Source organism: Ahaetulla prasina, chromosome 1 (assembly GCF_028640845.1).
Source record: "Ahaetulla prasina isolate Xishuangbanna chromosome 1, ASM2864084v1, whole genome shotgun sequence".
Taxonomy (NCBI): domain Eukaryota; kingdom Metazoa; phylum Chordata; class Lepidosauria; order Squamata; family Colubridae; genus Ahaetulla; species Ahaetulla prasina.
Window position 1 is genome coordinate 121325931 of NC_080539.1, and position 72089 is coordinate 121398019.

The window sequence follows — 72089 nt, forward strand, 5'->3', positions numbered from 1 at the left end:
GCTATCTTACTGGGATCTGCTCGCATAATTCACCGATACATCACGCAGTCCTAAACGCTTGGGAAGTGTTCGACTAGTGATCTGTGATACAAAATCCAGCATAATTATCTCGTTTGCTGTGTATAGTGTAATAATAATAATAATAATAATAATAATAATAATAATAATAATAATAAAAACAACAACAACAACAACAACAACAATAATAATAATAAATTGTCCACTGATCACCATGTAAAAAATACGACATACTTATTTCCGAAAAGTCATGGGAGCACAAATTGGAAAGTTACCGAAAATGAGATGGTGAAGATCTTGAGGTGTGACTTTTGAATATAGAATTTTGAATACAGATGGATCGTAATTTGGAACACAACATTCATTCATTCATTCATTCATTCATTCATTCATTCATTTTTGTCACAACAATATACATAAGCATCACACAAAATGGTTATATATATAAACATATATATGAGGAAATATGAGAAATTATAAGCAAATGTGTATAACAATAAAAAAACAATAGAACAGGAACGGTAGTTGCGTTTGTGCTCTTATGCACACCCCTTATAGTCCTTTTAGGAATGGGGTGAGGTCAATAGTAGAAAGTTTTTGGTTAAAGCTTCTGGGATTATGAGAAGAGACCACAGAGTCAGGTAATGTGTTCCAAGCACTGATAACTCTGTTACAGAAGTCTTATTTTCTGCAATCTAGATTGAAGAGGTTAACATTAAGTTTAAATCTATTGGTTGCTCTTGTATTATTGTAATTGAAGCTGAAGTAGTCTTTAACAGGAAGGACATTACAATAGATGATTCTATGAGTTAAACTTAGGTCTTGTCGAAGGCGATGGAGTTCTAAGTTTTCTAAACCTAGGATTTAGAAATACCTAGATAAGGTATTTTGTTTTTTTCAGATGAGTGGAGAACTCTTCTTGTAAAATATTTCTGGACACGTTCAATTGGACACGTTCAATTGTATTGATGTCAGAAATGTGGTGTGGGTTCCAGACAGGTGAGCTGTATTCAAGAATTGGTCTAGCAAATGTTTTATATGCTCTGGTTAGTAGTGTAGTGTTTTTGGAAAAGAAGCTATGCAAGATTAGGTTTGCAACTCTTAGAGCCTTTTTTGCTATGTAGTTGCAGTGGGCTTTGGCACTTAGATCATTTGATATGAAAACTCCAAGGTCTTTAACAAATTTAACAAACATGCCAGACAACACGGTTGTTGAGGGTCATATAGTTTAAAAAGATACTTCATTGATACCTAGGACTCTGGCAGCAACCCATATCAACCATTAGTTCCAGTCAATTGTATTTGTGACACATTTTGAAATGTTGAGTTGACTGAGTTTCATGTTTAATGAATAAAGTACATCATCATCATCATCATCATCATCATCATCATCATCATCATCATCATCTTCTGCTGATATATCACACAGTCTTAAACGCTTGGGAAGTGTTTGACTAATGATTAGTGATACGAAATCCAGCATAATTATCTCATTTGCTGTGTATATTGTCATTTTGTGTATTATAACAACAACAACAACAACAACAACAACAACAATAATAATACTGAAAAGTGAGCCCAGAAAATCTTGAGATTAAAGCTGAGTGGAGGAAATATAACGCAATTAACACCTGGACAGTGACTTTAATATGATACTCAGATGGAATAATTGATTGGACTCAGCTAGAACAAGATAACTTGGAAAGACAAGAAAACTAATGACAGCGCACCATGCTCTGCACCCAAAAAGTGATATTGATCAATTGTACTTGCCAAGATCTCAGGGTGGCATAGGACTCTTATAGGTGAAACAACCTGTGGAAGAGGGAAAAACATGGCTGTTTTTCATGACTGACTGACTGACTGACTGACTGACTGACTGACTGACTGACTGAATAAATAAATAAATAAGTAAGTAAGTAAGTAAGTAAGTAAGTAAGTAAGTAAGTAAGTAAGTAAGTAAGTAAATAAATAAATAAATAAATAAATTTGCCAAAAATATATTTGGAAGATTTGCCAGATGTTTGGATTTGAATGCAGCAAAAATTATGGGAATACCAAGTTAACGAAGTCCTTGAAAATGAAGAAGTCAAGGTCTTGTGCAACTTTTGAATCCAAACAGACAGACATCTAACCCACAACATGCCTAACATCACTATTGTGGAAAAGAAAAATATCTGGTTCATTAATATTGCAATACCAGGTGATGCACAAATTGAAGAGAAACAGCTAGAAAGAAATAACAAAATATTGTGAATTGCAAACTGAAGTTGAATGATTCTGAATGAAGAAATCAATGGTTATATCATTAGTAATAGGATCCCTTGGAGCAATACCCAAGGGAAATTTTGAACTTATTAGACTTGAATATTCTGACTTTACAAAACAACAACAACAACAACAACAACAAACCAGCCTATTCAGAATTGCCAAATAATCAGACACCACTTTAACAGCTCTTAGGTCCTTGGTTAGGATTTGGACTGTTAAGTTTTTGCTACACCCAGACCGTGAATCGAATTGAAGATTAACCATAATAACAATAGTAATAATTTATATGGAAGTGATTAACATACAACTAAGCCTATCCTGTGATGATTCTAGGCCTCCACAAAGCTTGTCTCAATCCCACTTGTTAGACCAGACTATGAAATCAACGCCACAGGAAAGCTAAAATTACTTTTATTGTGATTGGTTAAAACAGAACCTTGGAAGTTTGTTTAAGTTATACCTTGTCCTCTTACTTCATATAGTTAAATGAATTGTGGAGTTTTCTATGTGAGCCTCTTATGAATATTATTTGTCTATTGTGCTCTTAATGTACTGTATGTGTTACTGCTTGATGCCCTGGCAACAGAACATGCATATCTCTGTCAAATTCAACTTCTTTACTCTCTCTACCTCTGTTCCTGATCTGTTTGCTCTAGAGACATTACTATAACAGACATGTGAAAAGAAATCTTCCATGAGTAAGTTTGAGAGGAATAACACTGAATTAAATAATTTTGTCCTCAAGGAACAATGTCACAGAGCCTTTAAAAAAACAAATGTTTTGGAAGGAGCACCAGGAATAATTTATTATTTCATAAGTCTATTCTTATATATATCTTTTTCCTTTATGTTGTTATTTGTACTTTTGCCGTTCTCTGCTGTAGAAGCTTTGCTCTCTCCATCAAATTTCACTTCAGAACCAGAGTTCAGAGTTCTAAATTAGACTCCCCAAAACCAGAGGTTTGCCCATCTTTTGATTTTTCATGTTTCTGTAGACACAGAGTGCCATTTATAAAACAAATAGCAAAAAATAAATCAACCCCAAATAATTTCAGATAGATGGTGGCTAACCAACTATTCTCTATTTTGATGATGCTTAAATTCCACCTTGGAAAGCAAAATCCAAAGATTGACTTGTTTATTGATAAGACAATAAACTTAGCTGAGTGACTGAATAAAATTCCACACCTAAGAACTACAATTTGATCAAAACCAGGGACCTGAGCCCACTTTGAGCACATAAGCACTTTGGCACTTTCCAAATTTATTGCTGCATGCAGAAAAATCACACCTTCAAATAGATATATTCAAAACTGACTGATTTAACCTGTCAAAGTGATTTGCAATGCATTTATACACTGAGTGCTCAACATTATACGGAAGCAAAACTTTTAGTATATCCAACAAAATTCACATGAACAAGTAACTGTCTATATAATTGCAGTCTTCAGATTCAACGCATCCATCACAAGTGTAAAAAGCTGTTTATGATTCACACAGGCAGAAGTGAGAGTCAAGGGCATTTCACATATTCTGTGTGATGAAGATAAGTGCCTAAGCCATAATGATAGAGATAAGCCCCTTTGATTTCTGCAGGGTTTTCTGTTGCGTATAAAGAAGGTATTGTAAGTTTTGATGAAAATCAGTACTCTGAGGAAAATAAAATTCTTAAATAAAAATAAGTAAGCTGAAGGAAGAATTTTAGTCTATTATAAATGACAGTTTAATCTTTAATAATAATAATAAAAAAAATAATGGGGTGGGGTAGAGAAGAAAGATAATGTCCAAAGGCACAATTCTATCTTTTTCCTAATCTGTAAAAGTACAGAAAAATGAGAGATAACAAATTCCCTGAAGTCAGTAGAGGAGCTTTTATTGATTTTAATTGTTTTAGGGTTAAAGAGCAGAAGAGAACTTATGGGATTGATAGATACATTCACTTCAATAAGGATAAGAAACTATTAAATACTAGCCCTCAGCTTTGTTATAAAGATTACTAAATAAATTAAGCATATGGTTGCCTAAAGCTTCAGTTCAGAGTGTTCATCCAGAAGTACATAGCTAAAAGTCTATGGAGATTTTCAGTCATCCATGATTGTCCTAAATCATGATTGTCCCAAAGGTGCTTTTTCAGGAGGCAACTGGACTTTCTTGTTTTTTTCTTTGAAACAACAAACAAGAAAGTTTGAAACAAAAATAAGAAAGTCCAGTTGCCTCCTGAAAAAGCATCTTTGGGACAACCATGACCTGGATGACGAAGAATTTCCATAGACTTTTAGCTATGCACTTTGGGATGAACACCCTTCGAATGGTGTGGGAGTAAAAATGGATTTCCAGAAAAATTGCAGACTACAGGAACCATTTGCACTACTCAGGTGACCCTGAGGACACAGGTAAACCTCCAAGTGTTTTAACAACCTTCTAAAAGGATGCAAATGACCAGCTGTTTGCAAGGAATATAAATCCTTCCATTCCTCACCATCCAGTCAGAGCTGAAGAAACTTCTTGGATGAAAAGAGAAACATCTTCTAAGAAAAAAACAAGAAAGTCCAGTTGCTTCCTGAAAAAGCACCTTTGGGACTTCAGTTCAGGGATTCAATTTTAAGCCAGTTCTACTACATTTTCAAACTGAATTGGTTTTCCAAATCAAATTGATTATCTAAATATTTTTGATAAATTCAAAGGACTTCTGCATGTGTGCCAAAATCTATGTAATAAATGGGTTTGGAAAATTGAATCAAATCAATCCAGTTTTGATACTTTAAATAGCAGTATCATTAAATCAACTTGATTTGTCGAGTATATTCAAATAGTTGAATTTTATGTAATCAATAATTCAGATGAAATTGATTATTTGAACCAGGTTTTAGTTGATCTTCACATACAAAGTGAATGTATTAATTGCTATGATATTGTATGGCAACCAGGGAAACAACTCAAGCATACGTATTGGATCTTTATATTTTGAATTATTCTCTATTGCTGCCACATACCAGTAGGAGTTTTGGTAAATATATTTTAAGTTATTACTGCATTGTTATTGAAAATGTTTATAACACATAAAGCAGCTATGTGCAGCATTAATTATCTACAATTTTGACCAACGATGGCCATTTTTCAAAGGCAGATGCTATTTTGAGTATACAAATATTATAGTTTAGAGCATTATATATTATATTCCATTATATTTCATTTAAATTTTGGGTTCTGCAGATATCCCAAAGGCGCCTTTTCCAAAAGATAACTGGACTTTTTCAGTTTTTTCCCCTAGAAATATTTTGCTTATCATCCAAGAAGCCTCATCAGTTCTTGGATGAGAAGCAAAATGTTTTCGAAGAAAAAAACAAACAAACCCCAAGAAAGTCTAGTTGCCTTTTGGAAAAAGCACTTATGAGACAACCATGACCTGGATGATTGAGAATCTCCATAGATATTCCGCAGATACAATTACTGATCCATGATACAGATAACTATTTTGTTTATTGCTTATTAAGTAGAACAGTTCTACCTTAAATTAGGTATGATGCAATGAACCTATAAAGCAGCCTCTTCAGAACTCCTGTAATAATTAATCATGATCAAGAGAGAACTTTATAGGTTTGGTCACAGCGTGAAGCAAGAAACAGGGAAATATATCAGCGGTAATGTCAGCACTACCATCATTGCTCATGACGGTTAGAAAATCTTTTAAACATTACATCATGTACTCCAAATTATTTTTGTTTTGATGAAATCATACAAAAAGGAAATATATTATTTGTCTCCAAATAGTAGAAAGCATAGATTTTAGAGCAGAAAATAGATTTTTCCTTTCTTAAAAAAAAACCTATATCATTTTAGAAGCAAGAAACATCACCACTTAGTGAGTTTGTGTGTGAATATGTCTCCTCTCTTAATCACAGTAGACTTAATTTTTGTTACTGCTTTTCAAAGAATGGTAAGCTTATTGGAATCACTTTGTGAATTTTCTTCAATCCTTTAAAATCAAGTTTTAAATATAAGTGTAAAGATTTGTAAAAAAAATAAAAAAGGAACATACAGCAAATAGGGGATTAGGGTTGAATTTAGAAAGCTTTAAATGGATTAAGAATGTCAATGTACTTGTATTAAGAGTTGGAAATTAAAAGAATACTTTCTATGGAAAGCTGTCTATTTTTATATATATTTTTTGGGGAAAATAACTGATGACTTTGAAGGTTGGATTCTAAAGGGCACCAGAAGAAAATAAATATATCAGTGTATCTATTCAGATAGATATACAAATATTAGGCTCAGAAATTAATATTTAAGTTATCTAGTATTATAGATAGAATATATGGTGTCATGGAAGAGGAATAGGTTTCATAGGAAAAGGGTGACATTGAGTTAAATATGGACTTTAAAATGATAGGCTATAAGAAGGAGATGGAAAAAGATGAAATGTGGGAGATAAAAAATGCTGAAATACTGGATATATAAACAAAAATGGCTGAAAAAGACATACAAGAACTAAACCAGAAGAGTAACATAGATAATCTTTTGATCCTGGATTTACAAAAGAGATTTGTTTAAGTTGTCAATGATTTTGTGAAAAGAATTAAAGAAAACTAGAAAAGAAACCAGATGTTAGGACATTACATGAAGAAACTAAAGGGCAAAGAATATAAAACTGGTTTATTTAATCAAGATTAAAAATAATTTGATGCAGTTTTGCTGATTTGAACTGCATAATGTTTATCTATAAGAGAAGTGATATCAGAAAAATTTCGTTTGTTGCATTTTAAGTTTATCTGATAAGGACTAAATATTGTTAAAATAATGCTGCTATTTCTGCTAATTTTTATTGGAAAAGTTTGGGAACTCTTTAAAGATAGAAACTGAGATGTAAATTTAAAATGAAAGATTTTAAATGGGTTCAGTAATTTTAGTTTATCTTTTAGTATGTTGTTTTACTGATTAGGATGACATGATGAGGTGTTAAAGATCTGTTTATAGGATATGGACTAAGAGTTGGCCTGTTATATTTTGAAAGTTGATTTTAAAATAATAAAGTATACCTTTGTCATACATAAGTATCAGAGTGTGTTGCAGAAATCACATCCGGAAAGCACACACAGATGACTGATTCAGCAGGAGTCATTAACTTCTCTTTATATACATAACACATACAATACCAACAGCAGATTCTTCCAACGTAGTAGAGAGTTACAGGCAAAAAACACAGGCAGAGGAGAGAACAGCAGAGATGAGTTTCGGTGGCTCAGTGGCTAAGATGCTGAGCTTGTCAATCAGAAAGGTCTATGGTTCGAATCCCTAGTATAGGTCTCCTGAGATGACTTCCAAGGCCCCTTCCAACTCTGTTACTGTTACTTCCAAGTTTCAATTCAGCAGAGAGAGAAGACCAGACTAGTTTAGTTCTCAGCATAGAATCACAACTGCAGAGCTAAGCCACGCCCAGGCTCCAATCTGTTTCAGTTTCCAAACAGTCCCCACTGGCTGACCTGTTACCATGTCTATTAATTGGCTGACCTTGTTGCCATGCCCTATTCCAGTTCATGAATATTCTGACAATAAGTAATAATATAACATAAAAATGATAACATATAAAATCTATTTTCCATAACATCATATTTGTTAATATATAGGCTGCATGTTGACGTGATTTATTTAATACTTCAGTTGATGTTGCCTTATACTAGAGCAAAACTTTCAAACAATATTGAGATACATTTAAATGTATGATACATCACATACCATACATCTAGGATAAATGAAGCTGAAGTACCTTGTGTTCATTCTGTAGTTTGCTATGTTACTGAAAAAGTGAAGCTTCGTTTATCTGCAGCAAGCTAAGATACTTAGAGAGAAATGATACTCGCAGCACTTATTTGAAACCTCAGGCTTCTTTGATGGTGTGGGTGTATAGTTGTATAGAAAAGCAATTCCATTCTCAGTAGGCTATCTCAGTGTATTTTCAGAAGTTTCTAATTGAAGGTATGCTTCATTTGCCTTGGCTATAAAAAAGAGTCACATTTGTTCATTATTATGTCTGCAAATGACCTCATAAAATGTAGATTTGCAAAACACACAAAATCACAACAACTCCACAGGTTATTCAGGGATGTTTTGTAAATGTGCACATTGGTGATTTCCAGTACACATTTTCAATTGTCATCCATGGATTTAGAGCCATCAGATTTCATTTGCTTCATGGCAGCTTCTTCTAACAATATCAGGTGGCTTCTGGAATAATTTGTGGAATAGTGAGTCAAGGGGAAAACCAGAGATTGAGTAATGTTTCGGTAGGAACCTATTCAGCCTGACCCAGCCTTACTTGTGCCTTGAATTGACTTCAGAATACTTGAATAAAGTTTCATAACTCTTATTTTCTTCACTGTTTAAGATGCTGAGCTTGTCGATCAAAAGATCAGCAGTTCAGCGGTTCGAATCCCTAGTGCCGCATAACAGGGTGAGCTCCCGTTACTTGTCCCAGCTTCTGCCAACCTAGCAGTTCGAAAGCACATAAAAAATCCAAGTAGAAAAATAGGGTCCGCCTTTGGTGGGAAGGTGCCAAAGGCGTTCTGTGTGCCTTTGGCATGTAGTCAAGCCGGCCAGATGACCACGGAAACGTGCTGGCTGTTTGGCTTTGAAACGGAGATGAGCACTGCCCCCTAGAGTCGGGAATGACTAGCACATATGTGCGAGGGGAACCTTTACCTTTTTATGGAGTGACTTGTCTGCTAAAAATTAAGCTCAGGGTTTTTCTTCATGTATGTTATGCTGCTGTGTGCTAGAACAGGAACAATAGATGAGAGCTATGAGTTTTTTCCCCTTTCACTGAAAAAAAGTGAGCAAAAAATATACTCCAGCAAACATGATATCAAGAGGCTTTATTCATTCCATTATGGTGCTATTCCTAGAGACTCATAAAGAGAAGTAGCATTAAGCCTGTTTGTTCAGAGAATTAAATGCAGGTTGTTATTCTGTGAACTATAATTTACTGGAAGAGAAATCTCACATTTTCTTTTGAAAACTAACAAGAAAAACAAAATCTATTTTCAGTCACATTTATTTTTCACTTTTTTTTACTGTAAAGTGGTGGATTATCATACAGTAATGCTGATTGCAATAAAAATATGAAATGAATAGTGTTTATAATCCAGTACTGAAACTCTTCTTACTCGTGAGGGCTTTGAGAATATATTAGAATGGATTCACTCTTCACTGTTATTTATTTTGTATTGTCAACGTCATCACTATCATCATCTCATTCATCCAAAACGTTCTCATTCCCAGTGGCCATAAACCTATAATAGTGAAACTGAATAATACTGGCTAAAAATTATATGTTGGTACATTGTTTATTAGCTTGCCTATGATTAGCCAAAATTCCCCATATGTTTAACCAAGGAAATAAGAAGCTACTGATGCTTTAAAAAAAAAAACAACTGGAAAAAAAGAGGGAAGTTGAAAGAAAATTATTAGTCACTCAAATGACTTTTTTCTAACCCCAAATGAAAACTCAAGGCTATGTAGTATGGCAATTTCAAATTTTCCCCCTACACTTTTTTTTTAACATCTGAGTGACCAAAACAATCATTCCCAACCAGCAGTGGGATTCACTTACCTTCCCTACTGGTTTGTAAATGTGAACGCACGTGTATGCATGCTAGCTTCCCTCGCACTTGCTTCCTCTGTGCATGCGCATGGCCTTCCACACATGCTCTTTGTTTGCACATTACATCCGGGCAGGCGGGCGGAGCCTCCCACAGTCGCCACTATCGGTTTGCCCAAACTGGACATAACCAGCTGAATCCCACCTCTGTTCCCAACCCTTTAACTCTGAAGGAACCCTTGAAATAATTTTCTGATTTCAGAAAACCCCTGCAAAAATATTGAACACAATATACTTACTTTTAACCTGTACAATAGGTGTACCTGCACTTAGACTTATATATTGTTCCATAGTGCTTTACAGCACTCTCTGGGCAATTTACAGAGTCAGCATAATGCCCCCAACAATCTGAGCCCTCATTTTACTGATATGACAAGAATGGAAGGCTGAGTCAACTTTGAGCCACATCAGGACTGAACTTCAGGCTGTGGGGAGAGTTTGCCTACAGTACTGCATTCTAACCACTGTGCCACCGGAGATAACATATTGTACAATATTTACAACGACAGCAAAGCAGCAGACCAGTGGCTAAGTCGCAATACATAAAAATTCCCACCAAAATTAAATGACAGCATTAGGTGATATGCAAAGTTAATAACCAACAACAATTATTATTATTATTTATTATAATCAGTCATGGAATATCATGGAAAGGCTAGGTTAGAATCTAAAGAATAATAAAAGCTATGCTAGATAATGGATATATAACTCTTTAGTATTAAAAGTCTCCTTTTCTAATGGAACAACATATTCAGAAACTAAATTCCATATTCAATATTTGCTTGTTATCTGCTGCCTTGTCTCTGGCAGATACATAATTGGTTTTCATACATTTTGTCACCCTCAACTTTATTCCTAGGCACATCTGACTACACATCTTCCATGAAGCTATATCACTTCAGTACTCTTCTCCCCTGGATTGTGTTTTCAAGCACTTCAATGAATCTTCTCCCAGTTTCGCCCAACTTCCTAATTACTGGAAAATTATAAGTCTCTTGTCAATCAAGTTTACACAGTGTAGAAACCAACAGAATGTAACCCAACTTCAATTCGAGTGGTCTACTGTTTTTAAACCAGTGTGTAACTTCCAGATGACAATATTCCTCCCTTGATGTTTCTCTCCTCATCCCATGGTATAGCAATAGCACTTAGACTTATAACAACAACAACAACAACAACAACAACAACAACAGAGTTGGAAGGACCTTGGAGGTCTTCTAGTCCAACCCCCTGCCCAGGCAGGAAACCCTACACCAGTTCAGACAAATGGTTATCCAACATCTTCTTAAAAATTTCCAGTGTTGGAGTATTCACAACTTCTGGAGGCAAGTTGTTCCACTTATTAATTGTTCTAACTGTCAGGAAATTTCTCCTTAGTTCTAAGTTGCTTCTTTCCTTGATTAGTTTCCGCCCATTGCTTCTTGTCCTATCCTCATTCTCCAGGTGCCTTGGAGAATAACTTGACTGCCTCTTCTTTATGGCAGTGCCTGAGATATTGGAACACTACTATCATGTCTCCCCTAGTCCTTCTTTTCATTAAACTAGACATACCCAGTTCCTGCAACCGTTCTTCATATGTTTTAGCCTCCAGTCCCCTAATCATCTTTGTTGCTCTCCTCTGCACTCTTTCTAGAGTCTCCACATTTTTTTAACATCGTGGCGACCAAAACTGAATGCAATATTCCAAGTGTGGCCTTACCAAGGCATTATAAAGTGGTATTAACACTTCATGTGACCTTGATTCTATCCTTCTGTTTATGCAGCCCAGAACTGTGTTTTTATATACTGCTTCACAATGCTTTATTGCCCTTTCTAAGTGGTTTACAGAGTCTGGGTCCTCATTTTATTGCCTTCAGAAGGACGGAAGCTTGAGTAACCTTTAACAGATAACAGATTAACAGAGTTGGAAGGGACTTTATAGGTCATCTAGTCCAACCCCACCGCTCAAGCAGAAGACCCTGCACCATTTCTGACAAATGGCAGTCCAATCTTTTCTTGAAAGTCTCAAGTGATGAAGCTCCCACAACTTCCGAAGGCAAGCTGTTCCATTGGTTGATTGTTCTCACTGTCAGAAAGTTCCTCCTCATTTCTAGGTTGAATCTCTCCTTGGTCAGTTTCCATCCAATATTTCTTGTTTGGCCTTCAGGTGCTTTGGAAAATAGCTTGACCCCCTCCCCTACCTCCTCTCCGTGGTAGCCCCTCAAATATTGGAACATTGCTATCATTTCTCCCGTGGTCCTTCTCTTCACTAGACTAGCCATGCCCAGTTCCTGTAACCATTCTTTATATATTTTAGTCTCGAGTCCCCTAATCATCCTGGTTGCTCTTCTCTGCACTCTTTCTAGAGTCTCAACATCTTTTTTATAGTGTGGTGATCAAAAGTGGATGCAATACTCTAGGTGTGGTCTTACTAGGGCTTTATAGAGTGGTATTAGTACCTCACTTGATCTTGATTGTATCCCTCTGTTAATGGAATTTAGGATTTCATTGGCTTTTTTGGCTGCCGCTGCACACTGCTGGCTCATATTTAGCTGGTTTTCCACTAAGACTCCAAGATCCTTCTCACAGTCACTGCTATTAAGCCTGGTTTCACGCAGTTTATATGGATGAAACTTAGGTTTTTCTTAAAGTGTAGGACTTTACTTTTCTCTACAATGAATTTCATTTGGTTAGATAGGGCCCCTTTTACACTGAGAGCATATGCACCAAGACAAATTCCTTGTATGTCCAATCACACTTGGCCAATAAAAATTCTATTCTATTCTATTCTATTCTTGAGTCGGTCAGGATCAAACTCCTGGTTGTGGGAAGAGTTAGCCTGTAATACTGTATTCTAATCACTATGTCACCATGGCTCTTTATCATCACTTCTAGTGCCATGTCACATCAGATATTTATATCATCCCACTCACATCGTCTCCTTTTCCTATATAAGATTTATAAGTATAAGAATCAAAATTAACCTCTACCCTCAATTCATTATCAGTAAAGCAAAGCATAGTAGTTTTGACTGGGTACCAGGATACCTGAAGAGTGAAGCAAGACGTGGCCCTAGGTACAAAAAAATAAAATAAAATACATATTTTTTTAAAAATCCCCATCTTGGTTGAAACTTTGAGGGTCAAAGAAGGGCTATTTTAAATAGAAACAAATGGAAAGCATTGCTAAATGGTTAGCTACCTTGCTTGGAGTGGTGGTTTGAAGAAAGTTGCCAGGCTATGAAGTTTGCAATGACTTTTTCTTTTTATCTAATTATTGATGCCTACCAAGGCAACATATGCATTTTAATGGTGCAATTTGTAGAACTGACAGAAAAAAGAAACCCACCATCCTTGAATTCCTGCTGGAAAGCTGATGGGTGCTCACCTCTTTTCTGCTTCTATTAGTTCATATAATGGCTTCCAAGATGAGAGAACATAGCAAGTAACACAAACTGTTGGCGATGCATGACTTCTACCAACTGCTTGGAAAATGAAAGCAGATGCGGCCGGTAGGAGGCTGCCTAGCTCCAAGTGCAATCTTAGTAATTGGGGGGAAAAAATCATTAATTCCTGAGAAGAAAAAGAGGATTGCTATTTGAAGACACATTGCTTTTTTGTTCATTTGTTCTAGAGTGTACCAACTTTATTGGCTTAAGGACGTTGCAATTTTTTTTAAAAAAAATTGTAGTTGCTTTTCTTATGAAATTTTATATGAAAACAAATTAAACATTCTGGGAACAACAAAAGAAACACATGCTAACAATATAATAAGATCCCTGGCGATTATAATCCTTAATATAGTATAGATATGCTTCTGGAAAAACTCAAAAGCACTAACTGCCGACAATAGGATGAAAAAGCAAGAAATATATTGACTCTCATTGTGAAACATTAGATTATGCAATAGCCCTCAGGTGTTGTGAGATTTCAATGAAAATTTGGCTGTCAATCCAGACAGCAGTCAAAGAGGGTGAAATTAGTAATTCAATAAGAACTAGCAGTTAATTTTGCTATTGCCTGTCTGCCAGCCTCAGTCCCTTTGCTGAGATAGTCTTGAATCAGTAAGAGTGAGAGTGCTGCTCCTATCGATACAAATAATGCCATCAATTGCGATTTTTTTTTCTATTCAAGCACATCTGTTCAAGCAGAATCAGAGACTGCTGGGACTAGTCTTTGCAGTTTTACTGGCAAGGTTTTTCAGAAGTGGTTTTCCATTGCCTGCTTTCTTGAGCTGAGAGAGAGTGACTGGCCCAAGGTCACCCAGCTGGGTTTGTGCTTAAAGATGACTGGAACTCACTGTCTCCCAGTTTCTAGCTTGATGCCTTAACCACTACATCAAACTGACACTCATTATCCCAGTATACCTTATGTAAGCCTTAGCAAACAGTAATATAAGGCTGCCTCCAGTGGTTTGAAGTCTTTTTTTTTTTGTATCTGATATGGCCACTGAACCACGAGAGAAAGCATCACAAGGCAACTCCTCCCTGTGACCCTTTTCAGATTAAGAAATTTGGCCCGCTAAAGAGGTGCCAGGACAATGGAATGTAGGGAAATTGACATCAGCAACAGTTTAATTCTCAAAAACTACGTTGAAAACATTGCCAAAAAGGATTTCAAGTAATTCTCAAGTGCCTTGAAAATAACAGGGTGAAAAAAGAAAAGAAGACAATGTGGGGAAGAAATAATAAACCAAAGGGCATGTCTGCTTTTTGGATTCAGATGTGCTAAGGCAATTATAGAAAGAGGTGTTATTTCAGTTGGCTCACAACTTTATTAACAAGGTTCTTTTCCAGAACTAGATTCCTAGCCATGTTTCTAATTCATCTTTCTTATAGTTGTGCCTAAGATAGTTCCATGTATACAATTTCCCCACAGTTGTGTCTTCAGCTGTCCTAACGAAAAGGTTCTAGAAACATGTTCCCCAGAAGTACCCTCTGGCATATTGAGAGATATCACATGTCAGGCCTGGAAACCATATTAGGCCGTAGGTTTCCAGACGCTGCCACATTTCTCCCCTGAGGGGAAGAAGGGGGGTTGATGGGTATGGTAACATTCTTCAAGCGGTCAAGGTCGGATTGTGTTCGCATCTGCAGAAGGAGTGGCAAGAAGTGGTTTAGAATAAAGTGGAAGAACGTTGGACCTTGTGACCGGCAAAGGGGTTAGGGGGCGTGGGACTCTTGGGGTTTGTATAACTGGGAAAAGAATCAGGAAGTTTCAGTTATGGAATTTCACTCATCGTGTGCCAGTTTCCTTATGCTAGTAAAGAACTTTGAAAGACAATGGCTTCAGAGTTTTTTTCATGCAGAAAAGGTTTTTCTGGAACCTTGACATCACACACACAAAATGCTTAAAGTGGATCTCTAGGTCAATGTGCTAGCAAACAAGTTCAGCTGGTCCTTGTACTTGTCATTTAAAAGCCTCATCAATGCTGCTTTCTGAATTCTGTATTCTGAAGTCTATGTCTCATTTCATTCAGTGAACCTAGCTTGGTTGCATGTAAGTGATTGTGATGCAATGGTTGGCTCTTCTTAGTAAGTCACGTCCTGATAATATAAGTAAAAAAAGATAAATAGATCTGCCAGGTTTGGACTTCATTTCCAATCAATGTCACCCAACATGGCTTATCAGAAGAGATTATAAATGAAGCCTAAAATGTTTGAAGGACACACCTTGCCTGTACTTCAGTTTTCTTATTACTTTTACAGTAGTTTAAATAGAAAGCATTTAATAAATAAGGGCTTTTTGTCAGAAGCCTTAATCTTATCACAAGTCAATGCCATAATATCTATTTATTCTGCAAAAAGGCTGCATGGACTTCAATTAGCCAACTTGGAACCATTTTATTTTTACCCTACAGGGATACACCCCTGCCTTTAAATAACATTTACAAAGGAAGCTACTGAGGGCAGCCTATACATGGAGACCATCCATAAGGTAACTTATGCCCCAAGAATTTTCCAGTAAAGAACATTTTTAAAACTAGGCGTTCCAGAGCGATTATGAGCCTTCACCAGAGCAATCCCACGTGTCTCTGAGAAAAGGGTTGAGAGAGAATACAATGAAAGCATGTAAAGCATTCCTAAAGAAATCAGTGGGACAAATAACAACCAATGGAAAATAACAATTAAAGAGAAAGTAGCAATTTTTCAAGGAGGAAAGAGCATTTAAATCCATAAGTGGCAAGGAGGAAATGGCAAAGAACAATACCTGTTCTTTAGTATTAAATAAGTAATGGAACAGCATGTACGGTGCAGTTTTTAGGGAAGGGAGCAGAGGTGGTATTCAGGCAGTTCATTCCAGTTTGGGCGAACCGGCAGTGAAAATTGTGGGTGACCCCGCCCACCCACCCCTTTCAAGGCCGGGTGCATGCAGTAAGAATATTGGAAACCCACCGGCGGGAGAACCAGTCCTGTGCAAGATCAGGGGAAGTATTTTTGCTGCAAAGTGGGGGTGGGAAGAGGGACATAAAGAGAATGAGCTGGAAATACAGGCATAAGAAGAGGTGATTGGCTTTAATGGTGGGGGGGGAGGAATTCTGAAGAAAAATAATATGTGAAGAAAGGTAAATGAATGGAAGGCTGAGAAAGGAGAACTAATGTGTGTGGATGTTACTTTGTCCATATTATTGAGGATTGAAGGTAGGTGTAGGTTATATAAGTTCACAAAAAGAACAGGAATAAAGGAGATCACGATCAATCACTATCAATTTTTAGTTGGATCAGTACAACACAAAATCCTCCAAGAGCTGGGGACTAGGACTAGTTCAAAATGTAGGCATTATTATTTTGTTTCTTGGTGTAATCTGGGGCCAGTTGATAAGCAAAGCTGGTTTGCTCTTGGAGACTTAGAAATGCAACCCAATTGGGGCTGCTCCAGGAACCCCCAAGGCTGTGGATATGAGGTTTAAGGAGACAATGTATTGAACTTATACCTGTCATTATAACACAGGCCTCTGCCCATTGCATGGCCAAGCTTCGGCCTTCTTTATTAAAGAGATCTTAGCTTTAGAAGGTTCTGGAATAAGTGAAGGTTTTTGGGGAATGGGGCAGCAAAGACTGACTGTTCAGCTGCAGCAGCTCTCCTTAATTGACTTTAACTGAAAACAGAGGAAATAAGTTTCTCCCTGGCTGGCCAACAAGCTGGAGGCACTACATGTGCATAATACAGATTTTGCAAAAAAATTTCCTGTTGGACTTAGAGAGATGCTTGGGATTTCTTGCAGGATGATCCCCTTTTTGCTTCATTGAAGGTTGTTGATGATTATGTTATTCATTTAATGGTGTCTGACTCTTGGAATTCTATCGGGCAGGGCTGTCAAACTCCCGGCCTGTGGGCCAGATGCGTCATATGCTGGCCACGCCCATGCCTGGTTTAGCGAAGGGCAAAAATGTCCCATTACATCACGTGACGCCACCATGACGATGTGAGTTTGACACCCCTGCTATAGACCATGTCTTCTAATCTTATAATAATAATAACAGAGTTGGAAGGGACCTTGGAGGTCTTCTAGTCCAACCCCCTGGAAACCCTACACCATTTCAGGCAAATGGTTATCCAACATTTTCTTAAATATTTCCAGTGTTGGAGCATTCACAACTTCTTTAGGCAAGTTGTTCCACTGATTAATTGTTCTGTCAGGAAATTTCTCCTTAGTTCTAAGTTGCTTCTCTCCTTGATTAGTTCCCACCCATTGCTTCTTGTTCTACCCTCAGGTGCTTTGGAGAATAGTTTGACTCCCTCTTCTTTGTGGCAGACCCTGAAATATTGGAACACTGCTATCATGTTTTCCCTAGTCCTTCTTTTTATTAAACTAGACATACCCAGTTCCTGCAACTGTTCTTCATATGTTTTAGCCTCCAGTCCCCTAATCATCTTTGTTGCTCTTCTCTGCACTCTTTCTAGAGTCTCAACATCTTTTTTACATCGTGGCGATCAAAACTGCAGTATTCCAAGTGTGGCCTTACTAAGGCATTATAAAGTGGTATTAACACTTCACGTGATCTTGATTCTATCCCTCTGTTTATGCAGCCCAGAGCTGTGTTGGCTTTTTTGGCAGCTGCTGCACACTGCTGGCTCATGTCTTAATGGTTGTCCACTAGGACTCCAAGATCCCTCTCACATTTACTCCTATCTTGCACTACTTTGAATTGTTCTTTGCTCTGGGTGGTGTTAGCTTTGATGGTGTCTGACCACCATGTTCTTTGGGGGCCACAGTTTCCTTTTACCATGAACTTTTCCAAACATAATTGCTTTGTCCAGTGAATTCTCCTACATGCCATGGTCAAACTTAGTGAGATGTGATTTTGCCTTCCAGTGAAATGTGTCTGGTGTTATGCACTCCAGTATTTGCTTGATTGAAGGTTACCATTCTTTATATTTGTAATCCAATTAAGGTTTCAAGAAGACGTTTGCTCCATATTCCCATTATGGAAACATTACTATCATAGTAACTCATCCTAGAGGTAGGATTGGCTTTAAACTTAAAAGCTTCTTAGCCCTCACAGGTAAACCACATAGGGAACATGGTAGATGAACTGATTATACTTTATTGTAAAGAGTTAACGGACTCTTGCAAGTCTGGAAGCACCAACTTCCCATTACCATCTTCAGCTGGTTGATCCATTAGGCTGTGCCTTTCCTAAGTTGATTTTCCTCTGACCGCTAAGCCCCTGGGAGCTCCTGTCTCTCATGTCTGATTGCTTCCTAAGCAGCATCACTTCCCCTCATTCTCCAAAGTCATCTACAAGGCTTCATTTGCAGGTGTGGCAGGTAAAGAGGTTCTACATAAGGTCTGCATTTTGTAATAAACTCTTGTTATTTTCAGTATGGAGATTTTTCCTCCTATACAACCATGAATTTGTACATTGTTAGAATTTCAATGGCTACAGTAATTTAGAATAAAATGAAAGGGTTGGGATGGGTCCAGGGAAGTCCATGAGGCACAACCTTTCCTTCTTTCAGATTCAGTGGGAGGGGACTACTTTTGGTGGCCCTGTTGGTATGTATGCATGTATTTATTTATTTAGAAAATTTATAAGGCTCATGGTGACTGTGGACAACTTGCAAAGATAAAATCATGGGAATTGGAGCAGGTAATAGTGTAACATGGTATGAGGAGGATGGGATTTTGTGACATTTACTTGCCTATAGTTGTAGCATTAGTTTTGATTTTATAAAAAGTTTTTAAGAAATTTGCTTGGGGCCTAGAATTAGTTTTCATGTGTTCCAGCAGCTCTTGGAGCAGCAAGTTCTTTTTCAGTTAAGTGTCAAAAACAAAGAAATTGATTCTTAACAGCAGGGAGAAATCCATTGGTTCCACTATAATAACTGGATATAGTATATACATACAAAACCACACACAAGACTGGGAGACGTAACTTGGATTTATTTCAACAAAGAGCCTCACACAGTGAAGGCAACAGAGCTTTCTTCAAAGTGGTGATATAATTTTTATCTCAACACGGCACTCTTATTTTGCAGCCTTGAAGGCACTGAACACACTGGAAGAGACTTCTGGACATGGGTACCTGTGTGCACAACCCTCTTTGGCTCCTCCAAATGCCAATTAACCAGGCAAAAATGTAACAGCATAGATGTTTTGCTCTGAAAAGTTAGGGGAAGAAGCTCACTCAAGTCTTTGTCAAAGCAAACAGCCACTTGAAAACCTGCTCTGCCTTGTATGAAGTATTTCTACAGAGAACTTCGATACAAAGTTATGGCTTTTGTGCATCCTATAAAATGTGAAGGGATTAACATGGAGTGTATGTGAAAAACTGACAGCTAAGCCAAGCACTGTTCCTTTCTCCTTTTAGCCAGTACATATTGGTATATTTAGCAGTGGATAAAAGCAACTGGTTTGAGACATTACCATTATTCTGTCATTTCCAGGAGAATTCTTTTCATAAAGGTTTATTTCATCATCTGTGCTTGTGTTGGTAGGCCAAAATAAGCCTTTATAATTAAGATTGTAATGAATGAAACACTCAGTACTTTTACTTGAAGATATATTGGGCTGTAATAGCTTAAATCTCTGAAGACAGCAATTGCAATGAGATTTTTTTATTATTGAAATTATAAGTAAACAGTATGCATTTGCTGTTCAGATATGCTGGTGGAGAGAGATAAAATGTCTAGTCAAAATTCACATAAATGAGGCAAAACAATTCAATTGCTGCAACATAACTATGAAAAAAAGATTCTTATATACCACATAACTAAACTAAGCAATAGCGCTTAGAGTTATATATCACTTCACAGTGCTTTATACAGCCAGTGGTGGGGTTCAAATTTTTTTATTACCGGTTCTGTGGCCGTGGCTTGGTGGGCATGGCAGGGGAAGAATTTTGTAAAATCTCCATTCCCGCCTGACTCCAGGGGAAGGTTACTGTAAAATCTCCATTCCCTCCCCACTCCAGGGGAAGGTTACTGCAAAATCTCAATTTCCTTCCAATCAGCTGGGACTCGGGAGGCAGAGAATAGATGGGAGCCAGTCAGAAGTGGTATTTACCGGTTCTCTAAACTACTCAAAATTTCCACTACCGGTGGAAATGGTCCAGAACTGGTCAGAACCTGTTCTGTCCCCCCCACCCAATGCTTCCAAGAAAATAAGCCAGTCGAAGGCCTTCTGCCAACAGTTTATTTACACTTGGCCGGGTTCCCTTTGGCACAGAAATGTTCTGGCCACGTTTCCCCATGCGCCTGCCAAAATCTCTTATCTTGTAGAAGCGAGCTGAAACAGTCTGTTACTGAGATAACCAAGAAATTACAGGGAAAGCAAAAGTCACTCACAAAGAGATTCAGTCTTCAATCCATGAAACAGATTGCCCGAGAAGTTTGCAGCTTTGTCCAACACAAAGAGTCACGGAGTTCCTCCTCCTGCTTTTATCCCCTGTGGGGTGTTGCTCCGTGACTCAGCACTCTCTGGACCTGCCCCACCTCTTCCTCTGCTGTGCGCACTGATCATGTCTTTGCAGTCTCACATTGAGCCAGGATTGATCCTCAACAACTGGCTCTTGGGGCCGTTGCTAAGGAGGAAGAGGGCCCGGGGGAATCAGGCCTTGCCAGCTCCTCTTCCTCACTCTCTGAGTCATCCTCCTCCAGGAGGCCAGGCCTGGGGGCCTGGGTCACAATAGAACCTGCTGAATATCATCTCTGTTTATAGCCCGTTCTAAGCAGTTTACAGAATCAGCATATTGCCCCAACAATCTGGGTCCTCATTTGACTGACCTTGGAAGGATGGAAGGCTGAATGAACCCAGTCATCTTTGAGCCAATCAGGATCAAACTCCTGGCAGTGGAGAAAATAATCCTGCAATACTGCATTCTAACCACTGCACCCCCACTTAATCCCATTTAAAAATATTGTTCCCATTGAAGAGAATATCTGTAGTTCAGGGTTGAATTGTGGAATCCTTGGAACTGACGTTACCTTGCTGGATAATGAAATGTCTGCAGACAACAAAGTTGACTTTGTATATAATATACAAATGGATGAAGACTATTGCTTGACATAGTGTAAGCCGCCCTGAATCTTCGGAGAAGGGCGGGATATAAATGCAAATTAAAAAAAAAAAGTTCAGAGGGCACCAAGGATTTCACATTATTCTTTCTCCAATTCTCTTCCTGCCCCTTTTCTAAGGTTCCTAGCAATCCAAACTCTTGATTCCAGAATCAAGTGACAAATAAAAGTCTGATGTTTTCACAATGCATTAGTTTCATTCGTAGTCATCAATTACACTATTTTAAGGTATCTTTCCTCCTGGACAAAACAGATTCTTTTCAGTTATTTTACTTTCAATTACTATTGAATTGTGGATTAGGATCCAAAAATCTGATAAAGATTGTGATTTGGTCTTTAAGGAATTAGCTGTAAATGGGCAACACTATACATTTTCATTACACATGATTTATGCATGATAACCGACAGCCCAAAGTAATTATGAAAATGACCCTGAAAACAAACCTTTCCCATTTAGTCAAAACTAATAAATTTTTAAATAGAAACAACAACTTGGGCTATTTTTTCTCCACTGGTTACTGGAGGCAAATATATCCACCTACAAGAATTAGCTTCACTTTGCCACAATTTTAAATGCTTTATAAGAATCACCTTGATCTTTGGGTTCATAAAAATGCTCCTTTTCTGTCTGGTTTAACTCATCTAGTTTGAGAAAATCTGAGTCAATCATCATATAATGAATCTCACCACAAAACAACAGAGCCCGCTTAAGATGTATATAAAAACTAAACTTTGGAAATAAAGTCTCTTCTGAACAAGATCAATGTCTCCTTAAAAGATCTTCCTCCTTTTCCATCAGAACCATACTGACCAGTTTGATTTTATTGAAATTATTCTCAAGAAATCACCCTACATCCATTTAAGTTCTAGGCTACATTACTTTTAAAGTAGGCTTGATTACTAGTTAAGCACTCTTTTCAAATATCAAACAAATATGTTTGATATTTATCAATACATTAGCATGCATAAGAATTAAGAACATTGCAATCAAAATATAGCCTCTGTATAAAATACAGTAGTGGCCAAAATTGTAGAAACCTTTTGGGAAAAGTATATTTTTGAGGTTTGGTGGCTAATAACACCAGGGTTTTTTGGGGAGTTTCAAGATAATCATATTCCACTTCTGGAATGACCTGGGAATAGCCCAGACCATAACCCAATTAAAAATCTATGGAGCCAACTAAAGAAACTTGTTAGTCAGAAGCGACTCTGCTCAAAAAAACTTGTTATTAGCTAGTTTTAGAAAATACAATTCAGGTCTTTACTTATAAATACAGTGGGTCTTGGGCGGAACCTTGTTCCAGAGGACAGATGCTCTACAGAGATGATGTTCCAGGATCCTGACAATTGACATACCTCAACCCCAGCAATTTTAAGATGTATAGACTTCAAGTCTCAAAATTTCCCAGCCAGCATGCTGAGAGTTGAAGTCCATACATCTTAATGTTGCTGAGGTTAAGAAACATGGCTTTAGACCAATGGCTGAGAACAATAAGCTTCTTTCTCTCTACATCCTCTTCCCTTTGATGACAGAGGAAGATCAGCACAGTCCCTGTTACTACCTACCAATTGGACTAACAATTATAGCTCCATTCAGTTATAAATTGTTCAAAAAAAATATCTAAGAGAACCATACGGAGTCCTCCATACAGGAGACTAATGTGTGATCTCTGAGCTTGATTTCTACAGCCGGAAATTCTGCAAATAACATTCAGCTAAAATTGATAAGCAATCCAATTTCCCTCATGCTCTTGCCAGCAAAAAAGGTCGGTAGGCAGTAAATTGATTTATTGCCCATTTTTAGCTTAGCTGTCTCTATGCCTCCTAAAGTAATACTTCTACTATATCAGTGGGTGTAAACTGTTAAGTATGTAGTTAGGATGAATACCATAAAGAATGAATCAAGGGTTTAATTAAAACTTGGCTGGCAACTCCCCATACCTAGCGTAATTTCAGACTTTCTCTCCCTTTCTGGAAAAAGGGATAGCTGGGTAGACAAGTTGCAGCATCTTTTCCTTGCTGACTTTTCTTCAGTAATTTTCTATCATGCAAATCATGCTGATCTCCTCTGCGGTGGCCTAGAGGTGGAGCTCTTGCCTCACAATCAGGAGGTTGTGAGTTTGATCCCAGGTAGAGGCAGATGTAGGGTCTCCTGCTTGGGCAAGGGGTTGGACTAGATCCCTTGGCAAGATCCCTTCTAACTCTGTTAACCTGTGATCTGATTTTCAAACTGAAATTTCTTGCATTGTGAATGGCATTGCTTGCAAGCCATCTTCTGTAAATCCACCAACTCTTTTCCTACCAATTTCTTTCAACATCATCCTTCCCTACTCACGACAGACTATATACCTTAAAAAAACAATAACCTATTTTTCTTCCAGCTGCAGGTGATATACTGCTTGTTATGTCCAGGAGATCACAAGACAAGAAGGCAAACAAGCTTACTTACTCAATTCTGTCAGAGTACCACCAAAACCATGTGAACTGAGAGCTCTTCCAGCCTGAGAAGCCATGGTGGCACAGTGGTTAAAATGTGGTATTGCAGGCTAACTCTGCTCACATTGCCAGAAGTTTGATTCCTTCAAACCTGACTGGCTCAAGCTTTCCATCCTTACAAGGTTGGTAAAATGAGAACCCAGATTTTTGGAGCAATATGCTGACTCTGTAAACTGCTTAGAAAGAGCTGTGAAGTACTGTAAAGTGGTATATAAGTCAAAGTGCTACTGTGTGCTATGTGGAGGGCAGCTCCACATAGGCTCTGGGCATGTACTATATGCCAGAGCTACCTGTCCTATTTAGGGCTGCTTCAGAGGTGAAATGCTCCTGGTTCGGACCGGATTGCGTGATCCGGTAGCGATGGGAGCAGGTGGTTTGCAGAACCGGTAGCAAAAATCCCTGGCCACCCCCACTGCCCATGCCTCGCTATTCCTCTTCTCTGTCCCTGAAGCGCTCAGTGATGATATAGCTGCAAACAGCCTTAAATGACTGCTGCAGCACTTCAAAGGGCCGCACTATAGCTGATCAGCGCTGTAGGCAGCTAGTAGACCGGTGCCTCTTTTTAAAGAAGGTAGACTGGTGCCTGCCAAAAGAAGGCACTTGGTAGACCGGGGCCTCTCAGTAAAACGCAATTGGTAGACCGGGGCCATGTCCAGAAATATTTTACAAGAAGAGTTCTCCATTCCTCTGAATACAACAAAATACCTTATGCCACCAGACTTGAAATCCTGGGTTTAGAAAATTTAGAACTACGCTGCCTTCGACATGACCTGATTTTAACTCATAGAATCATCTATTAAAATGTCCTTCCTGTTGAAGACTACTTCACCTTCAATTGCAACAATACACAAGCACACAATAGATTTAAGCTTAATGTTAGCCGCTCCAATCTTGATTGCAGAAAATATGACTTCAGTAACAGAGTTGTTAATACTTGGAATAAACTACCTGACTCTGTGATCTCTTCCCAAAATCCCCAAAGCTTCAACCAAAAACTGTCTATTATTGACCTCACTCCATTTCTAAGAGGTCTGTAAGGGGCGTGCATAAGAGCACAAGCGTGCCTACTGTTCCTGTCCTATTGTTTCCTTTCGTTATATCCAACTAATATATTTATTACATACTCATACTTATATATATGCTTATATATTGTATAGTTATTACATGCTTATGCTTATATATACTGTGTGACATAAATAAATAAATAAATATTTTTAAAGAAGGTAGACTGGTGCCTCAGTAAAAGGCAATTGGTAGACCGGAGCCTCTATTTTTAAAGAAGGTAGACCAGTGTGTCGTGTCCCACTCCTCCGCTGACGGCCGGGTCAGGGAAATCCGAATCAGGCGTGCCTCTGCAGCTCTGCCAAAGTCCTAGCAAAGTTCTCAAGGCAGGCAGGAGACCAGGAAGTGACTTCAGCAAGATAAGGTAGACTTTGCCTGACTCAGAGAATGCCAGAAAGCAGATCCTTTATATAGGCCATGGGGTGTGGCTCCATGACTCAGCACTTATCCAGGCCTGCCCCTCCCTTCCTTCTGTTGACGCCGCCTATCAATTCTCCTGAAGCGAGGGTCACTCCAGTCTGCAACTGTTGGTAATTGACCTTCCTCAGGCTCACATGCTGTGGGGGAGGGGGAGGGGTCTAGTTGCTCCGTTTGCCTGGGCATGGAGCCAGAGCTGGGGGCTGGAGGTACTTCTTCCTCCTCGGCCTGTCTGGGCATGGAGCCAGGGCTGGGGCCGGGAGGCATGCTAGGACATTCCTCAGCGTTCGGAAGGAGATAAGACGGGCCCGGCTGCGGGGAAAGCGGACGAGGCACAACACGGTGCCTCTCAGTAAAACGCAATTGGTAGACTGAAGCCGCTATTTTTAAAGAAGGTAGACTGGTGCCTCCCAAGTTTTGTATACTTTATTATTTTTATTATTTATTATTATTGACCATGCCCATTCAGTCACCTGACCACCAAGCCATACCCACCAATTAAGCCATGTCCACAGAACCAGTAGGGAAAATTTTTAGATTTCACCCCTGGGCTGCTTATCAAAACTAATTTTAGCAGTGGATAAAAGCTATTATATCACACAACTGTTTTACCAGCTTGCTATATGTCCATCTCATGAGTCTTGAGATGCCGAGTCCACATCCTGTTGTATCCCTTGTCTTCTTCCAGCTAATAGTGAGTGGTTAAGAAAGGTCAGTAATACAAAAGGACCAAAATACTTCCAGGAGAAGACCTAAAACCTTATCTGACTTTGATGGCTGAAATGCTTTACTACCTGACCGATTCAGTAAACGTGGCAGAATTGGCCGCACTGTGGAAGTTACATAATCTGGATTGTACTCGATGTGTGTTAAGATTGAGCAGGCTAGGTAGCTTCAATGTAAGCTACAGACAGTTCTGAACCTCTAATTCTCTGGAAGAACTTTGGCTGATGCTGGAGAAGTAAAAAAATAACCTTGCCTTCACAGTAGAAGCCTGAAGCAATTTGAAGGCACTCCCGTTGATTTATTGAGACAAATCAGATCATCTCCATGATCCAAATAATTTGGTCAAAGCAGGTCTACACCATTCAGCACAGACTCATTTGCTAACATCCCAATGAAGCTTGTTTCTGGAGTCCTGACTGAAATTCTCTTTTAACTGTTTAAATCACAAATGCTAAATGGTCATTGCTTTATTATTAAGCATATGCTGGGGAAAAGTTTATATGCTAGGCTGAGCACTGAATTGCCATTGGCACTTCTGATTTATAATCTTGTTGAAAATCTCTTCCAGCTGAGGGTTCTCACTAGTGTTTTGAGGCCTTAGGCAAATGCTACTCAAAGGAGTAATGAAAGCAGTTCATGCTGCCCATTTTTGAGTCTCTGCAGTCCATTATGCCTAGGGCAAAACAAGGTTTGAAACTATAGCAATGGATGAACAATATTTCATGACAGAATAAGTTTTTGTGAGTGTACAAAAATCTTCTATTCAAGATAACATTATGTTTTACTAAAAGCTTTATCTGTGTTATTAATGGCAAATATGAACCAGATGAAGTTATTTGAAAATATAAGAATATTGCTTGTATTCATGAAGATGGGTTGATAGATCTACCCAAATATATTTCAGGATCATCTAAACTAACTTGGCTTATTTATTGAACGCCTTCTAATTTTTCTTAGAGGCTTCCTGGAAGATAAATAATTCTGCTGTCCTCAATATTAAGCCTGATGTAATCTCAAATTCATTTTACTGAATTCAATATTCTATCCCTATGTGACTCTCCATGTACTTTGATTGTATTCATTTTCTTTTAAGTTTCTTTTCTATGTTTGACTGAGCAAGTTTGTGCTCAGAGTTATATCTCACCTTGCTCTGTGAAGGAGATGGGTGGTTTCTAACACACACACACACACACACACACACACACACACACACACACACACACACAGAGAGAGAGAGAGAGAGAGAGAGAGAGAGAGAGAGAGAGGCAAGTTTAATTTTAATTTCTCATGCACAATCTGAACAAAAGATAGGAAAACTTTTAAAAGTGTGGTTTGATAAACCTAATAAAAACAATAGTTTTTGTTTTCACTGATGCTGCAATACAAGGGAAACAGGTTTTGTCTATTCAGAATGCTCTGATAGGGCCCTCATCCCTCAAAGGATGAAGCACTGGGGACCATGTGAGAATTATTCTATAGCAGGGGTCTGCAAACTTGACTCTTTTAAGACTTGTAGACTTCAACTCCCCAGAGTTCCTCAGCCAGCTTTGCATCCACAAGTCTTAAAAGAGCCAAGTTTGCAGACCCCTGTTCTATAGGAACAACCTTCTGCTTTTATTTAAAAATACAAGGAGTTAAATGAAAATGATGGCCATTTTGGTAGTCTTGCTTCTCTTATGTCAAAAGATGAAAGGGAAAAAGTTGAACACAAGAAAATTACCACCAAAGAAATCAGGGCTACTACAATATGCTTTTTCTACTTAATAATAATAATAATAATAATAATAATAATAATAATAATAATAATAATAATAATAATAATAATAATAATAATAATAATAATAATAATATTTTAATTTGTATACCGCCCTTCTCCCGAAGGACTCAGGGCGGTGAACAGGCAGATAAAATATAAATACACACAATAATTAAAAACATCCCTTAAAAAACTAATTTAAATGCCCAAAATGTTAAAAAACGTACTCCCCCGTAAAATCACAAAATTTTAAAAACCCATCCAATAAAAATAAAAATCAGGCTAGTCCAGCCATACGAAATAAATAAGTTTTAAATTCGCGGCAAAAGGTCCTAAGGTCAGGTAATTGTCGAAGTCCGAGGGGAAGTTCGTTCCACAGGGTCGGAGCTCCCACAGAGAGGGGGGCCGCCAGTCGACACTGTTTGGCTGACGGCACCCTGAGGAGTCCCTCTCTGTGGGAACGTACCGGACGATGGGAGATAGAAGCCGGCAGTAGACGGTCCCGTAGATAGCCCAGTCCTAAACCATGGAGCGCTTTAAAGGTGGTAACCAATACCTTGAAGCGCACCCGGAAAACAACAGGTAGCCAGTGCAGTCTGCACAGGATAGGTGTTATGTGGGAGCTCCGAGACGCTCCCTCAATAACCCGCGCAGCCACGTTCTGAACTAGCTGAAGTCTCTATCTTCTATTTCTATCACCTATCTTCCCCAGCTCAAGCAGCCATTCTTGCTAAAGTTTCTTTGAGAACATGGTATAATCAAGGTTTTTTTAATCTATTCAGAGACTCAGAAATTCACCCAATCTTCCTTTTATCTTACTAAAAAAAAAGCATGTACATTTCCTTCGAAAAATATTTCACGTTAATCTCATATTTCCCCAACATACAACAGCAAAGTTAGAGTGTATATAATTCTTCTCAGATCAGATCTAAATTCTGATTTAATATATTTATGGTTACAGTGAATGTTTTTAATAACACACTCTACTGAAAGTTTGAGCAATACACATGTACATACACTATTATTGGATAATACATTATATGATTGTTCTGAAATTCTTTTTAATTCTTTTTATGCAGGGAAAATATTGGGATTGTTGAGAAGGTTGGAGGAAACAAGAATCATGTAATCCTGGATTTTTTTTTATAAACAATGCTGTAATTTTCAAGTAAGTCTTCTTTTCCTATATTTTCTACATTCTTCAGCAGTCTTTCTACTTATTGTGGGATCTCTGAAGATAGAACTTTGGCTCTATCTAGTTCCATTTGTTATCTAGATAAAACACTGGATACATCATTAGGGAAATCGGGATGGGAAACTCTACAATTAGGCTAATGATGCTGAGTTTTATTTCTCTCTAACAGCTGCAGTAGAAAAGGCCATGTACTGGGTCTTGAGAAGATTAGTAAATTGAAAGTGGAACAATAACTTGAAGTTGAAGCTGTGTGGGTGAGCTTGGGAAATATTCTCAGTTTGGGGTTCTGAATATATAAGTGCCAATTACCATCTTATGCTTGGAGATACTTTTTCTTTCATGACTCACAAATTGGTAACCTCAGTACTAGATTATTGGAGTGTTTTTCCCTGGGGTCATGCAACTGGTGCTTTCTGTATATTCTCAGGATTTGATTTATAAAAACCCAGCATCCCTGTTTTTTCTCCCTTTATAGAAATAATGTATTTTCAAGTGCACACCTTGGCAAATTAATTATAGCAATATGTGGCAAGGTCATTCCTATGTCCCTTACTTTCTTCTGCTCATTTGGTGGCTTGAAATTTTTTTTAAAAAAAAAACTCCTTCCAACTTAAATGGTTTTTCTTTAATCTCTTGAACTGTGCAACCTGCAGTTCCCCTAACTACAAGAAACATCTTTCATGTATTCTTCTGTTTCTAAATGTTCTTTCTAATGTTGCCTAGAATTAAGAAATATACTCTGTTTAAAGATACTGACCAACAATTTCCCTCAGATAGCCAATCTAAGCTTTCCTATGGCTGGTAATATCTCTTTTATAATCTTTACCTTCACTCCAAGAAGAATAGATGTATATATATTGGTAAAACCAACAGCCAGTCTTCAATAACTACCATACCACTGTTTAGATCCATCTTAATTTCATGCCATTAGACACATTCACCAATATCTCTCTCCCCACCCCCAATTATCCTTGGAGGTAGCTCTTTGGAATGGCCTTCGGTGTGTGTGTGTTAATTTGGCCTTTCCCAGATATCTACCGCTAATAGGTATTAATCTATTTGGCCTACTGCTAATATTTGTACATACATACAGTACTTACATAATACACACACATGCCAATCACATTATATTCTTCCAGGCTAGGTTAGGCAATTATGTGCAGAACACACACACACACACACACACACACAGTAACTGAAAGAAATCAAAGACATGAGACAAGGAAAAGAAAAGGGAACATAGATAAAATGTTGTATAAATACTATTCCCTATAGCTCTCCATTTCAACCCATTCTACCCTACTGTTACTTGCTTTTGTGATATCCATGCATTGTGTTGCACGTTGCATTTTGTTCTTTACAGTTCTCATTTTTCTCTCTTTCAGAATCTCTTAAATTGATACAATCACAATGTCTTTTGCCCTTCTTCTAAATCCATTCACTCGTTTCAATGTTTTTCAGAGTTGATCCTCATCATTCTGTTCATGTGACCAAACCCTCTCGCTGTGCTTTCATACTTGCTACTCCCTTCTGTACTAAATACACCTTCATACAGCATCAATGAATGAACGATCTTGTCTCTTGTTCTATCATACATATTTCTTAAGTGCTCCACTCTTACTTTTATGATTCTCCTGACATTTCCAACTCTCATTTTCAAATAAGAAAGTGGGAAGAAGCAAAGTCTTTCTTTTTATATAATTTTTAATAAAAAGTTGTACAAAGAGCATAAACGCTAGCACAAGTTAACACAAGAGTAAAAGCAGCAAAGAAAAAGAAAAAAAAGAGGAAGGTGTAGAAAGAAAAAATAGAATAAGCTTCTGATTTCCTTTGCAGCAGATACAATTACAAGATTATCTCTTATTCTATGATTACAAAAGAGAGCTCACTCTTTTTTCTTATCCAGGTATGATTTCCCCCCCCCTAATTATCAATCCTAAGTGCATCTTTTCTGTTTTATGCAAAAAAAAAGTCTATAAGGGGTTTCTAGCCAGCCATAAATATAGATGATGATGATGATGATGATATTATTATTATTATTATTATTATTATTATTATTATTATTATTATTATTATTATTATTATTATTATTATTATTATTTAATTTAGCCACCTCTTCTAGTTCTATCATTTGAACCAACCATTTCTCTTTTCTTTCTACTTTTCAGCTTATACAGTCTCACTGCAGTTATCTTCTCTCCCTATACCAATGACCATTGTATCATCTTCAGTACTTTAACAGCAAGATCCCTAGGGGGTCAGTGCTTTAAAGTACTGAAGATGATACAATGGTCATTGGCCTCATTTGTGATGGTGATGACTCTGCATATAGAAGGGAGATTGAACAACTGGCCCTGTGGTGCAGCCAGAACAATCTGGAACTGAGCATTCTTAAAACTGTAGAGATGAAAGTGGATTTTAGGAGGAGCCCTTCCATTCTACCACCTCTTACTATATTCAACAGCACAGTATCAGCAGTAGAATCCTTCAAGTTCTTGGGTTCTATAATCTCCCAGGACTTGAAATGGACAGCTAATGTTAGAACCATCATTAAAAAGGCACAGCAAAGAATGTTCTTCCTGCATCAGGAAGTACAGACTGCCCCAGGAACTTTTATGGAGGAATTATTGATTCTGCCATTTGTACTTCTATAACTGTCTAGTTTGGTTCACCAACCAAACAGGAGAGATACAGATTCCAATGCATAGTTAAGACTGCAGAAAGAACAACTGCAATCAGTCTGACTTCCATAGAAGATCTGTATACTGCATGGGTCAGAATGAGGGCTAGAAGATAACTGCAGACCCCTCACTTCCTGGACATAAACTGTGTCAACTTCTCCCCTTAGGATGATGCTATAGAGCATTACATGCTAAAACCACTAGATACAGGGACAGTTTTTCCCTTCATGCCACCACTCTGCTGAGCACCTAATTCTCATAATGTCTATGTATATTTATACATGTAGTATGGCTGTAGTATTATTATTGTCTTTGTTACCTTCTTTTATTGGGATGATGATGATGATAATGATGATGATGATGATTCTGTTGCTTTGGTTGTACACTGAAAACTTCTGCACTGGAGACAAATCATACCTGGCCAAAGAAAGTATTCTGTTTTTTTTCTGTTCTGTTCTAATTCTAATTCTAATTCTAATTCTAATTAATTCTAATTCTATTAATATAAACTATCCCATGACTTTTTTCTAGTTGCTTGTTCATTAGTCCCCCACTCCACTTAAAAGAATATTTCTGGTTTCAGTTGCAGCTTAACCTTTAAAATATTCTGAATTAGTGATATGTATTTGTATTTATTTTTTTAATTTACATTTTTGCAGGACAGTGAAGCATAATAAAGTGTCCATTTTTTTTTACATTTCTCATTAACATATCTCCAAGCATCTCTTTGGTAATCTATAAGATCCACAGTTTTCAAGGAGTTTCTATATTTTTTCCCCTTAAAGCCTACTTTTTAGTTTGGGAAATTAATCTATCTTCTATTCTACCTTCACTTTGCTTTTTTACAGGTAATTGATTATTTTTTAAAAAATGTATTTTTAATAATTGTTAAAAACGTCTTCAGGGATTGCAGTGAGAAGTGTTATAGAGCTAGTTTGAATAAATAATAGAAGCAAGCTACTGTGTATAAACAATCCATTCTAGCACTGAAGATGCTACCTAAGTGGGTTACAAAATGTCTGCCAAAAAAACAAAAAACCCAAGCTCAGAGAACCCCAAGGATTTACAAATAATAAATATTACTGTACGCTGTGTAATTTTGTTGCCTGGAGAAAATTCACAGGTTCACAATGTAAAAGTTTCATTGTTTTTCATTCACTGTAACCTTCCATTTTCTATATCTCTGCTTCCTTGAACACCTACAGATTTCTCCCTTAAGGTCCGCTTACGATGCAAGCAGATCAAATTCCAATTTTGGGCTTTGAACCAAATCTAATAATTGCATGCACTGCTATCATTCTGCATTCAACCAAAATTCAGGCTTGGATGTTTCCATAGACCTTTTCACTGGTGCCACATGTCAGAATGTTTAGTTCAGAATATTGGGGAAGTAACTGAGCAACAATGTTCTTAATCTTTCTTTTCTTAGTGAAAAAAAAAGGATCACAGAAAACATTATCTCCAATTTTCAATTTCAATTTCAAGTCAATTCTTGAAAGGGACAATGTTTGTCAAGAGGGAATACTTGAACTTAGTGCCTTCTTTCTATGATAGTGTATACAGCACAGCTTCAATAAAAAATAATAATGAATCACAGTTTCCACACAAAATGTTTTATATCAAGAAAGAATCAAATCGTATAAGACAAAATAAGAGAGAAAGAGAAGATAAGGAAATAAACATTCAGGACTTAAAAGGAAAAATCATCCTTGCATAAATTTTGCATAAAATTTTCCCTCATATATATATATATACGCGGGAGAAAACCCGAATAACCAAAGACCTATGTACAAACACCCACGAAAACCTCAGAAAACATATATATATATATATATATGTATGTATGTATATATATATATGTATGTATATATATATATATATATATGTATATATATATATATATGTATACACACACACACACACACACACACACACACACACACATGGGCTGGATACCTCTGCTTCGCTATGAAACTATGTGATTGGGTGGCTGTTCTGTTTCCCTTCCCCCAATACTCCCAGCAAAGAGTCCGTCAGAGGCCTTCCTTTTTTTTCCTTTTATTTACATAGATACATGTCCTGGCCACGTCTACCCACGGGCCTGCCAAGTTTCTGGAGATAACGAGGAAATTATAGATAAGGCCAGAATTACTCACGAATATATTCTTCCCTCCATGAATTAGCTTGCGCCAAATTCATTGTTTTGTCCGAGACAAAAAACCAGGAAGTCCCGCCTCCTATTTATAGTCTCTGCAGATGTCACTGCATGACAATTATGACTTGGCTTTGTCCCAACTCTTCCGCTGCTGCGCACGCCGATCAAGCCTTCGTAACCTTGCGTCCCTCCAAAACTGTTCTTGGGGCGTTGCCAAATCAGAAGAAAGCCCGGGAGAATCAGGCCCCGCCGCCCCCTCCCTCTGAGTGGGTGCCAGGGAGGGAGAGGGCTCAAGAGAAGCAGGGCTTGCCAGGTCTTCTCCCTCATTTTCTGAATCATCCGAGTCCAGGAGTCTGGGTCCAGGAACCTGGGTCACAACACTATCCCTCACCGCAGGGCCCTTCCCCCGGGGCTGACGATCGGGATGCGGTCGGGCTGGGTTCTGCTCATGGAAGGCCTGCACCAGGTCAGGGGCATGAACGTCGGAGGCATCTACCCAGGAGAAATCAGTCCCGTATCCCTTCCACGCGATCAAATATTGGAAACGACCCTTTAGCCAGCGAGGGTCTCGACGCTGTGGACTTCAGATTCCTCAGATCCGTCCTCAGCGACAGTGACGGGTGCTGTTGGGCACCGAAGGGGACTCGGTGTGGCCTCAGGAACCAGAGGGGAACGGTGAAAACGGGGGTGGACCCGCATGGATCGTGGCAGGGTCAGCCGGTAGGCTACCGGGTTGATGACTGCCCCGACAGGGAACGGGCCGATGAATCGGTGGTCCAACTTCTTTACCGGGCGGTCGGACGGGAGGTGTTTGGTGGAGAGCCACACCGGTCTCCAACTGCCAGCGGGGCGTTGCCCGTCGGGAGCGGTCGGCGGACCGTTTGTAGTCCTCCTTTGCCCGATTCAGCTGCTGGCGTACCAACTGTTGGACCGCATGCAATTCCGTCAGGAAGGTCTGCGTTCGGGAACAGGAGAGTCCGGTGGTGCCAGAGGAAGAGCATGGATGGTACCCACATTGGCAAAGAACGGGGTCATCTGAGTAGAGGTGTGCTGAGAGTTGTTAAAGCAAACTCCGCCAGGGACAGGTAGTCAGCCCAGTTGTCCTGTTGCTGGTTGATGAAGCAACGGAGATACTGTTCCAGTATACCGATGACCTTCTCTGTACCCCGCCGGTCTCCGGATGGTGCGATGACGACAGACATACCTGCACCTCCAACGCGCCATCAGGCTCTTCCAGAAGCGGGCTGTGAACTGAACTCCGGTCCGAAACCACCCTGTCCGGTAGACCATGGAGGCGGAAGATGTGCTGCAGAAAGAGGCGGGCGTTTTGCGGCTGTGGGCAGTCCGCGGCATGGGATGAAGTGTGCCATCTTGGTGAGCATGTCCACCACCACCAGCACCGTGGTGAACCCAGAGGACGGCGGCAGGTCTGTCAGGAAATCCATAGAGATCGCCCCAGGGTCTGTCGGGTGTCGGCAAGGGCTGGAGGAGCCGGGAGGGCCCCGTGGCGGTCTTGGCTTGCCGGCACGGTACGCAGGATGTCACGTAGGCATGTATATCATGCCGCACTGGGCCACCAAAAGGTCCGTGTCACCAGGTGGAGGGTCTTGAAGAACCCAAAATGTCCTGCTGCAGGGTTGTCGTGGCACTGGGTCATGACGAGGGCTCGGAGTGGTCCTGTGGGCACATATAATCGCCCAAACTTGAGTAAGTCCTCCTCCAAGGTCCAAGGAGACGTGGGGCCCACCTCCGCTCTCCTTTGCTGCGACCAGGCGTCCTGGCGCTGCGCCTCGCACCTGGGCCCGCAGTCCACTGGCTCCCGTGCTGCGGCCAAGGCTTCTGCCGGCAGCACTGTCCGTGGAGGAAGGGGTCCTTGGCGCAGAGGTACTCTGGCTTGCGGGACAGGGCATCCGCCCTCCGGTTGTGACCGCTGGGAATGTAGGTCACGCGGAAGTTGAACCGGGCAAAAAACAACGACCACCGGATCTGCCGCTGGTTCAACTTCCGAGCTGTGGTGAGGTGCTCGAGATTCCGATGGTCCGTTCGGACCTCCACCTGATGTCGGGCCCCCTCCAGATGGTGTCGCCAAGCCTCGAATGCAGCCTTGATAGCCAGCAACTCTTTTCCCCAGATAGTGTAGTTGCGCTCGGAAGGGTTGAGTTTCCGGGAGTAGTAAGCGCGGGAAAAGTGTGCCGCCATTCGTCGGAGCCTGTAGCAGCACCGCCCCCAGAGCCACATTGGACGCGTCCGTTTCCACCACAAAAGGCCGGAGCGGGTCGGGATGCCTCAGGACGGGTTCCGTGACGAAGGCTTTCTTGAGGGCTGTGAATGCTTCTTGCTGCGGGGGACCCCACCGGAATGCAACCTTCTTCCTGAGGAGCTGGGTAAGTGGAGCTGTCAGTGTGGCGAAGCCGGGATGAAGGTCCGTAGTAGTTGGCGAAGCCCAGTAGGCGCTGAACATCCTTCACCCGACGAGGGCTTCCCAGCTACACAAAGCTTCTACTTTACATGGGTCCATGGCTATGCCTCGGGCGAGATGATATGCCCGAGGAATTCTATGGAAGTCCGGAAGAAGACGCATTTCTCCAGTTTCGCATTGAGTTGTTGCTCCATAGCGTTGCAGAACCAGACTGGCGTGTCGAAGGTGGCTTTCCTGGACCGAGTAAATCAGGATGTCGTCAGGTAGATAACCACGAACCGATCCAACATGTCTCGGAACACGTCGTTCATGAAGTGCTGAAAACGGCGGGAGCATTGGTCAACCCAAATGGCATGACAGTGTATTCGTAGTGTCCGTATCGGGTGCCGAATGCCGTCTTCCATTTCTCCTTCTCGTATCCGCACCAGGTTGTAGGCCCCGGAGATCGAGCTTGGTGAAGATCGTGGCCTCCGCAACCTTTCCAGTAGCTCCGGATGAGCGGCAGGGGTAGCGATTCCGCACCGTAATGGCGTTTAGCCGGCGGTAATCACAGCATAGGCGCAAGTCCCTGTCTTCTTCTTCACAAAGAGGACCGGGGCCGAGAGAGGGACTTTGAAGGCGGATGAACCCTCGGGCCAGGTTTTTGTCCAGGAAGTCCCTGAGGCGGCCAACTCGGGCTCCGACATGGAATACAGGCGTCCCACAGGCAGTGGTGCGTTGGGCAGAAGGTCCACGGGCAATCGTAGGGCCGATGCGGGGTAGTCGGTCCGCCTCCTTCTCGCTGAACACGCCGGGCGAAGTCCGTCAGCTCAGGAGGCAAGGTGATGGCAGCGGTGGGGACGTTCTGGCCGGCACAGGTGTGGCGGATGTGATCGACGCACTGCAGACTCGGGAAAGAGATGGCGTTCCGCGACCAGGCCACCTGAGGATCGTGGGTCCGAAGCCAGGCCAACCCAAGGACCAAGGGAAAATGAAGGTCCGCCGTGACATAAAACTGGATCGCCTCCTCATGGTCCCCAATAGCCAGGCGCAAAGGCTGGGTGGCGAATTTAATGGGCCGGACACCAGTTCTCGTCCATCAATTGTCTCTACCGCATCGGAGGGTCCACCGGAACCACGGGGACCGCAAACTGGGTCACAAAGGCCTGGTCCATAAAGTTTGTTGTGGCCCCTGAGTCCACCAGCGCATGCGCCTGGAGCCCGTCCGACTGGTTCCCCAACCATATCCGTGTGTCCAGAATCAGATGCCGAGGGGGCCCAGAGTCTACTTCCGCAACGTCCAGTGGGGGCTTAGTACGTGCCCGACCTAGGGTTTCCCCGAGGTCGGGCCTGCTCCGTTTCCGATTGGTCACGCTGTGATTCGGGGACGGCGTCGTGCCGCCGCTTTCTGGGGCAAGAAGCGGCGAAGTGGCGGGCTCCCACAGTACAGGCACAATCCCCTTGGCGCCCGGTTCCGCTCCTGGGCTGTTAGGCGAGGTCTGGCGCTCCCAACTCCATGGGCTCTTCCGCAGCGGTTACAAAACGTGGGCGACCCTGGGTGCTGGTGGTGCAGGAAGTGGGGTGCAGATGTCGACGGAGGGTCCCGGGGTGCGACGGGACGGTCGCCGTTGCAGACGGGCATCGAGGCGGAGACAAAGGGCACCAAGTTGTCGAGGGTCCGGCGCCTCCACGCGGGCCAGCTCGTCTTGCAATTCCTCTGAGAGTCCCTCCTGAACGCGCCCACCAGCGCTGCATCATTCCAGTCAGAGTCCTGGCACAAAAGACGAAATTCGTGATGTACTCCTGCAGGGGCGTTTCCCTTGACGGAGTTCCTTAAGGCGCCTGGTTGCCGTCAGCATTGAACGGGTCCTCATACATGGTGCGAGGTGCTGCCAAAACGCTGTTGGTCCGCCAGCAGGGGCTGTCCTGGAGCAAGAGGCGTGGCCCATCGAGCAGCCGAGCCGGAAAGAAGGTTAATCACGAAGGCCACCTTAGCCCGGTCATCTGGGAAATCCTCTGGCCTCATAGCCATGTAGAGCTGGCACTGTCCCAAGAAGGTCGGGAACATCTCAGGCTGCCCAGAAAACTTATCCGCACGGTTATCGGGCACTTGCGGCGAGGAGGAGGAGTGGGAGGATGGGGGGGGCTGCAGGCACATTCCTGGCAGCAAGTTGGCCTGCCAAGTGAGCCACTTGCTGCTGGAGCTGTTGATTAGCCGCTTGTAGCTGCTCTAACTGCTGCTGTACCTGCTGCTGATCCATCTTTGGTGGGAGATGTTTTAGTCAGGTCTTGGACAAAATGTTCTGTTTCCTTCCCCAATACTCCCAGCAAAGAGTCCGTCAGAGGCCTTCCTTTTTTCCTTTTATTTACATAGATACATGTCCTGGCCACGTCTACCCACGGGCCTGCCAAGTTTCTGGAGATAACGAGGAAATTATAGATAAGGCCAGAATTACTCACGAATATATTCTTCCCTCCATGAATTAGCTTGCGCCAAATTCATTGTTTTGTCCGAGACAAAAAACCAGGAAGTCCCGCCTCCTATTTATAGTCTCTGCAGATGTCACTGCATGACAATTATGACTTGGCTTTGTCCCAACTCTTCCGCTGCTGCGCACGCCGATCAAGCCTTCGTAACCTTGCGTCCCTCCAAAACTGTTCTTGGGGCGTTGCCAAATCAGAAGAAAGCCCGGGAGAATCAGGCCCGCTGCCCTCCCTCTGAGTGGGTGCCAGGGAGGGAGAGGGCTCAAGAGAAGCAGGGCTTGCCAGGTCTTCTCCCTCATTTTCTGAATCATCCGAGTCCAGGAGTCTGGGTCCAGGAACCTGGGTCACAACAGTGGCAATACGTAACAACCTGTTGTCTCTGCTGTGGAGAACGACATCTCTCTTCTCAAAATCCTGGCTGAGAATCAGAACAGTCACTTCTGTATTCATGGGGGCATTGAAATGACCTCGGTGGTCTCCAGAATGCTTCCTATTGGCATTAATCACCACTTGGAAGTCCTTAGGAACAGAATCACCAGCAGCCTTACATTCCAGAATATACTTGTTGTCTTCATGCAGCAACTTCTGCAGTTGGCTAACCAGTTCTGGATTAACGCCTGAGTAGATTCCACAATGGATGTCCCTCTCATTGTCATCATCACCAACAAAGTATATCTGGAGAAATTAAGGTTGATGTTGAGGCCCGCCATGATACTCCCTATCCTGTGGTAGACCTGCCCCTGCACTTTGAATGTTGGCATAAAATTTCCCTCCTTCACCTCTCCTCACATCTCCAAAAGACATCATTTGGAAGCAACCGTTGTACTTCCAGGCAGCAGAAAGAAAGTGGTCTGCCATTGGATGCTGGTAGGTGAGAAGCAGGGGTGAAATGCTCCCGGTTCGCACTGGCTCACCCGATTAGGTAGCGATGGCAGCTGCTGGTTCGGAGGACCGGTAGCAAAAATTCCTGGCCCCGCCCCCCTTCCTCTGCTGAGCCGCACCATCAGCAGAGTTTTTTTTTTAACTTTTAAAAGTTTTTCTTCAGCTGAAACATGCCTTTAAAACTAAAAAAAAACCCTCTGATCATCGCGGGGCTGAGCAGAGATCATCAAAACCCTTTAAAAGTTTTTTTTTAAAAAACCCTCTTCAGCCAAAGGGGGAAAAAAAATGAAAAAAAAACCCCAAGATTTTAAAAGCCCCCTCTGGCGATCCCAGAGGAGTTTCCTGATCCTCACAGGCTTTTAAACTCACTTTTTAACAGTCCCCACTTACAAGAGCCCCCACCCATGCCCAGCCAATTCCCCCTCCTCACTTACCTATAATTACTGCTCTTTCGGGCTGGCAACGCCATGCTTTCTTCAGCTACTGAATTAAAAAAAAGCTTGCTTTGACTTCCTGCTTTGCTGAATGAGGAACTCTGGAAGTTGAAGTCCACAAGCTAAGTTACTAAGGTTGGAGACCCCTGTTCTAAAAAAATAAATAAAAATAATAAAATAAAATATTTGTGCAGCTTTCTGAGATTTGGTGTATTTCTGTAGTGTTTCACTCTAACTACACAAACACACAAAATCTCACAAAGCTGTATGTGGCATTGTGTGTGTGTGTGTGTGTGTGTGTCAGTTGTGGTGTGTGTGTGTAAAGTGTGAAAGTGTGAGATTCCTGCTTGTTGCAGGAGCCATTTTGGGTGAAGTGCAGCTGCTTTTACATTGTGTGTGAGTCAGTTGTGCTGTATTGTGTGTGTGTAAAGTGTGAAAGTTGGTTTTTGGTACCTCTTATTGTTTTGTGTACCTTATTTATTATTTTTATTATTTATTGTTATTGGCCATGCCCACCCAGTCATCTGACCACCAAGCCACGCCCACCAATTAAGCCACGCCCACAGAACCAGTAGGGAAAATTTTTAGATTTCACCCCTGGTGAGAAGGCTGTGTAAGGATTCGGGGAGGGCTCAAGGGGAGGGAGCTGGACTTTATTGTCACATCCTGGGAGTCTCATCCTGCCACTTCAGGGCACAGCACCAAGCACAGGGTAACTGAGGTCCAAGATCAACAACCTTTTCCCTGGAGTAATTAGTCTGAGGTTCATATTTAAAACCAGACAAATACTTATTAGTCCAAGGCATTGATCTGATTTGCTATATCTTTTCATTGTATTTAGCTGTAGCTGGCCTGATTAACGTAGGGGTTATTAGATGCATATTTTTTTACACCTCTCTATTGACTTTGGGATGACTTTGGTGATACTTTTTTGCCGCTTCCCTTACTTGTGTTTTCATAATTGCATCTGTAAATCTTTTCCTGCATTTCCCCCATCTTTTCCCTTTAACTGGTGTTAGAGTAGATGGAACAGATTCATCTGAACTGAGGAGGTCAGTGTAAGAAGTGATTTGGGGCTGGGACACTATGCAGGAGAAATTTGATTCATAATCCATTGGCTCAGTGGTGGTCGGTGATTGAAACTCATAAGGGAACATCTCTCCCACTGCCTTGAGTTCGGAAGCAGTCCCATAGGTGGAAGGCATAGACATTTTACTGAGATAGAGATGTTTAGTACTGTAAGGAGTCCCAGATCGCTCCTGAGTAAAGGAGTGGAATGTCTGCCAGTTTGAACTGAGGTAAGGGAATGTGAGGCAACTGGCAGTTAGAACTTTTCAGGTGGGGAGGGGGAGTAGAACATCTAACTCCTTAGCATCAGATCATAGTTGGTGCGCATAAGTGCAACAGCGTGCCTACCATCCCTGTCCTACTGTTCCCAGTTATATGTAATCATTCTATGTGTTTATGGCTATGTTTTACCAATTTATATCCTCTTTTGTGCCAAAACTTTTTTCATATGTCCATGTCTGTGTCTACTCTGTCACTTGTTTTCTTGTATTTGTTGACAAATAAATAAATAAATATGAATATGAATATACTGTATATGAAATACTAAAGATCTGATGGTCATTTCAAAAAATCCTTTCTTAGAAGCCAAGAGGAACATACGTGCCAAATTTCAGGTTTGTAGGCTTTACCGTTCTGGAGATTTCATGATGAGTGAGTGGATTTCGGCTTTTTATATATATAGAAATATATATTGCGTAGTAAAATATGCAGTACTAAGCTGCCCTTTATACAAAAACCTCTATCCTAGGCTTAAAAAATAAGACAGTTGCATTTATGCCATTGTAAGCAATTGACATTTCTTATGAAATGACATTGCTGAAAGTAAATACATAAGCAGTAACTTGAAGACTTCCCTGCCACTTAGTGTCCCCTCAGTTATCTCTCCTGGGTAAACTGCATAAAGTAGTGCTACAATGCATGCATGTTGACAACTAATTTGCTCTTCTATTGTCTCCTGCAGTAGAAACTGTAATGTATCTTTAAGAATTGTGGAGGGAAAACTGAGCGGGAAAAAGCACGTTGCTGATTGGATGAAGCCTCTGGCTAAACTGTATATAAAGAGAGGGTTTTCCCAGCCCGGGTTGCTGGGTTCACCATATAGTAAAGAGCTGTTGTCACTATCCTGGTCTCCTGCCTCGTTATTGCCCGAATCTAACACTGGCGACGAAGGTGGGATCTCGAGGCTAAGAGCGCCAGGAAAAAAGCTGAAGTCACCAGGAAGACGCGAACCCAGCAAACAAGGGGCGGAAAGCAGCGATGTCGAGCTACACACCGCCAGCGCCATTCGACCCAGCGAAGGAAAAATGGGGGTCATACATGGCTCGTTTCGAGTGTTTCCTCGAGGCGAACGAACTTCAAGGAGTCTCCGACAACAGGAAGCGAGCGTATTTCCTGAGCCACTGCGGTCCTGAGGTTTTCGACACCGCAGAATCCCTGGCTGAGCCAACGCCGGTACAGTCGGTGCCGTGGCAAACTCTACAGACCATATTGAAAGCCCACTATGCACCGATGCCATCCAAGTATGTGCAACGGTTTGAATTCAGGGGCGCAGACAGCAAGAGGGTGAGTCCATCAGCGCATACATGGCAGCCCTGAGAAAAGCCTCAAAACATTGCGAGTTCGAGACTTGGACGAGGCATTGCTGGAGCAACTCATCCGTGGGGTCAGGGACATCCGTTTGCGGGCGGCTGCTGTCCAAAAGCAACAGCTGGCAAACGCCTTGGATGAAGCCAGGGCTAATGAGATGTCTACCCAAGCGGCGGAAACCCTACAAAAGCAGGTCGCACCAACGGCTGGTGCGAAATCAACCCCGGTCCACAATGAAGAGGTCCAGGCCGAGTCGGACGGTGAGGAGGAGGAAGGAGTCTTCCACACCGGGAGGCCGGAGAAAGAAGACCGGGGTGACTGCGCGAGTTGTGGAGGGCAACACCAACGACAACAATGCAAATTCAAGGATGCGACTTGTCGGCGGTGCGAAAGGAAGGGGCACCTAGCACAGGTCTGTCGAGCACCCCAACCTTCCCGCCAAAAATTCAAACCGACCAATCAGAGCGCGGGAACGGCGAAGCGGCCCGTGATTGGTCAATTCAAAAAAGGCGCGAAGTTGAATCAGACTGTCGTGAGAGTGGGTCACGCAGCAACACGCCTAGAAAAAAAAATCTTTACGAAAACAAAGATTGAGGGGGTGCCGTGCCGATTGGAGGTGGACACCGGCTCAGCGATCACGATCATGTCCTGGGACACTCTCGTGAAAGCCTTACCCGCCATCGCAAAGCGCAAGCTGAAAACACAGAAATTAAAGGTACAAGACTACCAAGGGAATCGCATCCCTGTTCGAGGGGTAACGTCCGTCCACGTCGAGTATGGACAATACAAGAAAACTCTGCCCATCACCATAGTCGATGGGAACTTGCCAAGCTTGTTGGGACTGGACTGGTTCCGAGCATTGGGCATGGGAGTGACTGGAATCTTCAGAAACGAAGTCAACCTCAAAGATACACTCATGAAGGAATTTGGGGACGTTTTCAGAGACTGCCTGGGCAAGTACACGGGGACCCCTATCTCGTTTAACTTAGACCCACAAGTTGCCCCTATTCGTTTAAAGGCTAGGAGGGTCCCGTTCGCCCTAAAGCCCAGGATTGACCGGGAACTGGATAAACTAGTAAACCAGGGAATTCTAGTGCCAGTTGACCATGCTAAGTGGGAGACCCCTATAGTCACCCCAGTCAAACCGGACGGGTCGGTCCGGATTTGCGCTGACTATAAGGCAACGCTTAACAAAGCGTTGCAAAAGAGTGCTTACCCGTCGGTGGTACAGCACTTACTGCACTCAATGGGGCAAGGGCAGGTTTTGCCAAGCTAGACTTGGCCCAAGCCTATCAACAGCTGCCTGTAGATAACAGCACAGCCAAGCGCAGACAATTGTGACTCACAGAGGGCTTTTAAGTGTACCCGATTACAGTTTGGGGTTAGTGTGGCTCCAGGGTTATTCAGAACCTAATGGGCGGCTATTGCAGGGACTACCAGGGGTGGTACCATACTTTGACGATGTACTGGTATCCGCTGAGAATCTAGAGGAATTAGGGGTAAGGCTGCGAAAAGTCTTGGGCATTTTCCGATCTGCCGGTCTCAAAGTTAAACTGAACAAATGCCAGATCGGGGTTGAATCTGTGGAATTCCTGGGCTACCGGATAGACAGGGAAGGGATTCACCCCACTGAAAGCAAGGTACGGGCCATCAGGAAGGCCCCGGTTCCAAAGAACAAAACGGAGTTGCAGGCATTCTTAGGTCTGGTCAATTTCTACGCGGTATTCTTAAGAAATAAGGCTACAGTAGCCGAGCCGCTTCATAAACTACTAGCAAAGACGGCTGCATGGTCTTGGGGAAAGGCGGAAGCTAGGGCATTCGAAGGGGTAAAGAATCTCCTATCGAGTGATAGCCTCCTTATCCAATACAAGGGCATGCTGCCATTAGTGTTAAGCTGCGATGCATCTCCCTATGGGGTGGGGGCTGTGCTCAGCCACCGGTTGCCAAATGGCACAGAAGCCCCTATTGCATACTACTCCCGAACCATGTCATCAGCTGAAAGGAATTATAGCCAGCTTGATAAGGAAGCCTTGGCTATAGTCTCCGGGGTAAAGAAATTCCATGAATATGTATTTGGTCGTGATTTCAAAATCATCACGGACCATAGACCCTTGCTAGGCCTGTTGGCAGGCGACCGCCCAACGCCCGTGGCACTATCGCCCAGACTGACCAGATGGACTATCTTCCTAGCGGCGTATTCTTACAAACTACTACACCGGCCAGGGAAGGAATTAGGGCATGCAGACGCCCTGAGCAGATGCCCGTTACCAGAGACTATCGAAGACCCCACCCCGGGGAATACCAGTTCTGCTAATTGACTCTTTGGACTCTGGCCCAGTCACATCCAAAGAGGTGGCTCGGGCGTCGTACAAGGACATTACAATAAGAACTGTAATTGGTTGGGTACAAGAGGTTGGCCGCTGCGGGCGGCGTTTTAAAGAATTTGTACAAAAGCGTGGGGAACTCTCAGCACAAGGGGGGTGCCTGCTATGGGGGGATCGAGTGGTGATCCCGGAGAAATTGAGGGAAAAGGTATTGGAGCTCCTTCACGAAGGCCACCCAGGGATCGTGAGAATGAAGGGTCTAGCGAGAAGCTACGTGTGGTGGCCCTTAATGGACTCGGAAATAGCTGACAGGGTAGGAAAATGCCAGGCCTGCCAGGAGTCCAGACCGCTACCCCCAACGGCTCCAATTCGGAAGTGGGAGAGACCCCAGGGCCCTTGGTCTAGGATCCATATCGATTTTGCCGGCCCCTTCCACGGCCAAACCTTTCTGGTAGTAGTCGATGCCTACTCCAAATGGTTGGAAATCATTCTCATGAGATCCATGACAGCCGAGGCCGTGATTTCAGTCCTAAGGCACCTATTTGTAACCCACGGGTTGCCCAACACTTTAGTCTCCGATAACAGCCCGCAATTCACGGCAACCCAGTTTGAGGGGTACTTGGCAGAGGAGGGCATCCGACATGTCCTCTCGGCGCCTTTCCACCCTGCGACGAACGGCCTTGCAGAACGTTCCGTCCGGAGCGCAAAGAGGCATTGTCCAGAATCAGGCCAGGCGATTGGCAAACAAAATCGATACATTCCTAGCTGTCCAACACAGAACCCCTGTGTAACAACTGGCAGCAGCCCGGCAGAGCTATTAATGGGTCGGAAGCTTAGGTGCCCACTAGACCATTTAAACCCAAACTACACACCAGACAGTTACAAAGGGGCACACGGTAAAACAAGAGGGATGGCAATAGGCGACCTAGTGTGGGCACACAACTACAGCGAGGGCCCGACCTGGTTAGCAGGAAAAATCCTAGAAATAACAGGACCAAAATCATATCTAGTAGAGATAGCGGATGGCGGGTATGGAAGCGCCACATAGACCAAATAAGAAAGCATAACGGTAAAACAGAATCAGGCGAAACAGGCCCTGACTATCAATGTTTGAATCCACAGCTGACTCAAACCCGGGGCAAGCGGGACTTATCTGAGTTCCAGGAGGTCCAGCGGCGCCAACAGGTTCCTCTGAAAACAGCAGGGGCGACTCTGCAAATAATCCAGGGCCGGATGGCCTAGAGGAGGAGCTGAGAGGAACAAACAGTCCCTCCGGTCAGCTCGACTCACTCCCAGAAAATGAATTGCGCAGGTCCGAAAGAGTCAGGAGACGCCCAGTCTACATGCGTGATTACGTTGAAAAATAAGATGTTAATTCTATGTAAATATTGGTAAAGTGTTCTCTGGGAGGGAAGGAGTGTAATGTATCTTTAAGAATTGTGGAGGGAAAACTGAGCGGGAAAAAGCACGTTGCTGATTGGATGAAGCCTCTGGCTAAACTGTATATAAAGAGAGGGTTTTCCCAGCCCGGGTTGCTAGGTTCACCATATAGTAAAGAGCTGTTGTCACTATCCTGGTCTTCTGCCTCGTTATTGCCCGAATCTAACAGAAACACATAAAGCAGGGAGCGTTAACACTGAAGAATTGCATGCTGTGTTTTGGACAAGTGCCAGGGTGAAGGGAGATTCCCTTCCCTAAGATATGCTGCTTGTTCTTAATATAAGTCACATTGACTGTAATGGGCATCAACCATATATTCTAGCACAAAGTGGGGATCTTGGTTAAGAAGATAAGAGGAGCAAAGTAATTGAAAGTTGGGGAAGAAGAGAGAAGTTGAAAATAACAGATGTGGTCCCTCACTAAATTGTACTCTCAGTCCTAAAATATATTATGGTTATTGCTGTATTTCTAATTAGCAATTGGGAAACTGCCACTCCCTATAAATTCTTGACTACAATCACTACAGTTCTCCATTCAATATGGACAATAACCTCACATTCGGGAAATGTTCCAAAAGATCTGAAAAACCTACCAAGCTAGTTTTTCCTGTTCCAAATTTTGGAAGAATTTCAACAGAAATTGAATGGGAAAGTAAGGGCTACAGAGGAAAAACCCAGTCAATTGAAAAGATGCTGAAAGTATGTTAGCTGATTCAACTGACAGAAAAATATAATGGCTAAATATCTCTTTTTAAAAAAATCCTAACATGATCTACTCAAAAGCTATTTAGGCATATTGAATAGGTATTAAAATTTGACTAGAGAAGAAAAGAAATGAAATTCCCATTCAGTCATTAATCTCATTAAATGATCTTGGACCAGTCATGATATTTCAGTCAAATTAAATTCAAAGTGAAGTGAAAGCGGATGGAAAAGTAAGCCCTATAAATACTTCTGTGCTCCTGGAAAGAAAACTGAGATATAAATATAAAAACACTATATCACTAGTTCAATCAAAGTGATATTGTTTTCTTGACCTGTTTTCTTCTATTTCAGCTATAGATGTACAGTGCAGTACAACTAACAGATTTAAAAATGGTTTGAACACATAGGATTGTTGATGTTTTTAGGAAACGATAAAGAATGATCTAAACCTTAGATAACTCTTAAAGAGTGTTGCTCTTGAATGATATCCCTCTCCCAACTTTTTCTTCTACCCAAAACTCTGCTTTTCCAAAAGCTTGAAAGCACAAATTGAAAGCACAAATCCATAATATCACAAGTATGGATCTTTCATTTTAAAAAGTAAATTTTACATTAAGGGTACAGCAAAAATGCAGTAAAAGGAATTCTGACCCTGTTTTGTCAATGTAAAATTGAAAATATTTTTTGATTTTTTGGTTAATGCTCTGATTAAGTATACTTTGGAGGCTTTGGATCACTGTGAAAATTCTTATTATTAATTCCTAACCAGCCCGCTTTCATACAAATAAATATACCTTTAAGGTTTTTCATCACTAACTAATTCCAGGAAGTATTTAAAATGAGATATGATGTGTGGTTTTCCTCTCAAACACCAGCGATTCCATTTTCAGAAATGCTACATTTTTATTATAATTAATTATTAGACATGAAATATTTTTTGCAAGCTACAGGCATCACTAGTGAAATCCCTACTGTATAAATTATTAACAATGTGTAGACAATATTCATTGGCCAATCAAGGAGTAAAATCTCCAGAGATGTGCAAATATTGTCATCATTATTCCTTTCTGCTTCCACCTTTAGAAAACAAAAAAATGCCAAAAAAATTCTTGTCCATTACAGATGGCATTTCAGATTTTTTAAAAGTGTATTTAAAGTGACAACTACTTTGAAGTTCTGTTCACTGGAGCAAAGTAAGAAGATCATAAGTTTAACCTACAGAGACATCGCTAAGGCTGTTCATCATTAAAGTTGAATGTCAGCCTAGCTGACTATATAGGGAACAGGAAATTAACTGAGAACATTTTTTTGCAAAGCTCAACCATTTCTGATTAATGTCACAAAGATTTCTTACATATTGTCTCTGATATAAATAATAGCTGCATACATAAAAAGTAAAAAATTACTTTAAAAGCATAAGTGACATTTCTGATGGAGAACTGATAATATAGTACTGGAGAAGTTAGGGAGGTAGAAAAGATTTTTATTGGAGTATTGTTCAAAGCATTGCATTTATGTTGTTTTAAATTATTAATGGGTTAAAGGTGGCATGTTGGCTACCTGTGAATTTGCAGACATACTGCATCCCCTAATATTTTGTATTAACTAGTTATATTTTGTAGTAGTGCTCAACTATTGTGAGAAGGGCTGACAAATTTCCAGGAACCAGAAAACTGCATTCCATTAAGTTCATTGATAAGTGAAATTGATCAGTGAAAACAGGACAGGAATATTATAAGTAAAATAGCAGGTTTCAATAGCAAAATCAGCTTCATTTATTTTTATTGTTATCTGCATTGATTATGTTTTGAATTTTATATAGAAAACAAGACAATTATTTAATAATAAGCATAAGGTAATCAAGAGAAAAAGCAAGATAAAACCTATCTCTCTTAGGACATCATAATCAATTATATTCTTAAAACATTGTAATTACTTTGTAAGATAATTAAGCAAACTGATTCTTCTTACTAAGAGAGTAAACTGTAAACTATGTGACTAAACACATTTCCTTTGTTTCTATAGGTACACACACACACACACAAACAAACAATTTTGATTTGAATGCAATCAGAAACTTGATTAGCTTCAAACAGAAAATGAAACGAATCCATAATGCACGATAGATTTTTAAAGAAATGCAGCAGGAAGTTTACTGTGCTTATTTATTTATTTTATTCATCAAATTTAGAAACCGCTCCTCTCCCTCAGAGGATCTCTAGAGCAGGGATCTCCAATCTTGGTCCCTTTAAGACTTGAGGAGTTCAATTCTCAGAATCCCTCAGCCAGCGAAGCTGGCTGAGGGACTCTCAGAGTTGAACTCCACAAGTCTTAAAGGGACCAAGGTTGGAGACCCCTGTTCCAAAGGGTAGCAGCAAGAGCAGAGAAGGGTCTCTCCCATCAGCTAGAATGCTTTAATAGGATCTGCAACATATCCTCCCTGCCTGTTGGGGAGGGAAGGCTGATGTAATGGGATGAAGCGGGTTCTAGAGAAAACCTGGGCCCATTCCATGTAGGGCTTTAAAGGTCATAAAAGGTAAAGGTTACCCTCACACATATGTGCGAGTCTAGGGGGCGGTGCTCATCTTCGTTCCAAAGCTGAAGAGCCAGCGCTGTATGAAGTGCCACTCCATGGTCATGTGGCCGGCATGACTGAATGCCCAAGGCACACAGAATACTGTTACCTTCCCACCAAAGGTGGTCTTTATTTTTCTACTTGCATTTTTTACATGCTTTTGAACTGCTAGGTTGGCAGAACCTGGGACAAGTAACAGGAGCTCACCCCATTACGCGGCACTAGGGATTCGAACCGTTGAACTGCCAACCTTTTGATCGACAAGCTCAGCATCTTAGCCATTGAGCCACCATGTCCCTCTTAAACTTATGACTTAAACTTATGACTTAAGGTCATCACCTTAAACTGGACTCACAAGAAAACTGGCAACCAGTGCAGTTCGTACAGCAGAGGTGCTACATTTAGGTTTGTCCATAAACATGGACCCTGCATGTTTATAAATCCAGTGCTATTTATAAAGCTCCTCTACAGATTTCTAAAATTTTGTGAGTAGCTTGCAATTGGTTTAACTACATGGAACATAAATCCATAAACTCAAAAGTAGTCTAAAATAAATCTGCAAAGCAATCTGCAAAACAACTTCAGCATTCCTTTCTTTACCCCTTTATCTATATATTACCATCCTCAACCCTTAGTTCAGCAGATCCTCAATCTCACCAACATCCAATCAAAAGTAAGGTAATTTTATCCACACATATCTAAAAATCTTATGGGATTTTGTAACCTATGGCAGAATAAGTGACTAACAGGCTCAGAAGAGAGATGGACAAAATCTCTTGTTTTTGACTTGCCTTGGTCATCATGTGGAGTTATAATAGCCAATTCCTATCCCAAAATCCAGCACTGAAAATGAAATGAAATCCAAATGAAATGGATCTAGGCTTCTGATACATTAGTTTATAAATAAAAGTTCTAAGAACTATGCTAGGTTTTTGTTTAGGTAAGGAAGAGTGACTCAAAAATATTTTTTTAAATAATGTGACTGAATAGTGTTTCACTGAAATATTGAACCTGCTGGATCCAGATATTCTCTGCTAAGTTTTAAAAGTCATGAAGGGCAAAATCAGATCATTGTGATATCGACTAAAGTTGAAACTCAACACCTTGTCTATACCCAACAAAACTGGACTAATCAGGGTTGTAGATCCTTTTTTAAAAAATAACAAGCCATTAATTGCAATGGCAAGTCATGAAGTTATGCGACTGTAATGGACTGATGACTTTGGGGAACAAGGGAATTGATGCCTAGGAAACAATCAGACAAATCAGACAGGAGTCCCATTGGCTTAAGAGTCAGAGAAAGAAATGTAGGAAGGACCCACCCTAATGTTTTAAGCAGTTAAAAATTGCAGTGGGAACTGTGTATTTTCAGACATGCAAGATTCAGTTTTTGGAGCTTTACTGTAAAGTAGAATTAATTTATCTAGTCATGTTTCCTATCTGGTTTACCATGGAGGGCTGATAGTGACTTTACCTTGTAGATGGATCTTTTCATGCTATTATGATGCATTGTATTGTATTGTACTGTACTGTACTGTACTGTACTGTACTGTACTGTACTGTACTGATCTTCCCAGGCCAAGGGCCAAATTTTATACATCTAGACAAATTCACAAAGAAGTGCTACATTAACTTTTAGAAAAAAAGTAATAATACTGTGGGAGTCTGTGTGTGTCTGTGTGTCTAAATTATTCCCTTGATTTGAGATTGATTCCTAATTATTCCATATATACTTACCCTTTGTTTGCTGAGCACACTCCATTCCAGAAACTTTATCATTAAGGCAAGTAGTCACAAAGTGTATGAGGGACACTGCAATGATCACTGGTTATTGCTGTCTCATTCAGATGAAGTTCTCTCAGACAGTGTCCTGTGTCTGACCCTTTTTTTACTCTTCACAGAGTGGAGAGATTGCTTCAACAAGTATACTCTTCCTACCTGATTTGTATACTACTATACTATAATCAGTATACTACCTGATTTGTCCACAATGCAAGGCATTCCTAAAAAGTGCTAAGCAAGGTAACAAACTCTGCTCTGCTGCCTGAAACTGACCAGATTTTAATCAGTTTTAAGGCTTTGTTATCAGGCACACAAAATTTGGTCATAATACAGGCACTGAATGGAAAAACATATTTTTAATTGCAGTTTATTACCATATTTGCAATAGGTAGTCATTACAGGACTGCAATAAAGTAGTCATTCAATGAGGGATGGTTATAGTTTGTTGGAAATTTTGACTTGCCATATTTTTTTCCAGAGCTAAAATTTAGTTGTAGGATAAAGTAAGGAAAAAAACCCGAAAACCTTGCAACCATCTTTCAAAAGTTCAGCTACTCCCATCAGATGGAATCTGTCCCTTCATATACAAATGAATTATCCTATGAATGTAGCAAACAAATGTTGAAGTAAAGACTAGCAGATAATTTTTTTGACAATAAGTCTTAAGGCAACAAAGGGATCTTGTTAACAGATTAACAGAGTTGGAAGGGATCTTGTAGGTCATCTAGTCCAACCCACCTGCTCAAGCAGGAGACCCTATGCTAGTTATGACAGATGGCAGTCCAGTCTCTTTCTGAAAGCTTCCAGTGATGGAGCTCCCACAGCTTCTGAAGGCAAGCTGTTCCATTGGTTGATTACTCTCACTATCAGAAAATTTCTCCTTATTTCCAGGTTGAATCTCTCCTTGATCAGTTTCCATCCATTATTCCTTGTCTGGCCTTCAGGTGCATTGGCAAATAGCTTGACCCCCTCCACTCTGTGGCAACCCCTCAAATATTGGAACATTGCTATCATGTCTCCCCTGATCCTTCTCTTCACTAGACTAGCCATGCCCAGTTCCTGCAACCTTTCATTGTATGCTTTAGCCTCCAGTCTCCTAATCATCTTGGTTGCTCTTCTCTACAGTCCAGCTATTCCTCAATCCTGTAAGAATGAAGAGTGAACCATGATAAAGTAAGGCATATAGAAACAGATCTACTACTTAGATGCAACTGTGTAAATTTTTGAATGGAATGCATCTTTTGGAGGAGAGGAGGAAAAAAAATCCACAAATATCTAAACATGTGATTTAATCTTAGAAAAAATTATGTGTGTTTGTATCTGCCTGATTAGATTTGAACTGTTTTACATTAAGGAAATAAAAGGTATTGAGAAAGACAGCTTGATAAATGTAGCGATAAAATGTGAGTTGACACTTCAAACGATAGCAAAATCACAAACAAGAACACTGGAACTAATAAAAATATTTATTATGCTTAGCTGTATTCTGTAGAGTGACCATTAAAACCATACTGAAATTTCTTGGAGAGAATAGACCTGTGATGGTGAACCTATGGCACGTGTGCCAGAGGTGGCACGCAGCGCCCTTATGTGGGCACGCAAGCCATCACCACAGCTCAACTCTGCTGTGCATGTGTATGTTCTTCCCGCCAGCCAGCTGGTTTTCGTGTCTCTGCTGCATGTGCGCAGGGGGCGGGATGCATCCAGGGGGCCATGCATGCATGCCCGGGGGCAAATATGCATACAAAGGGTGCCCACAGGGTGCAGAGCATGGGGGTGCACATGTGCAGGGAGCACATGGGGTGTGCACACATTGTATTTTGGGGGTTCGGGCGCACACGTGTGCATTTGTGCACATACACACCCGCTTCAGGCATTTGATTCGGAAAAGGTTAGCCATCACTGGAGTAGACCATGTAAAAGAATACAGTATACTATACAAAACTCTGAAATAACTCACATTTTCAGTATAGCTGATAATGATGATAGTGACTATGGGATGATGGTGAGGAAAAATGAAATACGGAATCAATGTGTTTGAGAAGGTGGAGCTTCCTGATTTTTGTGTCTGAGAAAAAGAAATGAAAAAGAAAACATTTGCACATCTGCACAAAGTAAGAAAGTATGATGACTATAATTATATTATTTCAGTGTTGCCTATCAAATTTATCTTACATTTGGATATTTGCTAATATGCAATTCTGCCTGATGTGCTGTTTGCATAAATATGACTGAATATGTTACTCAAATATGAGGCAATTTTCCAGAATATATCCTGAGTTTGTGTGCAAGTTATTTTATGTTTTCTGTAAGAATTTTTATATCTGAGAAAAACAATGACTTGTTGTGTCAGGATGTTCTATGGCTAAGTAAAGTTTATAGGATTCATAGTTCTCACTTTGAAAAAAAAATATTAGTAAGGGATTTCTGTTACTTCCTATATACTGTATGGGTTGCATCCTGAACTGAAATTTTGGGAAAGTATACATCCGAATACAAAAAAAAAAGTAGAATTATATTTAAAAAATGAAAAAGCAGATTTTTTTCCAGTTCTAACTCAGTAAAAAAAAAAATACCAACACATGTTGTCATGGGGAAAAGTCTTTTTTATTTGCAAAAAAAGTGAACACTCAAATTGACTAAAATTCCATTAAAAATAAAGGCATACTTCTTCGATTAGGAGATCTACTGAAGGATGACTCAGTTTATTGATGCTGGAAATTAAGTATTCCCCCTCAGAGAAGAAAGCACTGGTCCCAAACATCTTGAAGGAAGTCGAAGAAGTGTCAAAGGCTTCAAATCATAGGCAGCCCCCCCACCCTCCCCCCCAAAAAAACATTTCTCCAATTTCCATTCAATCCAGCCTTTGCAGAATAATGGAGCATGCGTGCAAAGTCATTAAATGCTTCATTTATCCTTTGGTTCTTTTTTTTTCCCTTTAAAAGAAAGCATCACTATAAGAGAGTTTTGCCCTGAAGCATTTGGTAGAAGGACTGGATACAGTGAACACACAGCTTACATTTCTGACAGCATATATAAGTAGTATGAATAACATTGAAGCTAAATAGATAAGATACAGATTCACCTTAATTTTTTTTTTTTAGCTGGTGGGAACCCCAGAAATAGAAATATTTATTTGTTTATTTTTCTTATTTGTACCCTGACTTTATTATGTTTACAAATAACTCAAGGCAGTAAGCATATTCAATATATCTTCCTCCTCCTATTTTATTTCAACAACCCTGTAAAGTGCATTGGGCTGAGAGAGAATGACTGGGCTGAGAGAGTGTGACTGGCCCAAAGTCACCCAGCTAGCTTTCATAGCTAAGGCAGGACTTGAATTCATAGTCTATGGCTTTCTAACCTGGCCCCTACCAAATATTTTCATATAAGCCAGAAACTATCTTGGATGCAGTAAATGAGTTCAGGATCCTCAGCTTAACCTGTAAAGGAAGGAGGGTCAAGAAATTCAAAGCAGGTCCATTTTGACTTGCCAGGGCAGTGTTTCTCAACCTTAGGAACTTTAACAGGTGTGGATTTTAACTCTCTAAATCTCGGAGGGAGGTTGTCAGGCTTTTAAGGTGGTGTTATTGTAGCTTATATCAATCTTGATGATGATGATGATGATGATATCCATTTAATTAGATCCAATTCTTGGATTCTATGGGCCAGGTCTTGCCACATCTTCTGATCTTGCACATATCAATAGATTTCTAGTATTTCTGATCTACCTTGGAGGACTGAAAAGGAGGCGGGAAGAAGGCAGGGCTGGGATAGGGTGATTTTGAAGAAAGTAAGTTCAACTGCCATGGCATCCCCACCCCACTCCGAAAAACATAATGTAATGAAGCATTTTCCTAGGTAAAGATTGTGGCTGTCTTGTTATGTATGATCCTATTTGTTTGTTTTTGCCCTTAGTTTCAATCCAGTGCTTTGGAGACTTTTTCCTCCTAATTAAACCCATCTGTTGTTTTGAGAAAAGAGAAGATGTCAACATGTTTCCAGTCATTCTGCATGTGACAAGCACCCTTCGCAGGTAAATAGTATATTTAAATTGAAAAACCAAAACACTCCTGACCATGCTATCCTACTTCCCTGCACCAAATGGCTAATTTGAGAGTAAGGATTTAATACCACATTAGCTTATAAACTATCAGTTTACAACCTAAAGATGTTCATGAAGGGGGGAGGGGAAATAATGCAAATGAAGGTGAATATAGGTGTCCCAGGATAACGTTGCAGGATTCAAACTGAGGTTTTATCTTCCAAGCTTTCAGGCTCATACTGAAGCACATCTTTAGGGAACAGAACACTCTGCAGAAGGGCTCCATATGATTGAGAAAGTTTGGAAGACAAAATCTCTGGTCCTGGTGATCAATCCAGATTGGATCCTTCAAAAAATCATGCATATAGAAAGGAAGTATTGGACTAGATCCTTATCTTTCTGTAGGGATTCCATTACAGGGAACTACATGATGTATGATCTGTCTGGCCCATCCATTTCTATTATTATTATTATTATTATTATTATTATTATTATTATTATTATTATTATTATTATTATTATTATTATTATTATTATTATTATTATTATTTACATTTGTTTGCCATGCATCTCAATGCAAGGCTCTGCCTCATGCCAGCTGACCAGGTTTGAACATCTGAGAATAAGATGGGAATATATATTCCTGCCAATAGTATGTCCAGTATATCCAGACTGGAATAGAAATACTTGGATGAATAAGTATACTTCTTCCCTATTCTCTTTTGATCCTAAACTTACCCTTTTTAGAAACTTTAAACCTTTTTATAAACTTTTGTATTGATGCATCTGTGGTAGAATATAGTCTGAATTCCCAAGAGGGAGAAAGTGCATTCCAGAGAATCAAAAGACAGCAAAGTTTAGATAATTTGTGTGGGAAGAAGAGCATTAAAATGGCTCCTCCCTAGGAATTCTCAGAAACAATAATGATGAAACAATAATGAAACAATAATAATGAGAAACAATAGATGCAATTTACATAGACTTCTGTAAAGCTTTTGACTCAGTGGTACATGACAAACTTCTCCTAAAACTAAAATCCTATGGCATCTCCAGACCCCTCCACAACTGGATATCAGCATTCCTGTCAAAATAGGCAGTGCCCTATCAAATCCTGTTCCTGTCAATAGCGGTGTTACCCAAGGCAGTGTTCTTGGACTAACACTTCATATTATACATTAATGATCTCTGTGACCACATTAAAAGTAATTGTGTTCTTTTCGCTGATGATGTCAAACTATTTAACACTACCAACAATACAGCTACCCTTCAAAAAGACCTTGACTTTGTGTCAGAATGGTCAAAAACTTGGCAACTCCAAATCTCAACCAGCAAATGCTCTGTCTTACACATTGGAAAAAAGAATCTAAACACTAAATACAAACTTGATGGACATTACCTTACAGATGACTCCCACCCTGTCAAAGACCTTGGAGTTTTCATATCCAATGATCTAAGTGTCAAAGCCCACTGCAACCACATCGCAAAAAAGGCTTTAAGAGTTGTAAACCTAATCTTATGTAACTTCTTCTCCAGAAACACTACAATACTAACCAGAGCTTATAAAACATTTGCTAGACCAATTCTTGAATACAGCTCACCTGTCTGGAACCCATACCACATTTTAGACATCAATACAATTGAACATGTCCAGAAATATTTTACTAGAAGAGTTCTCCACTCCTCTGAATACAACAAAATACCTTATGCCACCAGACTTGAAATCTTGAGTTTAGAAAACTTAGAACTCCGCCGCCTTCAACAGGACCTGTGTTTAACTCATAGAATCATCTATTGCAATGTCCTTCCTGTTAAAGACTACTTCAGCTTCAATCACAACAATACAAGACCAAACAATAGATTTAAACCTAATGTTAACATAACATAACATAACATAACATCAGAGTTGGAAGGGACCTTGGAGGCCTTCTAGTCCAACCCCCTGCCCAGGCAGGAAACCCTACACCATCTCAGTCAGATGGTTATCCAACATTTTCTTAAAAATTTCCAGTGTTGGAGCATTCACAACTTCTGAAGGCAAGTTGTTCCACTTATTAATTGTTCTAACTGTCAGGAAATTTCTCCTTAGTTCTAAGTTGCTTCTTTCCTTGATCAGTTTCCACCCATTGCTTCTTGTTCTACCCTCAGGTGCTCTGGAGAACAGCCCGACTCCCACTTCTCTGTGGCAGCCCCTGAGATATTGGAACACTGCTATCATGTCTCCCCTGGTCCTTCTTTTTGTTAAACTAGACATACCCAGTTCCTGCAACCGTTCTTCATATGTTTTATCCTCCAGTCCCTAATCATCTTTGTTGCTCTTCTCTGCACTCTTTCTAGAGTCTCAACATCTTTTTACATCGTGGCGACCAAAACTGGATGCAATATTCCAAGTGTGGCCTTACCAAGGCATTATAAAGTGGTACTAGCACTTCACGTGATCTTGATTCTATCCTCTGTTTATGCAGCCCAGAACTGTGTTGGCTTTTTAACAGCTGCTGCACACTGCTGGCTCATATCTAGATGGTTATCCACTAGGACTCCAAGATCCCTCTCACAGGTACTACTATTGAGCAAGGTACCACATATACGGTACTGGTGCATTTTGTTTTTGGCCTAAATGTAGAACCTTACTTTTTCACTGTTGAATTTCATTTTGTTAGATAGCGCCCAATGTTCAAGTCTGTCAAGATCTTTCTGTAACTTGAGCCTATCTTCTGGAGTGTTGGCTATTCCTGCCAGCTTGGTGTCATCTGCAAATTTGATGAGTTCCCCATCTATCCCTCGTCCAAGTCATTGATGAAGATGTTGAAGAGTACTGGGCCTAAAACAGAGCCTTGGGGTACTCCACTGCATACTTCCTCCATGTGGATGTAGTTCCGTTGAGGACTACACGTTGAGTGCGGTTGGTCAGCCAGTTACGAATCCATCTGGTGGTGGTGCTGTCTAACCCACATTTTCTACTTTATCTAGTAGTAGGTTATGGTCTACTTTATCAAATGCTTTACTGAAGTCCAAGTAAATTATATCAACAGCATTCCTCTGGTCTACTAATTTTGTCATTTTGTCAAAGAATGCGATAAGATTAGTCTGGCATGATCTGTTTTGACAAACCCATGTTGGCTTTTGGTTATTACTTTGTTTGCTTCTAGGTGTTCGGTGATTCGTTGCTTGATTATCTTTTCCAGAATCTTCCCGGTATTGAGGTCAGACTGATAGGTCTGTAGTTTCCTGGATCTGTTTTTCCTTTTTGAAGATGGGAACTACATCAGCTCTTTTCCAGTCCTCTGGCAGCTCCCTGTGCTCCAGGATCTTTGAAAGATATAGTTCAGTGGTTCTGAGATCTCGTCTGCCAGTTCCTTCAGAACCTTAGGGTGTAATCCATCCGGTCCTGGTGATTTGAACTCGACTAGGGTAGACAGGTGTTCACTTACCATTTTTTTCCCTATTTTAACTTGTGTTCCTAATCTGTTTTTGTAGTGCTGTTTTGATAGGTTGGATTGTTTTTCCTTTTGTGTAAAGACAGATGCAAAAAAAGAGTTAAGTAGATCTGGTTTCTCCCTGTTGCTTGTCACCTTCTTGCCACTTTCTCCCAGCAATGGGCCAATTGTTTCCTTGACTTTTTTCTTGTTTTTAACATGTTGGAAGAAGCTTTTTATTATTTTTACTTTTGTCGCTAGCCTTTGTTCATTGTGAGCCTTAGCTTTCCTCACTTCATCTTTACAGGCTCGGCTATTTGCTGATATTCTGCCTTAGCTATTTGCCCCTCTTTCCATTTTTATACTTGTCCTTTTTGTCTTTCAATTTGTCAGATCGTTCTTTATGCATCCATGCTGGTTTCTTTTGTGATCTACTATTTTCTTCTTCATTGGTATTGTGTTAGACTGTGCTTTTATAATCTCACTTTTCAAAATTTCCCAAGCTTCTTGAGTTGTTTTCCCCCTGAGGATTCTCATCCATTGAATCCTTCTCAAGATCTCTCTAAGTTTATTGAAATTAGCTCTCTTAAAGTCCAAGACTCTAGTTTGACTTTGTTCTACTACTTGTATTTGCTTAATGTTGAATTCCAATATTGCGTGGTCACTTGCCCCCAAGGTTCCTGTAGCTTCAACACCTTCTATCATTTCATCTCTGTTAGTGAGAATTAAGTCCAATATGGCTGACCCCCTTGTCGCCTTCTCTATTTTTTGGGAAACAAAGTTGTCTGCTAGGTTTGTTAGGAACCTGTTGGATTTTCCACTTGGTGCAGAGTTTGTTTCCCAGTTGATGTCAGGGTAGTTAAAATCCCCCATTACTACTGTGATGTGCTTCCTACATACCTTAGTTAGCTGACTAGCAAAAAGTTCATCTACTTCCTCTGTTTGGTTGGGTGGCCTATAGTATAGACCTATGGCAATATCGTTTTTCACCCCTTTTATATTGACCCAAATACATTCAAGATGATTTTCATCATTTCAAGATGATTTTCATCATTTGTTAACCGCTTCAATCTTGATTGCAGAAAATATGACTTCTGTAACAGAGTTGTTAATGCTTGGAACACACTACCTGACTCTGTGGTCTCTTCTCAAAATCCCCAAAGCTTTAACCAAAAACTGTCTGCTATTGACCTCACCCCATTTCTAAGAGGTCTGTAAGGGACGTGCATAAGAGCACAAACGTGCCTACCGTTCCTGTCCTATTGTTTCCTTTCATTATATCCAATTAATATAGTTATTACATACTTATGCTTATATATATGCTTATATATTATATAGTTATTTTCATGCTTATGCTTATATATACTGTTGTGACAAAATAAATAAATAAATAAATAAATAAATAATATAAAAACTTTATATCTTGGATATAAATTGGGCACTTGTATATGTCTGAGCTAATTGATTGGAGACCCTTTGACCATCCCAACTATTAAATTCTAGGTAGTGCAAATTGGGTCAGTAATCAATAAATGCAAAGCAATTGGTTCATCCCACTTTCATATCACAGAGGAAGTCTCACAGGACATTCATAAGGGTTATATGCTCTGAATAATTGTTCAAATGTCTAGAAAATTATTATGGTATTTTGTTCAATTACTTGCTACAAAAGATGAGATAGACTAGACAAAATTACATTATAGGATAATGAATTTTTTCAGTGTGATCTGTTAAAAAATGCAACACTTCTAAAACAAATATAACAAGAAGTGCTGTTGATAATTAAATGTACGAATAACATTGTGTATGAGGTAAATATAATGTGCAGTGTGAATTCAATTTATTTTTTCAGATAATTATTTTGAACCTGTGAATTTTGTTTGTATTTCATGTCCCTAACTAATCCAACAGATATACTATACAGTTCTGTTTTATTCTTCTTTAAAAAACACACAAAAATATTAATTATGTAACTAACCGGTTTTAGGGTTGACTTGGTGACGAGGACAACCATGCATCTGGACCTTGATGACCAGTAACCCTGTGACAGTGGATGGATTGCCTCAAGGAGGACATGGAATGTGTGGGTGTCACCCCTGAAGATGCTCTGGATCAAGCCAAATGCAGACATCTTTGCTGACTTTGCCATAGTGAGGAAATAACACTAGGAAGAAGAAGAACTAACCAGCTTTAGGACTGTACTATCAATGATCAATTTTAGAAATATGTGAAAGAAAAGGTGAAACTCAGAAAAAGGTGGGTTTAGCTTATGTTGTGAAGGTGGATTTGCTCATTTTGATGATTTCATCATCATGTCTGTATTTCAGACATCAATACATTAGAGAGGGTCCAGAAATATTTTACTAGAAGAGTACTCAAATCTTCTGTTCAAAATAAAAATCCTATCCCACCATGCTTGAAATTTTAGGCCTGGATAGCTTCAAACTACGCCGTCTACATTCTGACCTATGCTTAGTTCATAAGATTATTTACCAAAATGTTCTACCTGTAAATGAGTACTTTAATTTTAACTGTAATAACACAAGGGCTATCAATAGATTCAAACACAATGTAAATTGCTCTAATATTGATTGTAGAAAATATGACTTCTGCAATAGAATAGTAAATGTCTGGAACACTACCTGATTCTGTTGTTAGTCTCTCTAATCCTCACGCCTTTTACCTTAAACAGTCTACCGTGGACCTTTCATGTTTCTTAAGAGGTCCCTAAGAGGTCGTGCATAAGCACACCAGCGTGCCCACTGTCCCTGTCCTACTGTCCCCATTTATATGTAATCATTCTATGTGTTAATGTTTTGTCTATTTATATCCTTTTATTTGTGCCAATTTTTTTCATGTGTTCATGTCTATGTCTATATGTTACTTTTTTCCTTATATTTGTTGACAAATAAATAAATATTTTTTTTTTAAATTTAAAAGCCCCAGTAAATCAGCAAGGATCTCAACTATATGCTTAATGCTGGGTTATAGCTTTAAAATTGACCTACAGTATATACTTATTTTTGGTTGGGTCCATTCCATGTGGTCCAAATTGATTGCAAATTGCATCAATTTGATCAACATGAAAATTTGTCCTAACTCTGCTGCATTTTCCCAAAAAACCATCATTCATATTGTAATAAAACATATGAATATACAGAAGAGAAAATTTAATTTCTCTTACATTTTAATCATTGCCCTTTGCCTTATATCCAGCTTTGTAAGGAAAGCACCAATTGTACTACCTGCTCAAAACGGTTGCATGATGGACCAAATGAACAAATACTTTTGTCACACTTCATTTTTTCATCTGAAATGGTGGATGAATAGATTCACAGCTCATTATTATTCTAATCAGTCACTGTAGCACTCAAAATTCAAAGGAAACTGCATTTGAATGGACTTTTATTTTCAACCATTGTTGATGGCTTCAATTAACAATATTAACATTATAACATAATAACAGTCCTAAGAGGACCATAAGGGGCATGCGTAAGTGCACAAACGTGCCTACCGTTCCTGTCCTATTGGTTTTTTCTTCTTCTTCCTATATATATATATATGTTTATACCTCCTAATATTTACTTATATATATGTTTATATACTATATAATCTTTTTGTATGATACTTACATATATTCTTGTGAAAAACAAATAAAATAAAATAAAAAGTTTTTTGATCTTATAGGTAGGTGTAGATTTGCTTAGTTACCTTAGTTACCTTAGTTAGTTACAGTGGTAGCCTGTTCTGTCATATGTTCTCATAGGGATATCTTTTCAGGAGGAATAATGTTTCCATAGTTATGGCCCACTGCTCCTGATGCAGCTTAGTTAATGAAAGTAAGGGGAGAAGGCCTGGCCAAGCAGCATATATTAGGGTTATTGTTTATTATGAAGCATCAGAGATCACTGCTCATAGTTTGAGTAGTTAAGAATAATCATTAAGGTTACTGCAGAGATTTTGGTGGTTTCTATATAATAAACAGTGGTGATATATAAAACAGATTTTAATTAACAAAACTATGGATGGATGGATAAATAGACAGACAGACAGACAGACATCTGAATTTAGGTTTAAGGGAAGATTATTCCCACAATGGCAGGCATTGCTCCAGTCCTGAATTCTCATTATTTGAATTGTTGTTGGTTTTTTTAGCTCAGAAGCAAACAATCTAAATTAATTATCTTCAGCTTTCATTATTTGGCTGCATTTTGGTGCATTTGGTTTGGGCATAAAGTGCACAGAGTGGGCAAAACACATGGCACTCTGAGTAAAACAAACAACACCCCAACCCCATCTTCTTAAAATAACTTTTTTAAAATGTTCGTTTTCTGAGGTTTTCACGGGTGTTTGTATATAGGTCTTTGGTTGTTCGGGTTTTCTCCCGTGTAAGATTGGAAGTGTCTTGGCGACGTTTCGACGAAGTCTCATTCGTCATCTTCAGGCTTCAGCTTCGTGCTTCTGGGAGCAATGTGTGATCGCAGCTGTTTCTTCCTTTTAACTGCTGGTGGGGGTTTGAACTGATTGGGTGGGAGCTTGGCTGTGCTCTGATTGGATGGGGGTTTTTCTGTGCTCTGATTGGCTGGGGTGTGTCCTGTGTTGGTGGGGGCTTGGTTGTGCTCAGTCTAGTCTGTGCTGCAGGGGATTTGAGCTGGTGAGCTGCATAGCTGTTGTTTGGCTTTGTGGTCGTGCTACATCTTCATAGTGGGTGTCAGTCTGCTGCATGTATGGATTGGAGGGTTTGAAATGGCTAATGTTGCAGCTGCGGTCTGGCTTCTGGTCCTTGGTCGTGGTTCATGATCAGTGTGGCTTTGGGTCTGCTTTCTGGGTGGATGTGTGGTGGTGACATCCTGTGTGGACCTCGTGAGTGTGGGTCTGGTGTCATTCCTCGTGTTAGGGACTCGTTTGTCAATAAGGGCCGGTTTCCAAATGGCTGGTAGGCGGAGGTGTCATCTCATTTGTTCATGCTGTGTGGGCGTTTTCTATCTCAATGGCTTCTCTGATTATTCTGTTGTTAAAGTGTTCAGTTTTGGCGATAGTTCTGGTCTTTTAAAGTCAATATCATGTCCTGTGACTTTAAAGTGTTGGACCAGGGAAGAAGTTGGTTCCTCTTTTTGAATGAGTTCTTGTGTTCTTCAATGCGCACTTATTCTTCTGTTGGTTTGTCCAATGTATGTGGTGGGGCAGGCGGTGCATGGGATTTCATATACTCCTTGATTTTCTAACTCAATTTTGTCTTTGGGGTTTCTTAGGATGCTGGATCTTTTTCTCTTTGTGCAGAATGCTGTCTTGATGTTGTTTTTGTGGAGGATCTTGCTGGTTCTGTCTGTGGTGCCTTTTATATATGGGAGGAGGGCTGTGCCGTTTTCTTGTTCTCTGTCTTGGATTTTAGTGGGGGTTCTTTTGGATTAGCTTGGTAATCTTATTTGTTTTGGAATCCATTGGATGTTAGTACGTTAGTGAGAGTGTCTAGTTCGGGTTTTAGGTGTTGTTCATCAGCTAAGCATTTTGTTCTGGAGATGAGTGTCTTGGCTACGGAGTTGATCTGTGCTGGGTGGTGGTGTGAGAGTGCGTGCAGATAGCGGTTTGTGTGTGTTTTCTTCTGGTAGATGGTGTGTCCTAGGGAGCCATTGGGTTTTCTGTATACTAAAACATTCAGGAAGGAAGTTGGTTATTAACTTCTGTTTCCATGGTGAACTGTATTTTGGGGTGTAGGCTATTGAGGTGTGTGAGGAAGTTGTCAAGTTTTTCTTTCCCGTGTGGCCAGATTATGAAGGTGTCGTCTACATATCTGAGCCAGAGTTTGGGTTTGTGATCAGATTTCTCTAGTGCTTGGGTGTCATAGTGTTCCATGTAGAGTTGGCAATGACAGGTGAGAGGGTGATCCCATGGGTGCTCCTTCTACTTGTTTGTATTTTTGTCCATTATAGATGAAGTATGTGTTGGATAGGCAGTGGTTGGTCAGATCTAGGATGTGCTTGGGGGGGTTATATTTGTTTTGGATAGCTGTCAAGGCTTCTTTGATTGGCACTTGGGTGAAGAGGGATATGACATCAAAGCTCACGAGTAGGTCGCTGGGCTGTAAGTTTTGTTTCTTTATGATCTCTATGAACTGGAATGAGTTTTTACGTGTGAGGTGATGGATTCTGCATAGGGCTGTAGTTGTTTGGCGAGAAATTTGGCTAGGTTTTGTAGAGGTGAGCCTATGGAGCTGACTATGGGTCTGAGTGGGGTTCCTTCTTTGTGTATCTTGGGAGGCCATAGAGCTTAGGGCATCTGGATGATTTCTCTCTGGGAATGATTCTTTGTTGGATTTCTTCGCTGATGGGGAGGCTTTTATTTTGGATCTAGTGGTTTTTCTAGGTAGGTGGTGGGGTCTGTGTTTAGGGGCTTGTATGCAGGGTCTTGGAGTAGGTTGGTTAATTTGGTTTGGTAGTCAGATGTGTTCATAACCACCGTGGCGTTGCCCTTGTCTGCTGGTAGGATTATTATGCTGGTATCTTTTTTCAGGTTAAGTAGTGCTGTCTGTTCCTCTTTGGGTAAGTTGCTTTTGGGTGGCTTGCTGGTGCAGAGGATGTTGGAGATCTCGAGTCTGATTTTGTTAGCGTCATCGGGGTTGATTTTGGTCAGGCTGGTTTCAACTCCGCATATAATGTTTTCGGTGGGGATGTATTTGGGAGTGACTGCAAAGTTGAATCCTTTGGAAAGGACATCGGTTTCAGCTTTGGTGAGGATCCTATCTGAGATGTTATGCACTGTTTGTTTCATGTGTTGCTGTGAGGGTGGAGGGGTTTGTTTCTGGCGTTCTTGTAGTCTTCGGAGTTTGTTGGTGTGCGTGTCTGTCTTGAGGGTGGTCTGTGTTTCGGCTCTCCAGACAGCAAGTTGTTTGGATTTGTCCCAAAGTGCAGGGTGCATCTTGTTGCTGAGTTTGAGGTGAAGTGTGAGGAGATCTTTGTTGATTTGATCTAGGAGGAATCTTTTTGTGTGAAGTTCATTTCTGATTAAGGCCAATTCTGTTCTTTTTAGGATGCGTTTGGTGGCTGCAGAGTTGGAGTGGAATTTCAATTGGAAGCATTTGGGGATTAAATTTTGATCGCGGCAGTTTCGTAGGAATGCGAAACTGGACTTCTAGTTTTTCATAGGTCCTGGTCAGATGGTGGATTTCCTCCCCGTAGAGGTGCAATATTTGTTTTCTGAGGTTTTCACGGGTGTTTGTATATAGGTCTTTGGTTGTTCGGGTTTTCTCCCGTGTAAGATTGGAAGTGTCTTGGCGACACTTGTGGTGGGGCAGCTGTTTCACACACAATGTATGTGTGTGATCGCAGCTGTTTCTGAAACAGCTGCGATCACACATTGCTCCCAGAAACACAAAGCTGAAGCCTGAAGATGACAAATTAGACTTCGTCAAAACGTCGCCAAGACACTTCCAATTTTATGCGGGAGAAAACCCGAATAACCAAAGACCTACATATCTATATCTATATGTATATCTATATGTATATGTAGGTAGGTTCTCTTGGGTTGGTAGGTTCATTTGAATTTTGAGAGAGAACTTGTGGGTGCTCTTTAGATTTGTTTGTGGAGAAATTATTTTATTTATTAAAATGATGGCCGGGGAGACATAAGTAGTTACAAGGTTCCAATTTACCAGAATGCTATTTCCTACTCGCTCCCAACTGTTTTTTTTCTTTCTAGGAAAGATCGAGTTCTAGAGACATTCTTGAAAGTAAATATGGTGTTAGCATCTGATGATCTCCATCATACTAGATTCAAAAGATTTTTTGAAATAAACAACAGATGTGGCAAAAAACTTGGTTATATCAAAAGGCATACTGATGGCCTAGGGTAACAGACTAAGGCTTCTAGCACTATCATCTCCGTTTCTTGCAATTTTCAATGGCTAGAATTGAAATCCTCTGATGATAATTTGCATAGCCATGTGTTAGGATAGGGACTAAAATTCTTATATACGATACTTTAATGCTTTCACAGACATAACGTTTTCAAATATTGGTACAGGTAATTTCTTTCCACTGCTTGGCCTATAGCACGAGCTAATCTCATATATTATTTTTAGCCATATTGCCCTGAGAAAATCAGTTTAAAAAAATCTGTTGCTTCTGGTGAGCTACCGTGACGCATGTGCAACTCAGAAGACTGGGTTTAAAGATGGGGAATAATTAATGGAGTTAAAAAGCTAGGTGCAGAGGTAGGAGTTCATCAGGACTGAGTAACTTGCATTAACATCTGGTTGCACACCTGCAACCAGGGGCTACCAGAAAGCTGGTGCTTATTGTTAATCAAGAGGATTGAAGTTTCTAATCCAATATCCAACGTCTGAGCAGTATCGGAAAGAAATACAATCCTAAAAAATGCTAAGATAAATGGGTAGGGATTAAAATAAGAAGCTGCCAGTAGACAGAGTGGAGTCAGAATTAGGGATATTTTGGACACGGTGGGATTGTCATCAGGAAATAATGAAACTCAGAAGACTTTGGAGAGCATAGGTAGTCCTCAACTGAGCCCCCATTTTTTGTTGCTAAGCAAGAAAGTTGTTAAGTGAGGTTTGTCTCAGTTTACAACCTTTCTTGCCACCATTGTTAGGTGAATCACTGCAGGTGCTTAGTTAATAATGTGGTTGTTAAGTGCATCTTGCTTACCCATAGACTTTGCTTGTCAGGAGGTCATAGGGGCCCCAGGAGACTGCTGTCAATAAAGGGGACTGGAGCTTTGAAACTGAAATAAGCTTTTAAAAGATGTCCATAGGACAGAAGGTTGCATTAATGATATGAATCTGTTCCAGTTTGTGGTTTAAAATATTAGACAATGGGAGAAAAAAAACTAAGCATGCAGGATTCTTGATGATTGCTTGGAATGAAGGTTGAAAAGTCTTCAGTCAGGTAGGAAAGTCAGACAAGTAGGAAAGTCAGAAAAGCTGCTCCACAGGAGGAAAATCAAGGATATCAAGGCTATAATTACCTAACTATAGTTACGTGGTTAGGGAGCCACAGCAGGGGGATGAAAGAGCCGCATGCAGCTCTGGAGCCACGGGTTGCCTACACCCAGGATAATTAAAATATGGGATCCTTTTCTTCAGTACTACATAAGTCACCAACTACAAGAGGCAGTGTGAGATAGATGACAGATAGATGATAGATAGATAGATAGATAGATAGATAGATAGATAGATAGATAGATAGATAAAAATAGAGATATAGATATCCTTGAAATTATTGATCTCAGAATTCTCCTTCCAGCCTTTGTTCCCTAAGCTTACATGCATAGAACCCTCTTCTTAAATATCTTCAAACATTTATCGCAAATATACCACCTTCCTGTTCATTTATGTAAACTGTTTCAATTGTCTTTGCACAGCTTGGACCCCAAAGTCCAGGAACCCAAAACATTTCTGCCATCAAGTTTCTTTTCTGCTTTCTGTGACTCAGGATACTTTTCTAAAAAAAGAACTTTATTTTCTTTTGCCAGATTGAACTTCTATCCATTGGTCCCACCCCATTGCTTCTTTAAGTGCCGGGACCATAAGCAGTTACAATTATAGGATAAGACATCCCCTGCATAGCTGCCTGGAAGATTGACTTCTGTAGAGCATGGCTTGGTAAAGTGTATCATGAATAAAACAGGCAGAGGAGAAAGGAGGAGGAACAAGGACCAGAAGTGTGGTGCTGAGTTCCTGATCTACATATTCTTCTTCTGGTTTTATCCTGCCTCAGGAAGTTTTGTAACAAGTTCCAAGAGCTGAAATGAGAGCCCTCCCATTATACATTAAATAAGTGTTAACATTCCAATGTTTTTACCAATTAAAAATTTTCTACAAACATGGTTAAGAAATATTTGTTAAGTGAAATCTCATTAAAATGACCCTTCATCACCTTGGATCATCTTCATTTGTAAAGCATCAGTACATGAAAGCTTGCGAAAACTATCACAGATAGTTAGCAATAGCTTCATCATCCCGAAGAAGCCTTTATTAAAGAAAATGACAATAGGGGGTAAGCAAACACTAGCCATATGTAAGTTAAAGATCAAAAGACAAGCTACTAACAGTCCACACTCTGTCAAGTTCTTTAGACAGCTGATGCCTAACATGATGGTGAGATCAAAGAAAAGAATTAAACACACAAATTGAAAGATGACCTTTGGTGCTTCTAAAATGAAGTAGTCTTGTCAGAAACATGATTAAAAGAATATTTTGTTTAATCTGGAGGCATAGAATGAAAAATGGAATAATACAATAATAACACAGTCCACGAAGGTGATTGATGATGATGATGTTAATAAATGGCTAATAACAAGTGCAGCTCCCATCAGTTGCAGGCATATTTTATTGATTTCTGTTAAAACTGTCACAAAGCACAGTCATATTTGGCACTGATTCTGGCAAAATACACCCGTTGGATACAATGAATTACTTTTACAATTGCAGTATTCACTTAATGAGCACTGCAAAACAGGTAGTAAAATTTGGCACAGTCACGTGATGATCTGCTTAGTTATTTCCACAACTTGCATAGTTCTGGGCTCAAACATGGTCATAAGTCAAGGAGTACTGCTGTATTGTGACATTAATTGTAACATTTTTCTCAAATAAAATGTGTTACAGGACATTTATTTATTAATGCTTTCTGCATTGATTTTTATATTAAGAAAGGCTCCTTAGGCATAATAAATTAAGTAATAAGTAACCTTGAACCTGAACCCCAGGAATAGATGAATCATAACACAATTATGCATGTTCCTTCAATATGCTGTATACATTCTGATGCATCTACCAATGTGCAGAAGATCTGGCTTTGTACATTTATACTGGGGGAATCCATAGCCTAAGTACAGGGTATACATTATTCCATAATCTTTATTCATAAATTATTTTGTGTATAAGCCTGCTTCCTCCTTTTTAAGCTGCCTACTTTGTCTCAGTTGCAATATTAAGAACCATAATATCCCAGCCCAGGTTGAAGAGAAATTGACAGGAACAGAGAAGGAAAAGAAATGAATGTATTGGGGAGAAAATATCATTCTGTGGCTGAAAGTATTTTTGAATGTTCCTTGTCTCTTTAGAACCACAGTGAGTTTTATGATAGCTAGGCCATCTGAGCCTGCAGGGGTGAATAATGCCTTTCTGATTTCCAACGCCATTAGAATCATTTCCAGGGCAACTTGCCATAATTACAAATATTGGTTCAGTTGAGGAAAAAATGAGAAGGAACGAAGGAAAGGAGGGAGGGAGGGAGGGAGGGAGGAAGGAAGGAAGGAAGGAAGGAAGGAAGGAAGGAAGGAAGGAAGGAAGGAAGGAAGGAAGGAAGGGGTTAACCATCAATCAACCAAGAAAAAAAACTTGGGAGATAGGTTGCTTGCTTGATTTATATTGTTCTTCCTCTTAAAGCTATCGAATTAGCACATGATTTCCCTATTTTTATGGTTATACTGTTGCATGCTTTTTGAAGAAACATTCATTTGCAATCAATTCTTTTATTAGAATTGTTTATGTTCAGATAGTACAATCCAATGGTCTCTCAGTTTGTTCAATTGCTGGCAGAAGTGAGTCTCAAGAATAATTTTCTTGAGAGGATACAGGAGTATTCTAAATTATTTATATGAAGAAAACTGATACTGTCACTTGTTAGTGGCATTTCTATGTACTACATCTTCTTCGGTACTCTATCAACATGAATATTAGTGATTCCAGGAGCTTTCATAACTAATTGCTTTAATTAGGGAAATGTTTCTGAAATATTGCAAGTCATTTAGTTTCTTTGCCATGTAGGCTGCGCTGCAATGTTTTTTTTTGCTAAAATAGTGCATTAAATACGGTGAATTTCTAAGAATTCTCAAAGGACTCCAATTATCTGTAAATTCAATACATGTGAAGTGTTTTGCTTATTTCCTTTTTCACACAGGCTATACAGAATGGTGTTTTTTTTTCCAAATAAGTGATTTAAACAGTGCAAATCTATCAAAAGTCTCAAAAGACCTAAGTAATCTATGATTCTATACATATAAAATAACACTTTTTCTTAATTCAAGTGCAAAGATAAATTATTATAAATAAACTTCATAAAGCTAGTCTTTTGTTTCCATCTTAATTAAAAGAACATACATGCATACAAAATGAAAGAAAAAAAGCAGTTGAACATTTAGTATTCCTTTCGAACATGCTAAAACTGAGGAAATCACTTTATCTGGCTTCTAATTGGAAGTGAATACGTTTTTAAAAAAAAAATGCAGATTTCATGGACTTCTTGTTACTTAGGAGAGAAGAAGAAAAAATTCAAAGGGCTTTCAAGATCATTAAAACATAGTCCTTTCTTATTACTCAGGAGAATATATATTCATATAATTTATGCAGTTTAAAAAATATTTTCTTTTATCTGTGAAAACTGGTCAAAACAGGAAGAATTTTAATGCTTTCCCCCTAGCTATAACACTCTGCTATTCACTGTACTCTCTCCCTGTGTATGTCTGTGCTGCATGATCATATTTATTACTTAATACTATCGCTAAAGGACTCTACAGGGACATTATTTTTTCCCCCTGGCACTTTCAATTATCTTGGCATCTTACTGTTTTGTAAACAGTAAAGGAAAGCAACTTCACACTATATTGTAAGGAATCAATGTTTGTAGATCATGACCTTCCTGATCAAAGAAGGTTATGGACTAAAACTTTGACTGGATCATGTGCAAACTATTCTTGTTCTTTCCAACTTCAGCATTTAGTATCCCTATGCATATAAATGAATAAGAAATCAGTTGTGTTGGTTGAAACTCAAGATGACTGCATGCTTTATTTACAAGCAGCTAGTCAGCGGGGATCAAGTTTCTAATCCAATATCCAAAGTTATCTGCCTAACAGAGGTGGTGTTCAGATGGTTGTGACCAGTTCTGGAGAACCAGTAGCGGAAATTTTGAGTAAGTTCAGAGAACCGGCAAATATCACCTCTGACTGACCCCACCCCCATCTATTCACTGCCTCTTGAGTCCCAGCTGACCGAGTCCCAGCTGAT